Here is a 72,089-nt window from a genome sequence, read left to right as displayed (position 1 = left end):
ACTCAAAAATTCCTAAAAAACTCTTTTTAACTTTTTTTTAAATTTTTTTTAAAGTTTCTTTTTTTTCCATTATTCTTATATGTTGTTATTGGTTCCAAATAAATAAATAAATAAATAAAATAAACACCTTGTCGGTAACATCGTCGGTGTAGTGCGCATGTGTAATAGTGTGCATTGCATATATGCAAAAGTGTTTGTATTGCATAGAATACAACATTATTGCACGTATTTGATACACACTATTGTATATATGCAATATAAGACTAATACACACATCGAATACACATTAGTACGTATGTGTAATACAACATTAACGCACATGTGTACCACATCGACTTTTATTTTATTATTATTATTATTTTTTTTTCATATAATACAACACTACTACACATATACAATACACAAATATTGAATATATGCAATCAAACACTACTAAACTCAAAAACACATAGTAATACACATGTGTAATACAACGGTATCCCACAATAATACGTATGTGCATTACAGCGGGATTTTTTTTTATTTTTATTTATTTATTTATTATATTTTATTTTTTTCGAGTAAATGGTAAGAAAATATAAGAATAATGGCAAAAATAGAAATTTGAAAACATTTTTTTATTTTTAAATAAAAATAATTCTTTAGGAGTTTTTAAGTTTTTTTTTCTAAAGATGAGTTTTTTCTTGATCCTCTCCCGGGGTGGGATCCAGTGAAAACTCCCTTTAAAGAGAAAACTTAAAAACTACTAAAAACTCATAAAAAACTATTTTTAACTTTTTTTAAAAAAAAATTTTGAAGTTTTTTTTTCCATTATTCTTATATGTTGTTATTGGTTCCAAAACAAGAAAAAAACTCTTGCCGGTAACCTCGTCGGTGTAGTGCACATTTGTAATAGTGTGCATTGCATATATGCAAAAGTGTTTGTATTGCATAGAATACGATACTATTGCACATATTTGATACACACTATTGTATATATGCAATATAAGACTAATACACACATCGAATACATATTAGTGCGTATGTGTAGTACAACATTAACGCACATGTGCACTACATCGATTTTATTTTATTATTATTTTTTTTCCATATAATACAACACTACTACACATATACAATACACAAATATTGAATATACGCAATTAAACACTATTAAACTTAAAAATACATAGTAATACACATGTGTAATATAACGGTGTCGCACAATAATACGTATGTGCATTACAATGGGTTTTTTTTTGTTTTTTTTATTTTTTTCGAGCAAAGGGTAAGAAAATATAAGAATAATGGCAAAAACAGAAATTTGAAAATATTTTTTATTTTTAATTAAAAATAATTCTTTATGAGTTTTTAAGTTTTCTCTCTAAAGATGAGTTTTCTCTTTATATATATATATATATATATATATAGAGAGAGAGAGAGAGAGAGAGAGAGGTTGTGATTAAGAGAGAACTAATAAAGAAATATTTTTAACTTATTTTTAAAAAAAATATTTTACAAATTTTTTTCTTTCATATTTCTTATATGTTGATATTGTTCCAATTTTTTTTTTAAAAAATTCATATGTTATATATATGCAATAGCGTGTATTGCATATCATATGTGCAATAGAATTGTAATGAATATGCAATTCAACACTATTGTATATATGTATTACATCGACTTTTTTATTTTTATTTTATTATTATTATCTGTGTGAAAAGTAATAATATATAAGAAGGATGAAATAAAAAATAATAAAAAAGATTTAAAAAAATAAAAATATTTCTTTATTAGTTCTCTCTTTAAGAATTAGTTCTCTTTTAATCATGCCCCTATATATATATATAGGATGGTTCATGCGAGAAGTGATATTATAGCGAGAAGTGCGAGAAGTCGATCTCAACCATTGATTATCTCTTATTTGTTCAATGCATTAATTCCTCTAATTACTCCTAAAATATTCTCCACATTAATTTTGTAGAAAGTTATAAATTTGAATTATCTTTACCTACATATAAAAAAAGGTATATGTAGGTGAATTGTATTAAATTGATCACCTACACAAGTAACATAATAATTTACACATAGCTCATATTCAATTATATAAATTGTTAGTTATTTTTATTTTTATCAAAATGTAATTCGTATTTACCAACACAACTTATTTTCTCTTACACTAATTTTGTTTCTTTTATTTTTCACCAACACATAACTAATATTTACCTACACATATATCGTATTCACCTACACAGCTTGTTAGTTCATTTTAATTTCACCTACATATAAATAATATTCATCTACACATAACTTGTACTTGCCTACACATAATAGATAGATTTTTAAATAATTAAAATTATAAAAAACATGATGTGTTACTACATTGCGAATATTTTACAAGTTTAGGTTAATACTATTTATTGTATGCGATATCATGGACAAGGTTTGTTTATGTAGGCTAATATTCTGATATGTGTAGGTAAATATAAATTGGTAGGCTATAACATGAAGTAAATTTGTATGTGTAGGTTATTATTGTAATTTGTGTAGGTTAACATGAACTAGTTATGTGCTGTTTAGGTGATAACATGAACTAGTTTTTGTATGTCTAGGTTAATATTATGATTTGTGTAGGTATTTGTTTTTATGATGGTTAATATATTTATATTTTTTATAGTATGTGTATGATGGTTTTGTTTTATGAATTATTTAAAGATTAAATCAAATTAAAAAATAAAACTAAATGTATAATCATTTGTAAGTTAACATTAATTAGTATTAATTAACAAAAGAAACTCCTAAACTTATTACTAATATACTTCTATAATTAAATAATCAGTAATTAAAAAGAAAACTTATGATTGACCAGTATTTCTTTTCGCACTTCTCACACTAAAAACACTTTTGAAATAAACTCTTTCTCTCTCTCTCACACACATACACATACACACACTTGTGTTCATAAAGTAAACATTTTTTTTTCAGTTGTAGCCACATGTCCAACAAGAGCAACATTGAATGCATTAAAAGAAAATCGAAACAGGCTTGACGTTGTGATCAGTGATGTTCATATGCCAGACATGGATGGATTCAAGCTCCTTGAACTCGTGGGCCTTGAAATGAACTTACGCGTTATTAGTATTTAGTAAGTTCTAATACATCCTTAATTGAGTATGATTAGGTGTATAATTAATATGGATTAATTTTATTGTTTTTTCTTTAAAGTACGAGTGTTGATGTTACAATTTTTAGTTTTGGTTCGGCCTAAAAATGTAATGTAACTTTTCTGTTTCATAATGTATAACTAATAAAATGTAACTTTTAAAAAAAATGGCAATTCAAGATGATAACTAAAAAAATGTAACTTTATTCTTATAGGTATTACAAAAATTTTTTTTCCATTTTTTTAATTTTTTCTATAATATTAACCATAAAATTTTAACAAAATGTACGAAACACTACAGTTACTTCATTTCGTAAAACAAATGTATTTATTGACTCGAAGCTAGTCATTTTTGTGTGGTTCTTTTATGACTTAAAAAATGTTAACCAGAAAATGCAATATACAATTACATGTTTAAGTTATATAACTTGAGAGCATTTCCATTTATTAGGTTGTTACATTTATTTATTTATTTTGGTTACATGTTTGTGTAACATAACTTGAACAAAGCATTTTATTTTTTTTATTATTCATTTATTTATTTATTTTTGCGGTTACATGTTTATGTTATATAACTCGAAAGCAATTACTTCTTTTTTTCATAGGAGTTTTGATATGAAAATAGGTTTTAAATTAATATTGTAAACGGTGGTGGTGAGTTTTTTAATATTTCTTTAACTGTTTATGTTTATTTGTTTATTGCATTTATTAACAAATAACTCTAAAAATGTCATGCTTAAACAAGTTGTAATTTAAAATGTTTCTTTTTTGTGAATTATTAAATTTTGTTAAAATTAAGATAAATTATTAGTCATTTTTTAATTGAAAAATTATAAATTTGACGTAAACTATTTTTGTGTCTAAGATGAAGATGGTTATCAAGAAACGAAGCATGATATATATTAATTTATGATAGTTTTTGGAGCAGGATATTAATGATGAGATCATGGCTTCTAATGTTGTGCAATGGATTCCTGATTTAAACAATGTGTATGCTCAAGATTCAGTGATGGTAGGAGTATCAGGCACCTTGATCGGCAATGCTGATGTGGAACGAAACTTTGCTCAAACTTTCATCCTGGCCTCACAAGAAGGCGATGGCTTTTACGTGCATAATGATGTTCTTCAGCTTGTAGATACAGAACGACGCTGCCTCTTAATGACGTGGCAGACCTTCTGACTGCGCAACAAGTTAATGATATAGGCACCTTGAATAAGGAGGTGTAGTGTTTCTGTTGGCTAAGCAGGAGCTCATCATACCATGTTGATTGTTCATACTTGGAGAGTGATTTCATCACTAAAACTGATTATAACTCTGATGAATTCACGTTGGCCACGCTTACTAAAATACAAGGGTTGTCATCCTGTAAACGCAATAGCGATATGAAGGAAAAAAGAGGACTCTTATAGCTGTAGCTTATATGAACTTGTAATGGTTAGAAGTGTTGTATTTATTCCCCAAACTCTTATGTAAATCAACTTATTGCGGTTAGAAGGTTTTCTGTATCACTTTCAAATATGATTGCTACCCGATTTATTAGTTAATGTTTATGTAGTACAGTTTAACAATAAACTATAATAACATTATCCGGACTTAAACCGGAACATTATAACTACCCGACTTGTGTCGAAACACTAAAGTAACTAGCAATTATCTCACTAAAATAAAAAAAAACACATACAAAAGACATGTTTTATTCACCAAACATGGTTACTTACATGCTAAATGGTACAGTTTGAGGTTTGAAGAACGGAAGACAAGTTTCTAGTGATTAATTACAGCATATAGTTGAAGCCAAATCAGTTTCGCATACCACGATTTGGACACACATTTGCAAAATGTGACGGATCACCACAAATAAAGCAACTTCTGCCAGAAACAGGATCACCTGTGGCTGATACAAACCTCACATCGCTGCCACCTTGGCCACCACCACGCCCACCCCTTCTGCTAGTGGTTGCAGCTGAACTGCTGCCGCCACCACGACCACCCCTTCTGCCGGCGGTTGTACCTGAGCTGCCACCGCCACCTCGTGTAGTGGGGACACTATCCTCCCAGCAGCTTCATAACATGCAAACACAGTTTGTTATTACATCATGAAAAGTTGCATTTTGATAGAGGTGTAAACTTTGGCCCGTTTAACTTTTTTTCAAACAGGTTTAACGGGTCATAACATGAAACTTAGATTTATGTCAAGACTTAGATTATTATTACCATCTCTACCTTTTGAATAATGAATCCAGAATACTTACACAAAGAACTTGCAACCCTGTGACTGACAAGAGTAGAACTTTCTTCCCCGGTTGCTATCTGTGTTGGCGGTTTTCAAAACGCAGGGTGTGCCACAAGTAGGGCAAGGAATCAGTGAATCCCCTGCATTAATATATAATAGATTAAAGTCCCCCAAATATTATACTCTGTATCCAACAGCACAATTATATCCACATTAGAGAGATAGGAATTAACAAAAACAAGTATAAAAAGGTAAACAATTTTTGGTTTGCAACTTCAAGAACAATCTGTACACAAAAGTAATACACTTTTTCTGAAAATTTTATAATATTAAATAACATAAATTAGAAAATTTTATGCATTGAAAATACACTTTGGGCAGCTTCCAAACCGTTCCCTTTATAGATTTTGATCGTTTTAATATAAAACATAAACCGGATTGACAATTCGCAAGTAATGGGTCAAAATTGCCACGTCTACCTTTAACGTTTGAATGTCACTTTTAAATGTGTTTGAATTGTTGGTCAAACATTGAAGTAAAAACCATTTTAAAAAAAACATAAGCAATACCATTATTTGAGTTTGCTCTCTGTGATCGAGCACTACGGTTTTGAGAAGTCAATGAATAGCAATCACTAGAATAATGTCCTGTTTGATGACAAAAACTGCAAGTGGCCTGCTGCTGCGGCTGATGCTGATTATTATTATTTTGTGAATCGTTTCTAGAAGGTGCAGTGATCCCCCTTCCTCTGGCTGAATAAAATTAGTATGTATACATATAGTCAAACTATGAAAAAAACAAGGTGTAAACTATAAAAAGAAGCCAATGCTTAAAGTCTTGAACAAATGTTAAAAAAATCTAAGACATGCCTGGTGTGTTTGAAGAACTGCGATGTCCAGAACCAGACATTTCCATAAGCTGTCTCATAATATCGTCACAGCCACCAACACAACCTAGATTAAGGGCATAATAGTTCAGTCCAATTATCTTTTGGTATATAAAAAATATTAGAATTCACTAAAAAGTGTTTTAGAAACTCCTAACTCTCTAAGACCAATTTAATATCTTAGTTACGTGTTGTTTTTGTCCCTGGTTTGGCCATTTTAACGAAAACAAAATGTCCAGAACCAGACATTTCCATAAGCTATCTCATAACACTAACTAGTTACAATGACTAAACCACATGAACGAAAACAAAACTTTAACTACATATATAATAAATTAAATAGATATACTATTTAGTAAGTTAAATATAGAGTTAAGTTTGGTCTTCGCCCCTGTGGTTTAGCTTTTAAATTTGCTTAGTCCAAAGCAAGCTAATAAACAAGGGTAATTTGGTCATCTCATAAATACTAACAGAAAATTCTAACAGAGTTAGTGTTAGAGACGAAAAGTGTTAAAACCATAGTGACTAAGGGTTGAATATTTCAATTTTGGACTGAACTAGTTTTAATTGGTCAAATCACTGAGACGAAAACAGAACTTAACTCTATATTTTATTATTAAAATTAGCTAAAAGATAAATACAAAATAGAAATGAATCAGTTAAAATTTAGCAATAAATCAAAAGATCTCCATGCTAAAGATGTATACAGAATAGATCACCTAAATGATGGACATCGAAGTTTGGTGGTATTTCCAGCCTGCGAAATGTGAACTGAATCTTGAAAACAGGTCCTGTGAATTGTGAAACAATCTTAATTTATAATGTGATTGACATATTTACACAGATGAAACACAATATTACAAAATTAAGATTCTAAATAAACACTATGCATCAACCTGAAGTGCACGTGTTGCAAACAGTTGTGGTAACAGCTGCTTCTGATATGGATCCAGGAAGCCAGATGGCATTTCTACACTGCAACAATGTGTCAAGTTGATATTAGACAAAAGGAAACCATTTGTGTCCTTCAAAGAGAAAACGGCACTAAAAGAGCCATATACTTGCCTGTGGAAAAGCTGAGCAGCCAATCATGAACTTTCCATCCTGTAAGAAAAGAAAATCATGTTATAGTTAAAAGTATACATTAGGTAAAATATTAAAATTATGCAAACATAGTAGCTTGCACAACTAAAACTTCAAGTATGAATGTACATGTGACAAAAACTGTAAAGAAAAATTACCGGCTTTTTTCTAAGAATCAAATCTGAGTCGTGGCAAACATCACATTTCCGCACAGTCTGTCCATGATTTTGTTGATCATCTCCACCCGTTCTATTTGTTCTGTCAAAAAATATTTCCAAGGCTTGAAAGAGTTTTACTTTATTTAGCCTCGCCTGCAAAGTAATATATCGGTTCAAGTACATTAAATAATATTTAAGAAGCTTTTAACTCAAACAAGTTAGTTAAAAATGTCAAGACGTCAACATACATCTAAGAAGCAAGCCTTCATCTGCTGCAAGCATGTTGCCAGCACATCATACTTTCTCTTGTTGCCTATGCTAACCGCTTTCATGTCTTCCTCCATCATACTGCGGAGATATGGCTTCCAAAGTTCATATCTGAAATTATCAAACAAAACCAAAAGTTGAGCAATAATACATGTCGCCAACATCAACCTAAAAAAATGATAAAAAAAATCTTCTTACCCCATATCATCATATCCCATAACTAATGCCTCGCCCTGTAATCAAATTCAAATTTATAGTTAAATTAAATAAAAGATAAGATTTATATCATTACTTATATTTAAAAAAAAAAAAGACTGTACAAGATTTGTTGGCTTGAAATGTGACCCCTCTTTTATAGCATAAAACCTATCAGTCAGTTTCTTGATATGATCATGCATTGTAGCATCTGTCCCAATACCAGCCTAAAAAAATAAAATAAAATAAATAGAGTTTCTGTTAGTCTGTGACAATAATGCTTACTATATGATGATAAAAAACGGTGAAGAAATAAACAAAAAATGTTGTTACTCACCTTGTCCATACAATCCAAAAGATCAGATTCACTTAAGAAGGGTGGTGGCCTTGTAATCCCTGATTCAAGAGTTAATGATGTTGGAGTGAACTGCATGATTGTGTAGCACAGTTAGCTATCAATGTCTTTCATCCAAATACTAATTTGTTGATTGATCACTTACTTTCCTACACCAATCCATTTAACAATATTCACACTTTTTTTAATGCATTTTGAAAAGAACTTCAAATTTTTAGTTATAGATAAAACACTTTTATCACACAAATTGATGGAAACAATGAAAATTAAATGTCTAAATAATGGAATTGGATATTAAACAATTATGATAACCATAAACAAGCAAATGAAAATGTTATAATATCATTTGGTCCTACACAAACCTGCTGTCCAAACGTGTAGTTTGGGATTAGAGATCCACCCCATGATTCGAATCGGTAGACTTCCAAATAATTTTTCTGTACAATATGTCAGCATGTCATCATTAAGAATTTTATTATATTACAACAAAAAAAAAAGCTAAACTTAAAAAGAAATTTCACATGAGCATAACAAAACTCACAGCAACTATTGTTCTGCCTAATGCTGAAAACATTTCACCCGCAATGTCAACTTCTACTGTGGTTTCAGCTCCAACAGCGGGTTGAGAAACACATGCTAAATAATGGCGAACGACTAGCTCATACAATTTCTGTAGAAAATAAATGTTAAATTATTAGTATTATTATCAAAACATGCTCGTCTCTGATAAAATATTGCAATACTATTCACTACCAAAAACTTACTTTATGATCCTCACTCCATCCAGATTCTCCAGGTGAAAATTTTGTAGGGTGAATGGGAGGATGCGCTTTGTCATCATGCCCACCACTACTTGGATTCCTCCAGAGTCCCGATGAAGGATCCAAGAGTCGTTGAGCATATGCGCCCCACACAGGATGCCCCTGTTGTTCTTGTACAAGTATCTAAAACCATCCAAAACACAATCACAACCCAAAACAAAGATTAGATACCTTTGTGGATTTGCTAAATTAGAAAGCCATTATAGATTAACAAAAACACAAAAACGCTATCCATAATTATAATCAAATTGATTATGAAATAAAGTATCTGGATCATTAAAAGAGTATTGAATAAATGGCACCCTATCAACTACAATGAGGTAAACAAGAAAACTTATGTGAAATGCTGGAGCAATAATAATATCTTTACACAAAGAAAATAATAACTAAAAGTTTGTAAAAATAATAAGTCTGTCAATGACACCAAGAACATGACTTTGATTCAATAAACAACACTGTTGTTTTGGTTACTATATTTACTATTATAATCATGTGGTATTCATATCCTTCAAGTTGCTTATGGCATAAATTATTCATATTAGATACATAAGACTGCAAATTGTAAAAGAATAACTTAAAAAAGAATACCCACATGTAAGTCGGTCCTTGTTGAAAAGGAATCAGTTTCCGTACGAGGATAACTGATAAAACCAGACTGATATAAGTCTTCTGCAACCTACAAAAAGAAATTAAGCAGTAAACAACATGAAAAGGGGTTCATTTTAACAGAAAAAACTGAAGTACTATTTAAGTCTTATAATTCAAACAAAATAAATAGTAGACTTGAAAACTATCTCCTATAAAGAAGAAACTAACCTTCATAGTTTGCTCAGAACTCATCCTAAAATACCGCGATGCTCGTTTCTCAAGCTCGATAGTATTTAAAGGATTCGGAGGGTATTTTAGCTTCTCCTGTTGTCTAACTTTTGTGACCTGAATTTGAACAAATATATCAAACTTGATTTTAGTTTTAGAAACTTAGAAACTCATATATTCAGAGGGCATGCAGATTTTACCACTTACAGTTGCAATGGGTTCTTGAACACACATTTCATAAAGTAAAACTGCACAAGTATAATCAAACAAATGCCCACGCCTGTAAAAACAAAACGAGTTAAATCACCAACACAAATATCCAAAATAAATAACAATAACAATAATAACATGAAAAGACAAATAGTAAAAACTTTACATCCAATTAAAGTTAGCAGTGCCTTCATCAGTTGTATGAGAACACTGAATCTTCCAGAACTCTTCAGGTTCGTGTGCTTGTATTTCCCAGTATCGTTCAACAACAAATCCAAGTGTAGGAAACTGCACGCACAATAATAACACAGAATTATAGATATTGTTATATAAATTTCACTTTTGCAATACATTTCCTTCCTAAAATACCCATATACCTGACAAGGACCATAGCTTAAAACAAGGTTTCTACCGTCTGTAGAAAAATTAAAAACAAACACGTCTTTCAGTAACATTGTTTGAAATCTCGTGAAGGAAGCCCCGATTCGGAGGTCAATTTCCTGCATATGGCTCCAAATTAGTCCAGTAATGTAACTAACTAGTATATATCTCGATTTCAGCCTATGTACTTATGAACAGGTTGAATCAGGTAATGCATCTCTTACAAGTCAAAAAGGTAAATTAAATAAAATGGCGTAAAAAGAAACAGAACATGTTCAAGAAACTAGATTATTATTAAAAAGCTACAACTTTCGTATTGTTCGACACTAATTACTTTTATAAAGTTAGAGCAAAACTGTTTTGCATAAACCCGTCCCAACTCATGCAGACATAAGTAAAAAAAACAAAAAAAAAAATAAATAAACATTGATTAGCCAAAGTAGAACAATCATGGGTTCCAACAGATATTATGAGGAATACTCACTTGCCTAACATCAACAGCATCAGAAAATAACTGATTAGGCCGTGCAAGCTGTTGAGCAGCTTGGTGGATTTCCCTGCCAATAAAAAACAAAATTTGTAAAACTAATTTATCTTTAACAACAAAATATATAATTATGTAGGGATCAAAATATGACCACAATAGTCCATACCTATCAATTAAAGAAGAAAACCGAGCCCTCCAAATATTGAGGTGAGAATTGGCACTTGAGCAAACTTCTACAACTTCATACGCAATGTTTTCCCCTTCTCTATCACAATCAAGCCACAAGATAAGCCACTGGCATTTTCTGGCTTCTTCTTGTAATGTCCTTCTAATGTCCAACTTGTCCTTGATTATCAAGTTCACAGGAATATAAACTATTTTAAAAACTTTAACACTGAATACAAAAACAAAAAGGAAAATGAAAAACATTCAACAGAACAAGTATAAAACGAACATTGACACCATTGTTAGAATTCTTTTAAGTTAAACTTAGCATGACAGTAAGAATAAGATTACATCCTAACGTCATACTGCATAGAAAAGTGTAAACAAAACTATTGTCTGTTGATAGAAGAACACTAAATTAAAAATGTCATTTTATTCAATACAAGTCAATAAATCATATTGTTAAACAAACAAAACTACATTTTGTTATTTGGCGCCAAGCAAGGTATCCTAGTGCAAAACTGATGTTTTAAAACCGATTTTATCCGAACCTTTCCAGTTAATCTACAAGTTTTCTTCATGAACTTGAAATTCATAAAAAAACACAATAAAAAAAACCCTAATTTATTAAGCAGTTTATAACACAACTTCCATCCGAATAAAACACTGAATAAAAAATCATAAAACAAAAGAACAATAGACAGAACCAGGATAAAAAATGGATAATTATTTCAGTTCAACTTAATTTGGTGGCACACCAATGTTATAATTGTTAACTTAACCTTAATGTGACAGCAGGATTACATCCTAAATTCCTAACCTCATATTGCATTGAAAAGTGGACAAAAATAATGTTTGTTGATAGCATAATTCTTAATTAACAAATGTCATTTTATTCAATACAAGTAATGTTTTTGTAACACAACAGAGCCACGTTTTGATTTTAAATGCCAAGCCAAGTATCCTATTGCATAACTGGTGTTCTAGCACTGATTTCACAGGAAGGTATATCATTTCAAATGCATTAACGCAAGTACAAAAAGAAAACAAAAAAAAGACACCGAACATAGCATGTACAAAAAGAACATTGACTTAAGGTTGCATAATTAGGTCGGTTCCACCTCATTTGGTGCCACACCATCTTAGTATGATACTCATACCGTTGTTAATATTCTTAAGTTAAGCGAACTTAGCATGACAGTAAGATTACATTCTAACCTCATATTGCAGAAAAAAGTGTAGAAAAACAAAACTACAGTAAATTAAAAATGTCATTTAATTCAACGCAAGTCTAAAGTTTTCAAAAAAAAAAAACCGCACTTCGATTAAATGCCAAGACAAGCATCCTAATTCAAAACTGACAAGTAAATAAGTATAATGTTTCTACATAAACTTAAAATCCAAAAGTTACAAAATAACCATTTGACCCGCAAAGTCAAACCACAATGAACACAAAAACAAAACCCCTAATTCATTAAACTGTTATTATGAACAAAATTGCATAATTAAGCAAACCTCAGGAACGTGTTTACGAATCGGAGCTTCGAACAGATCAACCGGATCACAAGAATGCCACTTCCGATACCGATCAACGAACTCGATCTCCATGAGGTGTCCGGTGACGGAAGTGAACATCATTTGGCAAGGCTGGCCCTGTATGGTGTAATTGAACTCGAATATTTTGTTGTAGCGTGACCTGCCCTCTCGCATTCTCAAACCCTGGTTCCTTGATAATATTCCGGACACCGTCTTCGCCACCGATGGCTTCTCCGCCACGTTCAGAACCCTAATCGCCATTTCGTGGCGGGAGAATTGGTGTCCGAGTGACTGCAAACCCTTGTGGGTTTTGATGTTTTAAACCAGTACCGTTTTCCCGCCTTTATTTGTAACTTTAATTTTCAGGCTATAATAGTCATTTTGTTAAAAAAATATATACGTATGTAAAGTTGTAAACAATAAAAAACCGATCCCTGTTTTGTTTTGCTGGTTTTCCTGATCAATGTTTCTGTCAATGTTTACCTGGGTTTTTTTTTTCACTTTTTGCTTATTTTTCTTGCAGCACCATGTCCACCCTCGTTTTACGTGACCACAACAATGTCGGTCCCATCTTAAACAAAGATGCCATTTTTTTAGTATGTCTCTTGAAAAACACTCCGCTCACCTCACCCGTCTCTTGACCGTGTTCTCATTTTGCCTCCTAGTCTTCATCGGTGTGGTTGCGTTATGGATTATGGCGGGCCACGTTTTGTCAATCACTCACACGCGGCCATCGAAACCTCAAACAAAGTTGAGTAGTGGTTTTGGGGTTTATTTAGTTAAAAGTTTTATAAACATATGTTTTTTTGATATTAAGTGGATCTTAATGATAAGTATATTAGGGCCATTTCTAATATTCTGTGTCACCACCTTCATAGACTAATCCATTGAAAAGCAAACAACTTCAGTGGCATTCGATGTGGTTGCATGATATACAACATCGATGATGTTATATGGGATTCGTGGTTTCTGAATTTAGAAAGTGGTCGGACCATATGCAATCGGGGATGAAGTATATAGCGCGTGTGGGTAAATGAGGACCAAAAAGTACCCTTGTTTCCTTTTAGATGTCCGCTTTCCCAAAATAACCCTCTAAATTAGTATATATGTTTTGAGAGGACCTGAACACACCAAATCATTGCCGTGCTTTAAAATCTCCAAATGAACCCCTTAGGTGGAAAAACCAACAACAATGTCTATCTTTCACAGTGTTCGGTTTGGCCTCTCTGAGATTCGTTTGCTTCTTAAACAACCGGCCGATTTGAAGCGGTTCATTGCTCCGACCGAAAAACCGGACCGGTTGAACCAGTTTACTACGGGAAAAATATATATTTTTTTCAATTAAAACCTTTTTCAACCTTCACCGTCATTTTAATCAAAAACTGTTCAGCCGGTTTGATTGGTTTGACCGGCTGAACCGGTGATCCGATTGTCCGTCCGGTTCAGTACCCGATCCGGTTATGAAAACATGAATTTTCCCTCCCCGAGATCTTGACCTTATTGACTATTGAGCATACTCATTAGAGCTCTAGTTATACATCGTGTCAAAAATATTAATTATTGATTTTTTCTTTTAACCACCAACAAAGACATTTTAATAGTATATTTTAGCACTGGTCTAAGAATCAATATTAATATAAATATTTTACAACTATATAATACTAAAAAGAAATAATAAAATTTGTATTCCAACCATTCCCGTGATCAAAAGCCGGGTCCCGTCAAACCCGTACACCCGCCGGATCTTCAATTCCGACAACAACAACAACAACATGCTGACATCCACTCTCATATTAATAATACTCTCTCTTCTCACCCTCACAACACTCTCCGACCAACAGCTCACGACTGATGTCTGCATCATCGGATCCGGCATCGGCGGCTCCTCCGTGGCCCACTTCCTCCGCCAGTACTCCCCCACCGTCTCCCATATCCGCATCTTCGAACGCCATCCCGTCGTCGGCGGCCGTATGGCCACCGTCACCATCGCCGGAGATACTTTCGAAGCTGGTGCTTCTATTCTCCACCCGAAAAACTACCATGCTTTGAACTTCACCCACATGTTGAATCTCAAATTCAACGGGCCTTCAGCTTCTGAAAGCTCGTTTTCGCTTGGGATTTGGGACGGTGAAAAGTTTTTGTTTAAGACGATTGATTCGGGTTCGAAGAGTCAGGTCGTGCAGTACTTCGTGTCGCTTGTGAATTCGGTTCGGATGCTGTTCCGATATGGGGTTTCGCTTCTCAAGATGAATAATTTTGTTGAGGTAGTTTTTGAATTGGGGCAAACGGGTCGGCTTGGTTTGGGTCTCGGGTCAAAAGGGTTTGGGCCGAAACGGGTTGGATTAAAATATATTACCTTAATGATGTTCAGCTTGTATGCAGTTGTGATATTGATGGATTAACATATTTAGTGATATGTTCCAATTGTTATACAGTTGATAATTTGAAATTATATTAGCCTAATGATCTTCAGTAGGGCTGTGAACAAACGAAACCGGACAAGGCCTTGTTCATGATTGTCTTTTAAGCTTTTATTGGACAAGCGGACGGTTCATGAACGCCTAACGAACGAAATTTTTTGTTCGTGTTTGTTCATTATGAGCTTCTTCTTGAACGGTTCACGAACACAAATTAACACAAGCAATCTTTATTTGATTTGGCTACCACGTTTATGTTGGTGTTTTTCTTTAGTATACATATGCATAGTTAATTTTACATATAAACTAAACGCATAATACGCATATAAATTTCAGTTTTCATGGTTATATGGCAGGTTACAGTTGATAATTTCTTGAGGTATTATGAAAGCAAGGAGTCTAGACCAGTTTTCAGCAATGTGGAGGATATGCTGAAATGGGCGGACTTGTACAATTTGACAACACAGACATTGGAAGAGGAATTATTAGGGCTTAAATTCTCTCCTCTACTCATACAAGAACTTATTACTGTAAGTTATTTGTTTTCATAAAACCAAAATTTTGTTATGGATATTAATATGTTGTGTGGTTTGATCTAGTCTGAGTAACTTATGATGCTATGTGATATTGTTTTGGTGATGATTATAATCATCTTGAAGTAGAAATATAAGCATTTTGCAGGTTATAACTAGAATCAACTACGGTCAAAGTGTAAAAATCAGTGGACTTGCGGGTGCTGTTTCTTTGGCTGGATCAGGAGATTTATGGTCAGTTAAAGGAGGAAACTGGCAGATGGCTGCTGGATTAATCAACCAATCGGATGTTACTTTGCATCTTCAAGAAGAAATATCATCAATCACAAACGTTGGTGGCTTTTACGAGCTCAACTCCACCAATGGAAACAGTTACACATGCCAAATCACGGTTGTTGCCACCCCTTTAGACGAACTGACCACTAAGTTCACCCCTCAAGTTTATATCCCAGAAAGAAAATTACAACATACACATGCTACCTTTGTTAGAGGCTGCTTAAATCCAGTGAGTTCTTTATTACTGTTCAAATTATAATTCAATCATAATCAAGTTACAAACTTGCATATGTGATAACGGTTTATTCTTCTGCATAGGCATACTTTGGATTAAATTCAGTATCAGACATTCCAGAATTGGTCGGGACCATAGAGAGTGATGAACTTCCATTTACGTGCATTTCTATGCTAAAAGAACACAACGCGAATGACTTTACTTACAAGTTATTCTCTCGTCAAAGTTTGACCGATGCATTGTTGGATCAAATATTTAGGTAACCCTAGATCACCATTTTAGGTCTTTTTTTTTTTTACATATGAACATGGACTTGAATCATTGATATATGTTAATATTATGATTTACTTGATACATAATTGGCAGTACAAGGAGCGAGACAAAGAGAATCAACTGGGGTGCATACCCTCATTACCATGCTCCTGAGGAGTTCGCTCCGTTTATATTGGATGACATGCATTTATATTATGTAAATGCGTTTGAGAATGCAGCCAGCACCATGGAAACGAGTGCTGTTGCAGCTGAGAACATAGCTCGGTTGATCCTGTCAAGGTTAGCAGGTGAGCAGCCATCAGGTTTGTATGGGTTGAAGAGTTCTACCTCTGATTCAAACCTTCAGCATCCAGAGTTGTGATGATATGAATACATGATTTTTGTAACATAAATGTAATGTTGATGTTGTTCCACATACATAAATGTGCTACAGTTCCAGGTTATGTTGGTATTAATAGTTAGAGAGACACTATTTGGGCTTATTGTTATTAGGATGTGGTTATGTAATATATGTACACTTAGGTGTATTGGCACATCCTTATGAAACCAATTGCTAGAAACATGAGTGACTAAATAGCTAAAAGGACTACTTGATCACGTGTCACACACAAATATATACCCATACAAGTTACAAACAACCACACATACTTGTAAACACCACATTCTAATATAAAATTAATCAATTAAAAAATAGATATTCAAAATAAATATTTTGGATTAAATATAACAATCTCCCCATACCAGCACCCCAAGCCTAACCTCAACAAATAATAAAATAATTCGCATTGACCAAACAAAAACACACAATAATAAAAGAATCCACCATTTAAATAAAATCCCATAATCAGACAGACTAACCACCTCTAACATCAGCTATCTGACTCAATAAAACACCACCTATCCCCATGTCCTTCATTCACATACCACAATTTGTATAAAAGAAAACAAATCATATTCAACATATACATACTTTCACCAGGGTCATAACCCCAAACATCAAAACCGCATAACTTTTGACTTCTTGTTGCATCAATCACTAAAGTCAAAACTGCCACTGCGAGAACTGCTGGCGTTTCGGCTGTGTAAAGAGAGACCCCTCATGTGACCGCCAAGGGCAGAACCGTCATTTTTGTTTTCTTGGAAGAATCTCTCCCTTTCAACATGTTTTGCTGGTGGGGGTGGGAGTGATACAGCTGCAGATGGTAGGGCTGTGATCGGTTCTTCTTTTGGCTCCAGACTGATGGGCCTGATAAGTGGTCGGTTAAGCCTGTCTGGTGGGACTGAGGACCCAAGCAATCCTAAGGGACGGTCTGGTTGGTGATTCTCAGCCTCGGGTCTTACACAAGCTTTTCCTTTTCTCATTCTGCAAGGTTGCAGTTGTTTAGTTAAAAAAAAAAGAAATTTAGATGTATTAACAAGAGGATATTCAAAGAGAGAATATTAAACTAGAGGTGAAAAAGTGGGCAGGTAATGGGTCAAGACTGGTAACTGGTTTGGATCAAAATGGGCAAAATTTTGAGCGTGGTTTGAAAAAGATAAGGTCGGGTTGGGTTGCACGGAAATTAATTTTCCGTATTTCTTTATCGAATTTTGGAAGTAATTAATGTGATAACTTTCATTGTAAAGAGCTACAATATTACAATAAATATCTAATTTATTTTAAAAAAGCTGATTTACATGTTTGAGATAGACTCCCATTAAATCCTTCTTTCCATTCTAGACAAAATTTTCAGGTTTACCCGATACCCATTTTGACTAATATTGTTAAAAACAACCCATTTATCATAAACGTTTAAAATTGCCACCACTACATTATCGGATCAAATATGTTAGTTAGGGTTTATGGCAATAATCTCGTATCGTGATTTACATTACTTTAAAAATGTCAATTTGGGTTATATTTTATTACGAACTTGTAAAATAGGGATAATTTCATATATCCACACACAAGAAAAAAATCATAATATCAAATATACCCATTTTTAGATTTATGATATTTATACCCTTCTATTAAAACATGTATTAGGATACTAGAGTTAGGAGTGTAAGGAATGGTAATATTATAAACTGTATTTAATGAAATTAGTAAACAATGGGTATATTTGATATTGATCTTTTTGGTTGCCTAAAAATGATAATATAAAAGTTTTCATGGGTATATATGCTCGATTGTTCCAACTAAAATTGTAAGTGGCAGGTCAACCCAACCCAACCCGCTATGAAACAAACTTAATTTATATTATAGTATAAATAACAGAGTTATCCGTACCTTCTGAACAGTTGTTCGGGATCTTCTTCTTCTGCCTGTTCATGATCAACATGTGCTAGTGCAGACATTGGTCTACCAGAAACAAGGTCATCATGTCTTGTAAGCGCCTTCTGTAGCTGATCATTCAACTCGATTGCTTGAGATATTGTTTTCTCATCCCTAAAATAACCAAACAAAATAATCAAAACGTATGACTTCGTGTGTTTTTGCACTTTATAAAGCATCAATGTTAGCATTTTAATATTTCTTCTTAGTATATGTATATCGACAGAAAAACAACTTACCGAGATGTAACTGCAAGATGCATCACACGTTGCTTATGAAATGAACACTGTTCAACTAGATCAAGGGTGAACTCATCCTTGGCTTGCTGTAAAAATAATACAAATAAAAATAACATCAGTATCAATATATTAATATTAAAATGTAAAAAACGACCCGACTCGAGTACCTCTGGATATCTGGCATCAATGGCATCAAGAACATCTCTTAAGACTTCAAGTGCAGATCCAGCCTTTTGAACAATACTGTTTAAAGAAAGACGGTAACATATATATAATTAATCAAGCGAACAGAAATATTAGTATATTACAACACTAATAGTAATAATTAATAAGCCTCGTTTATTTAATTATGTTACTGAATTATACATAATTATAGGAGCACATACCTAGATTCAGGAACTGGTGGTGGGGCCTCCTGTGGTGCACTCCGGTCATGCACAGCGGTTGCAGGTTCACCGTTGCTCGAGTTGCTTTTACTGCTGTCTGAAGTTGAACGGTTTTTGGGAAAAACTTCAGGTCTCGGGTTCTGAGAGAATTGTACTCCAGAACTCTGGCAACAGAATAATATCCCAGAAAAAGATTACATTTTACCGTATGATAGTTAAATATGTTGCAGCTCAAATGTATAAACCTACCACCAAATCATAGTATGCATTGTAATACTGAGGGAACCTTCCGGAAGCTCCGCCAACAGATGTCTGTGTTGCATCTAGAAGAAGAAATATTTTCTCTCGTACAGGCAGATCAGACTGATAAAAGAAAAAAAATAACTTAAATGCATAAATCTGATGTTCCAAATATAAAACAACATTACAGTTGGAATGAATAAATGTACCTTTTTCTTTACTATTTTAACAAGTATAGAGAGGATCCCGTTGTCAATCACTTGTGTGTGAATTGGTTCTCCAATATTATTCATCAACATTTCAAGCAACTGGAAAAAAATCCAATAAAAGCCAAAACATTAGTCGGAAAACTCAAGATATAAAAGGTAACATGTTCATGACACTATACACAGATTTATAACTCACCATAACAGCATATAGCTGAGTATCTTTGCTCTTACTTCCCAGTCGCTTTTTGATGGCTTTAATGACGTCTTTAGCTTGCCTGTAAAGTTAAACACATAAACATGGCAAGTAAATTGTACGGGTTAGCAATGCTAGGTATATCTAATTATCTATAATTGGACAGTATGTTGATTTGGGAAATCCAATATGAATTAGCAGGCATAATAAGGATGTATGTCATTTTAAAGTTTTCGTTTAAACCACAAAAATTTGACTACTCGAGCTTAAAAAATAAAACTTTTACTGATATAGTGACTTTATTTGAAGATGAAGGTGGAATATAACTTTGTCTACTGATATTAGGATATATACGAATTTTATATAGTATATTAGTATCATGATAATACCAAAATAGATTAATTAACTTTCAAAGAGCTGGACTGGCTCTCTCATGGTTTACTTTCGAGAGGTATCCAACTCTCCAAAGATATCAGAATCACTAAACAATATTATGCATAATCAAAATGACAAACCAGAAGCCCTATCCTAAATAACTCTATACCCTAATCTTTATCTAAAATAAACTTATCTAATAAATAATAAACAATATTAAACTTATCTAATAAAATATTAATATACTTATCTCCTAAAAACGGAAGTCGTAACATATTATAAGTCTTGCTCACAATATTAATACCAGCAGGCATGAAAATAAAATATTTGTCAAATCACAATGGACATGAAAGTATTTATTATTCAGGTTATGACAAAAAATAGAAGTGAAATCAGATTTGTGTTGATTTTGGCATGCTCCCTTGATTTGTTTTTGTATTTGTTGCAGTCAGTGTTTCACATACAATTATACAAAAGGTTTATGAAAATAGTTTATATTATTAAAAAACAAAGTAGACCAAAATGTATAGTGAAACAAAGCGAGCTGAATGTGAACTAAAAGAGCAATGAATGTATATTCAAGAAAATTACAGTATGCTTAATTCAGAAAAAAAGGAAGCATACGACTCAGGCTCAACTAGGCTTCACTTAATGAAGTAAACGACATATCCCGCAACAGTGTAGGGTTCAAATGTTAAATGTAGAATCAACATATAAATCATTGAATATCATCAAAAAGAAAAAAGAACAAAATTATGTGGGGCATCATAATAAAAGGTATTAATAGAATCGAAATAAATTTCACGCATTATGAGATATGAACGATCTCAAACCCTGAAACCCTAAACTGATGACGCATATAAAAGATATGAACGATCTCAAACCCTGAAACCCTAAACTGATGACGCATATAAATTTACAAAATCGGTCCCTTTCTATTTGGTAAAAAAACCATTCTGCATTAATAGCATACGCATAACAGACACTATACTAATTAACTACTCAAAATGGAAAATTTTCAAGTATCATGGAATCAAACTAAATTTCCATAACATTTCTAACAATGCAAATATGCCTACATTGACATCCCTCTATACTTAATAAGCAATTACTCTGCACATATAATAACAAAAACATCAAAACTATTTGGAATTTTGGATCATATGAAAATAACATCAAAGACAACCGCCTACCAACTACCAACACATGAATCAAGATTATTAAGCAACACAACCACAAGTAGGAAGATAAGTTTTAACCGTTACCTATGATCACGCGCAACTAGTTCACAAATTTCAATGCTTTTTGTCCAATCCATTTCCGTTAGCTTATCGCTTGTTGCTGCATTCACAAGTTCGGCCGCCATGTCTAGTAGTATCTGAGCTTAACAACAAGCAAAAAAAAAAAAAAACACCACAAATATTACAATCACACAATCTGTAACATATAACAACTATATATATGTATACACACACAACCATCATATAACACAATCAAGAATACATGATCAAAAGATTTAAGCAGACCTATTAAAATCATAAAAACTGATCAAACTTAGTACTGTTAAGGCTAAAAATTGGGGGATTTGAATTAGTAAAGAAAACCCATATGAAACCAACACAAATCAACGTGACCCATGATAAATAAACTTGAATCAATCAAAGAAAGGGGGTTAATTTGATGTGTACCTTAAAAACCCTAATTGAATAATTGATTCATCAAAGTCTGAAAGAGGGGACGGAAAGGTGGTGGTATAGATGATGAATGAGGACAGATAGATATACAGATGTGTATGTATCTAATCTATGTAATAATATTATTATATAATAGGGTTTTTATTTATTTAAATAAAAAATAAAATGGCAGTGACACTGAATGATACAAGTAAAGTACTGCTGCTGCTGCTGCTGCTGTCTGTTTCTTTTGCTACCGTCACCTGTGGGTTATTTTATTTGACACGCGTCTTTTTCGCCACTTTTATCTTTTTCTTTTTCTTTCGGTCGTACACCACGCGCCTTTCTTGTTTCGGTATAGCTTTTTAACTGTAAATTAATATTTTATTTATTTTTTAAAGGTCTCTTTCACACTTATCTTTTCTTCATGTTAGAGGCACATCTATTTATAAAAAATGTGTATATCTCACCTTGATTTGCATATATTATTCCCTTATTATCGTATTTTCTTTCTTTAGAAACTTTCCTGTTTTACGGTTTTGATTTAGGCTTTGTAATTTCTTATTATATGTATAAAAACATAAGCTCTCAAGATATTGTAGACATCAATAAAAATAAAAATATAGTTATTCCAAAACTCTTCTTCTTTGTAATGTGCATTCCTTGACCACAATAATCTGTTATGGTATCAAAGCATACACTGTTACCTTGAAACGGTAAAAAAAAGTTTATAAACCCTAAATTGCCAATGGCAAGTGATGAACAACAAAGGCCATCTCTGGTGCCAAAAGACCGACCATATATTCAGCTTGTGTTGAAGGAGAGACTATCCAAATACTCGGATTAATAAGCGAGCAATACCAACAATTTGTGAAAATTTTTGGCAACAAGTTAACCGAACACAAATACGTGAAAGCAATAAACGAACACGAGGATTAATGTAGTTCGGTTTAACTGACCTATAATAGACTGAACTAGGGTTTGTAAATTATTAAACAAGAAACCTAAACCTGGCTAGGCTTGGGCCTGGCCGCCAGCACCCATCTCATCTTTTAACTTCAAATAATAAACCTGGCCAAGGCCTATAAACCCAACAATCTCCCACTCGGAGGCCTTGAGCACTCTCGTCTTCACTCCTGATCGTACTTTTGTAATATGAACATTAAACATCTTTAAGTTTCCACCACCTTCTCATTAATTAACATAAACGCCCGTTGAGACTCCCCGAGCTCCAATGCGTCACGGTTAAATTTGCCCTTGACTCGTTCTATGTCGCTATGGGCTCAGATCCTGAGATATCTTGAGAACAAACACTCTCCATATTCAGCAAGTAATCCACTGGAGCGACTTTTTCAGCTGGAATACGGGTTTTCTTAATCCATTGTCGACCTAGAACTGTAACTGAACATAACCTATGCTCCCACTGTCATGATGTCCTCCGACTTATTTAACCTTCCTAGTTCGTTCATCCTGAATCTTCATTTATCTTCATTTTGGCCATGGGTTTATTACTTGCCAAACGAACCCTCTTCTGCCAACGAGATTCTGTGAACCTGACTTTGTCTTTCAACGTAACTGGATCAACTCGTTCTGGTGATACAACGACCGGTCATCCAACTACCGAACTGAAATCAAACGTTTCTTCAAACTTGGAATAACCCTCACATCTTTCAAAGTCCAAGAAATACTGGATGAAGTTATCAAATCAACATCTCTCATATCCGTAACCTCTAGAATATCATCGTTAGCAAGTCGAACCCAAAATCCACAAACTTTAGATTCTTCATCGTTTCACTATTGTGACTGGCATGAAACAATGCACCATAATCCATTACCTAAGAATCAATGTCACTTTCAAAACTACAAACCAAAGCCTCATCACTAGTGACCCCGTCATCTGTGTCGTCTTCTGTAACGTTCACTTCTTTCTTACCATTCGGACACCGATTCTTGAAGTGTCCCATCTCTTTACAACTCCAGCATTCTATATCTTTACGAGTCTTAGACTAACTCCTTTTTCCTGCTGCCACTGCTTTGTTGTTTTCCCATATCTCTACCTTATGTAACTAACATGTTGCCAGATGATTCGCCTGAACTTCTACGTCTTGAATCTTCTTCCAGAATTAGGTCTCGAATCCCATCAAAAGTAATTTTTGTAGATGAACTACAAATTGCAGTCTTTTTTGAGACCAATTATTGGGCACAAAGGATAATAACAAAAGGCCTTGAACTTCATCATCAAACTTATTGTCGACCGGCACTATGCGGGACATGATCGAATTAAGATTATTAATATGTGTTGTAACTGACACAACCTCTTTCATTTTGTGTCACTAGCTCTTGCATCAGATAGACTTTATTCACTGCCAATGGCTTCTCATACATGTTGGATAGTGCCTGTATCATACCACGCGTTGTGGTTTCCTTCTTGATGTTAAACGCCACATCTTCCGACAATGACAAAGTAATACAAACCTTAGCTTTCTTGTCTAACTTCTTCCATTATGCTTTTGACATCTTTTCTGGTTTTTCATCCTCAAGCACTACATCCAAGTCTTTCTGACAAAGTAGCGCTTCAATCTGCATCTTGCACTAACCAAACTTTTACCCATCAAACTTATGTATCGAAACATTTTCGTCTTCTTCCATGACAACGGCTACGCGAAAACCTAGATAAAAACAGAGGCTGGCACAACAATGGCACGGGCCTAAAATTAACGACTATTCTACTAAACTATGTTAAAAATCAACCTATTTATATGAAGTATATGTAAATTTTAAAATTAGAATATTGGTTTTAAATAATCCCAACTATGCCTTATTGGTAAATAGCAGTCCCAACTTCAAGCTTGCCTGGTGACGGTCGAAACTAAAATGGTTTTTGTTTAATATGGACCCGCAACTAACGGATGTTAACTCTGTTAGTCTGCTTCTTATGTGGCATGCCTACTTGTCAAAAACTTCATTATGTGGCATAAAGTGGGCCCCAATCAATCCTCACCCTTCTTCTTCATCCCATACCGCCATTGTTTGACCTGTATTGACTCCATCTCAAAACGGAGTCCTTTAATGGCATCAATCTCGTCGGCGACACCATGGCAAGCACAATCCCGGAGCGAAGACTAGCATCGCCAATCCCTAAATACCAACCTCTTAACACCATTCCCATCTTTAATTAGCAATTCCACCACCAAAACCCAAAATCCAACCACCACGCAACCGTCACTCGTGGTATTCGGAACCCTAAATCCAACTACCACACCACCGCCACTCGTGATCTGAACGTCGCTATTGACAAGTAGGTTACGCCGGCCAAGAAGAAATTCGGCCAACAGTGGCTGGCGTATTCGCCAAGTAAATCCAACTACCACTCCACACAACCGTCATTAATAACGGACCCGTCACGGTTGATCGGAAGACTTCTAGGTTACGCCGGCCAAGAAGAAATCTGAGAAGGATAAAAGTGTGCCTCAAAAATTGGATTTGGATGAAGAAATTAGGGTGATTTGTGGGAGAATTCGAAGGTAATATCGAAATAGGGTTTTCAACCGTACCTTCCGGAGGAGGTGGACAATGGAGGCTGTGGGTCGGTGGTGGTATGTGAGGTTGGTGGTGGTGTCTGGAAGTCTGGAATGAAGGATATGGGGTGAAGTGAGGGCTTGATTATTGGGGAAGTGATAAGAGAGTTAGCTGAGAGATGAGAAGGAGAGATAGTTAGAGAAATGAGCTGAGGTGTATTTGCCACGTATACGCCACGTAAGCAATTTTTGACAAGTAGGCATGCCATGTAAGCAACAGACTAACGGAGTTAACATCCGTTAGTCGCGAGTCCATTATAAACAAATACCCTTTTAGTTGTGACCAGGCAAGTTTGAAATTAGAACTGTTATTTACCAATAGGGCATAGTTGGGATTATTTAAAACCAATATTCCTTTAAAATATTATTAGCTTCTTACAAACACGCATATTCCAACAGTTCATTTATTTCAAACTAGTGTTTTACCCGGCGCGTTGCGCCGGGTAGGTCGGTAAAACTCGGGCGGTGATAAACTCAAGCGTTGTGGTGTTAATTTAACGCGAATTCGGTGGTTTCGGTTACGTGAGTTATGATACTGGAACTAAAAGCAAAAATAGAACAAAAAAAAATGAAAATTGAGGTGGACCAATGGGTAGAGTCGGTGGGTAAAACTCATGCATTGGTAAAAACGATGGTTGTCGATCCCGGACGTTGAGGCGGTGAGTCTACTCAAATTTAATCGGTTTTCGTCACGTTCGTTACAGTACCAGAACTAAAATAAACACAAAATTGTCATTTGATATGTTTCTGTTATGTTCATTATGATACCATAACTAAAACAAAACGTGGTGAATCTATGCGAATTCGGTCGGTTCTGTCACGTTCGTTACTGTACCGAAACTAAAACATAAAAAAATGGCATGCGGTATGTTTTCATTACATTCGTTACGATACCCAAAGTAATACGAAAAAAAAATTCAAAATGTCTTGACCAACATAGTGCCGCTAGGTGGCCCAATTGGGATTTAGCAGCACCAAAGTTTCCAATTGTATTATATAATAATAATTAAGTTTTTTAGTATCTCATGTTTTTTTTTTAAATTACTTTTCAATAAAAGATTTTGATTACTTTTTTAAGGTTAGGCTAAACATACCCCTCCCCTTATGTACTTGTAATACTCTCTTCACTAGACTTTCAATTCCTTTCATAATTTTATTTGATATATTACTACCCTCTAATATTTTTTTGTCATTTCAAGTCTCCCTTTAAAATATCAAATAAAAAAATCTTACAGTTTATTTTATATTTTTTTATTTTCTCTCATTTTGTGTGTATTGTTCTTTATCATAATAAATGATTATTATTTAATGCTTTATAAAATGTATTTAAAGAATAATAATGATATAACATCTTTATGAAAACAATAAAACGTTTTGTATAGTTTTATCTTATCACATGTCTTTCACGGACAAAAAAATCATTTGAATATTTTTTGTCAGGTTCGGGTGCATAAGATAAGTGTCACATGACATGAGAAAAGAACCAATTTGTTGATCAATTCGTATGTTGTTTAATCTCTTTTATCGATTAAAAAATATGATTTTTTATTAACAAAAGTAAGCTATCTCTAAAAATTATTTTTTTAAAACTGTGAAATACTGAAACACATATAGAAAAAAAATTTAATTAAAGAAATTTTTTTTGCATAAACAATTATTTTGGTAATTTTTAAAAACTAAATTAAAAATCTTTCTTATAATATGAAAAAAAAAGAAAAACTCTTCAAAGTATAAAAAAACTATATATTTTTAAATAATAATGATAATAAAAAATAACAAAATGACAAAGAAAAAATTAAAAGGTTTAAATCGTATTAATGTAAAACTTTTGAGAGGGGTACGTTTAGTAAAACTAAAGGAGTGGAGAGTACATTTAGCAACACCCATTTTTTTATCATTCCAATGGATTAAAAATCCAGCTTAATTGCATCTCAAATGGATTAAATGAGTTCCCCTGTTTCCGTTTAAAGATTGACCATTTTTGGAATAGTAGACATCTCAAGATTTTTTAAACATATGACACTTCAATTTGGAATGCCGGTGATTTATTATGATCTATTGATCTCCAAGTAGTTGTGAGTTTTTCTAAAATTAAGGAAACATATTCTTAACTTAAGGTCTTTAATCATATAACATACAACTTTAAAATTAACAATGGTCTTTAATCATATAATATACAACTTTAAAATTAACAATGGCCGTGGATGGTGATTCATCAAATATCTAGAAAATGAGGTAATTACCATCAATGATCATTCCAAGTTTCCAACTTTTGTTCATTTCAATATCAAAACTTCAAATAATCTCAAATTTTATATTTTACCGTCTTTTTTTTTACTTTGATTAATTGAAAGTGGGAATATATGGAGAGTTTTTACAATGAAATAAAATATCTTTCCATACCAAACATCTAAAATGACTGTTTTTGGAGTTTGTTGGAAAAAGGATTAAATCTGAAACGCGCGTGTTTTAAAGCTCAAACAGGAGATGGAGCTCAGTTTTTTATCGGAGGAGACAACAAGTAGAATAGAAGCAATCCGTGCAAAAGTTGAAGAGAAATTGGAGTCAAATGATGTCAAACAAGAAATAGAAAGTAGAGCAGAAAAACTCTTTGCTGATTAACGTGGAAAACAAGCAGCCCTTCATATAGATGGGCATGTATACAACTAAAATAAGTTAAATGAGAAATTAATTATTAATAGGCAGGAGAAAGCGAAGAGAGGGAGCGAGTGAGGGAGAGAAAGAAAGTATATATGGGTATGACAAAACATGGTGTGTATGTATATATTACTTTTTTTTTATTATTGAATTATGTTCTTTTGGTTGAAGACATATAGCACAGAGCGAGGGAAGATATATATATATATAAGAGATTTCAAATGTGAACCCCTTTAAGTTTTAAGAACTCGAAAGAACTCAGTGTAACGATTTTTTTTTTCAAATTTTTTTTACACATGCGTAATATATATATATATATATATATATATATAGAAAATGGTTCAAATAAGAATAAAGAGTTTCCTAAGAATGGTAAGAACCAATAGATTTTTGACATTTGACATTAAAACCTATAGTAAAAAAATAATTCTAGAAAACTATGTCAGTTATAATGGTGAAAGAGTAATTCTAGGAAACTATGTCGGTTTTTAGTAATTTTAAATCTCAACCATTGATTAACATGATCCAATGACTATGATTTATTCTTAGTCTTCTTAGAAAACTACTTTTTTTTTATTATAACCCTCCCCTATATCTAGCTTCCCGTTTCTTTTCTGTGCCACTACAGTAATAGTAATGTGGTCCCCATCTTTCATCTCATCCGGCCCAAACATCCAGTGGCTTAACAAACTTAAATACGCTCCAAAATCTGAGACTCCGTTAATATAATGATGATAAATCCAGGTGCGGTTTTTTGTAATATTACTAATCTTGATTAATGGTAATTTTAAAGAATAACGGCTCTGTCCAATCGTCTGCACACAAAAATTGAATCCTCGGAGCTTGTTAGGAGATGATGGGATGGTAAATGATAATGTTGGCCCTTTCCTTCTACACCTAATCCAGTCCGGCATTTCTTTCCCCATATAAAAGGTGCTGAATATTCCAAATTCATAATACATCTGCAAAAATAAACACAACAATAATTACTCACAATAAATTGATGAAACACAAGCATATTTATATATTCACATAACCGGAGATAATTATTTAAAGGAAACCTTGGTTTGAGACGTTCCCAAGCACCTTTCTTTAATAAAATCTAAATTTTTCCAGCCCAAACTTTGCAACACCCGGTTCTCAACACCTGCCAATGCTTGGATTTTGATTATGCCGTCAATTTCAGAAGCATCGTCTGATGATACTTTCCTAGCTCCTAATAAGTAGAGGGGGGACATTTCTGGATCAAATTTAATTTTCCGTAGCGAAGTATTCCCATAATCTACCAATACAATTAGTTCAGTTAGCGGACGTGGAGGATGCTCGATTGATATCAACTTTTCACAGTTTCCCATACTAAGCCTTTAATAATGACCCTCACAACTAAGCTTTAAATATAAAACGAAAATCCTAAAACCACACACAACCGGCAAGTGTACCGATCGCAAGTAGTATAGACCTAGGAAGTTCGAATATCGAACACGCGGACACGTAAGACGCTAACGATCACTAACCCTAGACAAGACCTACCTAAGAAAAATATTTAATTAATTTTTGATTTTTGATTACTTAACTGAACTAACTAGACTGACTGACAAAAGTTACCTAAAATAGAAAACTTAACGGGGAACTAACTGTGTTAACTTAGGATGGAGAAAAACGTCTACCTAGGTCTGAATCAAACTGTAGGCCTGACAAGCTAATGGATTGGATGACTTCAAGACACCGGTCCCTAAAGATGACACGACTAATGATCGCTCGGGCTCACTGGATTACCTCTCGGTCTCACTCAATAAACCCTAACTACTCAAAATCGGCTAAAACGACCAAACCGGGAAATAATTGCTAACGTGTTCTAATGAAGGATCACCTCTCGGTCTCACCAACTCTCGACCCTAATGGCAATGAATACTACACAACCAAGGATAGATGAACAATTCAACTTAAACCAAAATAGATCAACTAGTCGCTCAAAACACCTAAACCTGACAAGAAACGAGCTCGCTCTCGCGCAATCCTTATTCTAGCATGCAAAGGCAATGAGACAACCCTAACTTCTTATCACCTCTCGGTCTCAAAGAAGGTGTTTAACCGCTGTACTTAATCCAAATAATCATGCAACAAAACCCTACGGTGGTAACTACCGCAAACAAACCCTAAACACAACGTCTAGAATCAAACAATGCACCGATCAATCAACACAAAACTAATCAACCGACACACGGGGTTTATGCAATGAATTAACCAATATTTCCAGCCCTTAAACACAACCTATTTCATGTCTAAACCAAACTTTACAATATCAATTAAGGTCTATCAATCAAACAATCCATAAAACCTATCAAAACCTAACAATTAACATCATCCCTAGGTAGAACTAACAAGTTTAACCTCTCATACTTTTTGGACAGCCATGAACATTTAATAAACACATCATTAAACTCATACCAATCATCTTAACAAACATTCAATGATCAACAATAGTCAATAACAAATCAATCTTTCAAGTAATTGCAAAACTAGTTAATAATTAAACAAGAAAATCAAAGTTGATGAACAATGAAAAAGATGTAAGGATATAGGCTGTTCCGAGGCTACTCGTGGCTGTAAAAACTGATGGTGAATGATCCCGAGGCTTGATTCTTGTGTCTTCTTCCTTCCCTAGCCGTCACAACTCCACCACCTAAGCCGAAAAAAACTTTTTCTCTCTTCCTCCCTTGCTGTGGATTGCGATCGGCCAGCAGTTGCCCCAAGTTAGCGTTTTTTTTAATTTTTTATGTTATAATATAATAGGGTCTTGGGCTTTTCCAATATGCAACCGGGCCGGGCCTTGAGCTTTGTCTTGAAATTGTATGCGTAAAAGTCCATTAAGCTCTCCGAAAAGCTCGGTTTTTTCTTCCTTTCCACCCATAACCTACAACATGAATAAAATTATGTAAAACTTATCTAAAACGAGTTAAAATACATAAAATATAATATAATAACATGGATAAATGGTGCGGAAAATGCGTGTGTTTTACAACACATTAGGAAAACGGGGGAGCAGCACCTATTGACGGATGTCTACTACATCCTGAGCCTACAGTGCAATATCATAAGTCTTGGTCAAGCAACGGAAGGTGGATGCGAGATTCACATGAAACATGATTTGCTAACCATTAAAGATGATACAGGTAAGCTTTTGATGAAGGTGACAAGGACCAAGAACCGATTGTACAAGATCAGCCTCAAGATAGCAAGTCCCGGTAAACGAGCTATCATTGGAATGAAGAATTTTGCAGGTCGGGATCTTCAAAGTGTTGGACTGAAAGAATACAAGCCGGTTACGAGTCAGATTCCAATCAAAGATCCAAGTTCCAAAATTCAAAGCCCAAAGAAGAGTGTTCAAAAAACTAAACGTGTGGTCAAGGAAGTGATTCAAACCCAAGGGAAGACGAGTAATGATCAAACGAAGCGAGTGTTACTTCAAGTTAAGTGGAGCCCAAAGAACATTGCAAGAGATCAAGAAAAACCTCGGGAGAATCAAGAAAATAATGACAAGTGTGAAGTTGAAGAGTCGCCAATTTTGAGTAGAAAATTAGGGGGCGAGTCGGGTGAGTCAGATACAACAATTGGAAAGGTGATTGTTGGCTCAATTGTTGTTTGGCCCAAGTGTAAAGTCCAACCCAGGAGTTATTAGGGTTTTTATATTTGGTAATGTCTTGATTAGCAAGTTTAGTTAGTCTATATAAGCCGAGTTATGGTTAGACATTAGAATATGAGAAGTTGGTGCAACCGAGTTAGGATTCATCAAGAGTCAAATCGAGTTAGGGTTTGAGGGTTTGTAATCAGTTTTTTGAGTTAGATTTTCTGATTAATATAAACGAGAGTTATTCGTTTGTTCATGTTTGATTATCGATCTGGGACTTGAAGGCGAACGGACAGGATGGTGCTAGGCCACCTACGGCAGTTAGGGTAGAACACGCTTGGTGTGTACGACTTTCCGGTAACCCGCTTGATTATCCGGCGAAGCAAGGCCTTCCAGCAGCTACGATGATGAAGAGGAGGCTGGAGTGTTCGGGTTCAGGTTGGGTCAGCTTGCACTAACGAGTCTCTGATGACTCGGGTATTCGGTTAACTTATCTAACTCGATGAGGTATAGAATATGCGACTAATATTTCATTTACTTAAAACATGTCTACCTTATTTATTCGTTGCACGCCCGGTTGAGCTCTCGTTAAAATGATAAAAACCAACAACCATATAAAAATAAACAAAGATAACTTGTATATTAACTAAACCAAACGTCTAAGTAGTTTAAAACCGAATATTTGACTTGTTGACAAGACCGAATATGTGATTGGTTTGATAGAACCCGTGTTGTAAGTTTTATAAAAAAAATGTATATACATTAAAATAAATAACGTTGCTAATATCGTGTCAAGACAGCGAAACCGGTTACCAAGTTCGTTGCTAAAACCAAATTCATGTTCAGCTATTTGAAAATTAAATTTGAGATGTACAATAAAACCAAACACGATCATTTTATTAGAAATACATATTATATGAATTATGTGTTATGAGTTAATTGTTGATAATTTGGGAAAGCTCAGTTGTCTATATGAATACAAAATGTGCTTACATGCTAAGCGTGCTATTAATAATGTGCACACTTGTTAGATGTGCTAGTATTTGGCGTTATTATCATAATGGCTAGCTAGTTTAACTTTTTAATGTTACTTGTTTTATCATTACGCGTTATTATTGTTAACTTTAAGAATGTAACTATTACATTGTTATGCATAACTTGAATATTTTATAGAATGAAATATAAGTCTCATAAACTCGTTTTATAAAAACAATAACGGTAAAATGTTTTACAATGTTATCTCGGTTAAATCGTTAAACAAATATTTTATCGATCTAAATTGTCACCAAATTAGTCTAAATAATACTAACATATAAAATTATAACTTTTACAGGAAATATTAATTAGAAAATGTTATATTTAAAATAATTTAAATAAAACATAATTACTTAAACGATAACTTTAAACCGAACGGTTAGTCGGTCTTATAACCAAACTTTGTTTTAAACTATGGATTTCATACTAAAATTTTAAGATAACTATTATAACTTTGGATTTATTATTTGAAGCTCTTCCGTCATAATAAAATATAAACAATTTATTTTTAAAACAAAATGATACGCGTTTACGCGTTATTTGTGTTTTTAATCACAAAATAGATGTTTGAAAATGAAAACATATGAAGTGATGTCTCCTTACAGAAAATTTACAAGAAATGTTTTATCATAGTTATATAAAATAATTTACATTGCCTTATTTTGCAAGAAACGACAATTAAACGAGAGAGATCTGGTTAAACCGACACGAACCGAACAAAGGATTTTATAAAATATAAAAGCGGAAACCCTTATAATGTTTTGTTAAGTTATTTGTTATATAATTTATTTCTATTTTAATTATGATTTATTTGAAAACATTTGGTGAAATTTCTATACTTCAGTTAATGCGTTTTGTCGCTTAAACGAAGTACGGGGACCAAAACCTTACAATTGAAACTTGCTAGAATTTCCAGAACTTACACTAATATTTTTATTATGTGCCAATATAAATGAGGAGTCATAAGATAAAAGTTTTTGGTTTACGAAAGCGTAATTATAAGTTGTTACACGTGAAACCGACAATATCGGCATTGTCGTCCTTTATGAAATAAAGACATGTTTCTTTTTTCCTAATAAAAACATTAAGGCTGTTGGTGTTAGTAAATTGTGATAGGCTACGGTAGTTCTGCATCCGAAAATTTACGGATAACCAAACTTACTAAAAATATTGACTTCGTCAAAACTTGCAAGGCGTACATTATAATTCTCACTTGTTGTACATGAGTTATATGACCAATTGACGTAGATACTATAAACATATATATGTATGAACTTTCGTAAAAAGGAAACTTTAATTGCTTAGAACCTAGTACTTTGGTTAACGTATACATGAAGTTGACTCATATATAATACTAGAGAATGTTATTAGAACCGATATTAGTTTAGCTAAGGGTTGACATATGATTAGTTAACATGGGGACACTTAACTTAACAATTAACGATCGACAGCAAGTCATAACACTTAAACATACCGGAAGAGCTCAATCGAACGACAACGCCAATAACAAATATTACATTGTTGTCAAATTACTTATTGTTATACACATACTAGGCTTACTTGGTGGTGTCTAGCATCGTTGCAAGCTCATAAATTATCGTTCATTTAAACATATAACATACGGACTGAGGTGAGTTTCGTGCTGCCCTTTTTACTTAAACTTTTTGGGCTGGATACATGCTGGTTTTACTTATGGTGTGATGTTTATCAAGACTTGTTTTCTACCATGATTTTGTCCCACTTAAAATTACACAATCATTAACTCAGGGAGTGAGCCCATGGCTCATATGGGTAGTTCTATTTGGGAGACCCCCACGCATAGTGACCATATGTCGGGTAAACCACACTGAGGTCTGCGGACCGTTGCGGCATATGACCTAAACGTTTGGATTACTACTTAGCATAGTAATAATCGGGGACGGGTGCCGTTCGGTTATAAGTCGATGAGAGGCTTATGATCGAATGCAAGATTGATTGTGGACTTGATTGATGTGCACCATGCTTTATGCTTACATACACGCAAACTTTAACACTTTTATAATGTTTATGTGAGCTAAACTCACGAACTCATCAACTTGTTAGTTTTTTTTTAGCATGTATTCAGATACTATGTGGATAGCAAGTTGGATTAGCATTATAATGAGAATGCCTAAGGATATAGGCATATGCCGAACATGAACAGTGAAGATTAGATGCCAAGAATATTAGTAGAACCTACCATGGGACTTCAGCAGTGTCAGAAGAGAGATAGTTGTGTAGTTACACATTGTCTTAAATACCTAGTGTAAATGTTGTAAGTTATTTTTTCAATAATATTCCACTATTTACGCGTGGTACTAATTTGTCCATAAAACGACCAGACCCCCATGACAGGGTGTGACAGCCGGTTCTAAAAAAACACTATGGTAAAGTAGAATTATGTAAAACAAAATTTGGGTAAACCTCAATTTGGTAAAACACAATGAAAAAAAAATAACCATAACCTATAACACAATGTATAAAAGTCTCACTAACTTTTTTTTAATTTTTATATAACAATGTAGTACTCATATTAAACATAAAAAACACTCATTATTATAGTGATTTTTTAAATAACATATAAAAAAATTATGGGCGTTTTTAAATGATAGGGGAATTGACATTTGACTTGCATGTGAAGAAAGAGAAAATCAGCAATTATGTGTTATTCTTTTTATATCATTCCCCTTGTTTTATACTTAATATTTTCACAAACTAATCTCAACCATTTAAATATCAAATTAATAGTCTAGATCGTTTTTTATCATTTCTACACAGATTATACTTCTTATTTTAACATAACACTATGGTTAACACTCTATATTAATTAGATAGGGTAAATTTATTTTTGTAAAACATTTTCTTCCTATCTCAAACTTAAAGTTGATTACATAATGAGTCCTTAAAAAAATAAAAACACCAAACTACCCTATGCATAGATTAACCACCAAGAAAACCTTTCAAGGGATAATAATATTATTGTTATATTATTAATAATTATGCCTCGAAGCATATCGAGGTCTCCGTCGTCTTACCGCCGGAGATACTCGCCGTCTCCGGTCAGCCGCCGGCGCCGGAGGGATCGCAGCCGTTCTCCTTACACAACTACTCACAGCAGGTCGGTTTATTTTCTGTGATTCAACTCATTTTGCTTCATATAGCTACCTTCATCAATAATCATTAAAGGCCAAATATCAGTTCATATATTTATCAATTGATTGACGGAGTGTATGTCCAACATAATTAATTGCCTACATTACCCACAAAAATTCAAGTTCAATCTGAGTGTCAAAATGTAATTAGGGTTATCAAGGATATATAATTATATGTATACATATTTAATAACTGTAGAATGAAATTCAGTTTTAGATATTAAAGATGATTTTTTTTAATATATGTTTTAATAAACAAAGAAGCCGAATTTAAGGTTGTAAGTCATGTTGTTTACTGTATCAAGTAGGCGAAGAAGTCATTCGGGTAGCCCTCGTAGGCGTAGAAGTCGGTCGCCAGTTTCTAGGCACAAGAAAAGTCGGTCTCCAACACCCAGGCGTCATAGGAGGCGAAGAAGCAGGACGTCTTCACCAAGTCCTGTTGGGTCTCCAAGCCCGAGTACTGAACGCAAAAATGCCCTTGAAAAGTCGAGAAAGGAAATGGAAGAAAAGAAAAGGTACACAAAGCTATGGTTTTCTTGCCTAGTGTTGTTTAATTCTTACTTTATGTGATTTTTTTTATAAAAATAGTAATGAGGCACCTTTGAGCTGGTCTGGTTAGTTATCCGTTGTTCAATATGTAAGCTATTATTATAGTTATAGGCTATGACCCTGCTGCGGTGAATGTGCAAATATGTGAAATATATAAACTAGCCGAGTTAAACATATGTGACGTCAAGGTCAGACCTATGCAACTCTGTCTCATGCCTGTTAATTTTGAGGGGCAAAACTGTGTACTTTAGAGTTTAGACTGGTTTTCTTCGCAGCTTGCAGTTATCTTAACTCATATTACGTAGAATAGAGCATTTTTATCAATTAATCAGTTGATTACTTGATTTGACTTGGTGCTTTAAGTACTCTTTGAGATGGTTTTGCAATCTGCTACTTGTCAACTTTACTTGGTTTTAATTGCATCGAATGCTTCAATATAGTGCATGCTTGTATATATGCGAAACAGGTTGAACTGTTAACTGTGTAATAATGTAGCGTCTTGGGTTCTGTCACATAGACTTAAGATAAATTAATTTGTCAAATTCTTGAAGTAACTTTGCTCAATGTTATATGTGGAATCACCACTGTTAGTGCAACACCCCTTTTCTCAGGTAGAAGGGGATGGCATGACAACCACCAACAAACATAACAGATTGCAGTTTACATATGGCGGGCACCGATCATTAGATATCCAAACATGTAAATTATATTAATGCACTAGATTTTAATGTCAAAAAATCTAGGGTTCTATGATTTCACCAGTGAACATGCAAATCCAACTGCTGCACCAAAAAGTATTTGCTCAGGAGCTGCATAGAACAAAACCCAAATGTATTGGCATAAATATAAATCATAAACTTTTATCAACATATTTTTAGCACAAAATTTTGTCAAATAAGAAGTTTGGGCTCTTCCCTAAACTGCTGGATACATTAGCCTTTTACAAACGCACATATTCCAGCAGTGCATTTATCTAGAAACTGTAAGGTTTCTTAATAACTCACATGTTTTTAAGTACCTCTTAAGCAAAAGATTTACATGACTATTTATCTTTCCAATGGATTCAAAATTCAACTTAATTGGAACTAAATCTGGAGTAAACCTGCTAGATTGACCATTTTTGGAAAATTTGATTTTTGTTAGAGTCCTATACTTAATATTTGGCTGTCTTATGTTGATTTATAGCGACATCTTAAGACTTTTAAAAACATATAACACACTTCATTTTGGAAAGCCAGTGATTTGTTATGATAATTTAAGAAGTTGTGAATTTTTCTGGATTAAGGAAATATACTCTCAACTTAGGTTTTATAATCATATTATATATAACTTCAAAGTTAAGAGAAATATGTTGATGGTCACTTAACGAATATTTGTCATCAATGATCACTCCAATTGTGTTCTCTTCAGTATCAAAACTCAGTCATCTCAAATTTTATTCAACTCTTCTTTTTTTTACCTTTTTCGTGTATTATTTAGATATATTCTATGAACAAAATGTGGATGTAAATAGAGTGTTTACAAAACCTAGAACCTAGAAGTTTAGGTTTCTATAATATTATATCTTAAGTATTAATTTATTTATATATTATTTGTACTATAGTATGGGTTATTGTAATTATTTATTTAAACAAATTTCATTTTATACCGAACATCTAAAGTGATTCTATTTTGATTATTTGGAAAGAACTTAACTATCTGTATGTGTTTTAAGGCTTGAACAGGAAATGGAGCTCAAAATTTTAGAAGAGGAGACAGCAAGGAGAATAGAAGAAGCAATCCGGGCAAAAGTTGAGGAGAAACTGGAGTCAGAAGAAGTCAAACTTGAAATAGAAAGGAGAGTAGAAGAAGGCCATAAGAAACTTTTTGCTGATGTGGCGGCTCAACTTGAACGAGAAAAACAAGCAGCCCTTACTGAAGCAAGACAGAAAGAGGTGACCACTCTTTTCATATAGCTGCATTGGGTTAACGGGTCAAAATGGGACAATGTGTAATCTGGTTCAAATCATGCTGGGTTAGGCTGGGCTGGTGTAGCACCCCAAAGCCCGTTACCACAACTCACAACGGAAGACTTTTAACAAAACATATTTTTATAAGTTTAAATCACGCTAAAACTTTCTAAGCATCTTTATAACACACATTTAAGGCCAAATAAATCAGATCATAACCTGATTAAAACCCTCAAGGCCTCTACCAAAACAGCCCCAAAAGCCCACATGTATCAATTTCCCGGTTACTCGTTAAATCACAGTTTACTGTTTATTAATCGTTTTTACCTGAAAAAAACAAGCATTGTACGTGAATCTGCTCAAAACATGTAAAAGCATTAAAAGAAGACTCGTAAAACTCACTTAGATCGTGTAAAACGATCTCACGCTTTTCACACTTGCTTGGACTCGTTTAGGCCCAAAACGCCATGAGCCGCTGCAGCTAGCTGCTGCTGGCCACAACAGCCCCAATCGTTCATGAACAATGCCTAACTCGTACACCATATTCCTACTTTCTGTAAGCGATCCTGGCCTTTTTGTAGCCGTTCGATGGCTCCTCGCAGTTTCCTCCCTCTTTTTTCTTTCAAGTTGACGCCACAACCTTGGTTCCGCCTCTTGTTCGGCTACCACACGCACCACAGCCTTTTGGACTTGCATGTTGTCGATCTCACACACATAACACTCTCTTTCTCTACTCTTCCTGATTGCACACCTTGGACCGCCGGTACCCACCACCTATCCAGCCGCTCACCATCTTCCTTGCTACGCCACTGGACCGCTGAGACACCACATCATCACTGTCGCTAGCCACCACCTCCGGTTTCTCTCTGTATTGCTCTCATCGCTATCCCTCTCTTTCTCTCTTTGGTTTCAGCAGAACTACTGGGGAAAGAGGGAGAATGATTGATCGATCGGTTATGGGAGGAGATGATGAAGAGTGGTAAAGTTAATTATCTCCTCTCTCTTCCAAATTCATATTTAAACACTCTCAGTTATCCACAGTTCCACACATACACACTTATTTAGTTTATTAATTGAAACTAATGAACTCGCATTTTAATTGAACTCCTTTTACATTGTCACACATTTAAGTTAATTTTGAGATAGCTAACTCACACACGTAATGCTAAAATCGGTCGTTTACATGGATGCACATTAGTCAAATATTCAAATAAATAAATCTCACTTCACTTTGTAGATGTGAACTCACTAATTTTTAGTTAATTTAACTAAAACTAACACCTGTAAACCGGGTGATACAGCTGGGCTTGGTTGACCCACAAGCACGTTTATGTCCATTTTAAATCTTTTAAGATTAGGAAAACAACATTATTAGTTATTGCCATAATCAGCTAAAAACTATTTAGGAGGGTTGTATAAAAGAAAAATAATAATGAAACATTTATTAATAAGCAGGAGAAAGCGAGGAGAGAGAGAGAAGAGCTTGATAAAATGTTGGAAGAGAATAGAAGGCGGGTAGAAGAAGCTCAAAGAAGAGAAGCACTCGAGCTTCAAAGGAAAGAGGAGGAAAGACACAGAGAGCTTGAACTCATTCAAAGACAAAAAGAAGAGGCTGCTATCAGAAAGAAACTTGAAGATGAGCAAGAACTTATCAAGCTTTCAGCTAAACTTAAATCGCGTTAACAAACCAACTCTAGTAATCAATCAGTCATTCAATCCTGTGTTGCTGTTATATCCAGGTGATGAGCCTATTTTAATATTTTGACAAATCCTCTGTTTCTTGGTTGTTAACCATGGCATATGCTCTGTTTTGAAAAGGATTTATTTTCGTGTTGGTTAGTTAGTAGAGTGACGAACATGACCCTTCGGGTGTAAGTTGAATAGCCTTTCTAAAGACTATAGAGTTAAGTTCAGCAGACTAGTCAAAGGCTTGTGTTTGTTTGACATCATCTTTCATGCATTCAAATTAGTTTCAAGGTGTCAAAATGGGTTGTGTTCGTTGGTTGGTGGGTTGGACTTGACAAGAACTCTAAAATCGTATCAGACACATGAACCCAAACATGACATGAGTTTTCATGGGTCAACACGAACACGACCAGTTTACAACAAAAGTTACAAATGTATGTGAAATAATCACGTTTAAACTATAAAACTTTATGCTAATTTCTCTGTTATCTTTAAACGTTTGGCATGAAATATCCAATTGGTTTAAGGTATCCAATTGGTCACTCACAGACTTATCAAGTCGACCCAAAGTTTATCTTTAGATATTTTAAAGATAAACATAACCAAAGTCTTAACCAAAATCTGACTATGTGGTTAAAATTGATGTTTTAAGTTGGCATTTTGTAATGGGATTACATTTGAAGCTGTGGTTACTTCGAAACTGGTAGCATTCAATAACTGCAATAATAGTATTTTGTTTGTAAATTGTCTATTATGTATGTATGATATTATGCATGCCAATATGTGAGTGTCAAAATCACTTTTAATTTTACCTTTAATTTGTTGGTGGGGTTGAATAAATAATGCTCATAGGCATGGCTATCCCTATTAGTTTTCACAGATTCATCATTCTACTTTGCTTTTATGGTTCCAAAATTCAAAGATTTTGTCTCTTTTCTAACAATTTTTATATTGAAATCCTCTATGGAGATTTCATTGTTTATTATTTATGTTTTAAATAACAGTGTATTTATTTTATTCTAAGCTGTAAAAAAATGTGACATGTTTGTTAATAAATAGAGGGACTGTAATTAAAATTCGCATTCTTCATTTCTATATCAAGAATAATCTACACGAGCTGAACATAATATACAAGGAATAAACAATATATGATATCTAAGTCGAACACAAGTTTAACTCGTCGTGTAGATAGCTCAAAATCATTGCTAGTTATTTATCACCATTCACAAAACACTCAAGTCACAAACTATTGGTGTCAATCAAGAAGTTATCAAGGGTTGCAAGTGCTTGTAACTGCCGATTGAGAGAAGCGATCGTTTTCTGGCACTCTGCAAATTGACTCCCGGCAATCGCCAACTCCTTGTCCTGTAAATGTCACAGCAAAGAGTTCATTTTGTAGGACTCATATTTTTTATGAACTTATATATATATATATATATATATAAAAGATTATAAATACATGTTTTAGTTTCTTTAGGGTATGCAAGCTACCTGCTTTATTTTGAGGAACCGGAATTCTTCGGCTCGATTTCTTGATTTTGCATCTTGAACTTCGTGTTGCAGTTTCGATACCTCATCTTTGAGGTCCTGATACTTGGCTTCGGGCTGCCTCGATAAATTCTGTTCCTTTTGTATATTGCTGTCCAAATAATCAATTTTTGAAACCAAGATTTCTATCTCGGCTTCTAATGCTTTACACCGCGATTCAGCCTCTTCTTTTTTCACATGAGCAGCTTCAAGCCCGGCTTCACACATTTCTAGCCGATTTGTAGTGTTATGCAGCTTGAATTCAGCCTCTTCAAGTAGATATGTAGATGCATTAAGCTCAATTTCAAGCTCAGCCAACTTGGATTCAGCCTTTTCAAGCTGATATCTCAATAACTTAAGCTCGTTTTCACGCTCAGCCAATTTTGATTCAGCCTCTTCGAGACAGGTTGTTGATTCATTTAACTTGTTTTCACATTCAGCTAACCTGAATTCAGACTCTTTAAGCTTGTTTTCTTGGTCATGTAGCTTAGATTCAGCCTTTTCAAGCTGGTTTCTTGATGCTTTAAGTTCGTTTTCACACTTGGTTATCTTAGATTCAGCCTCTTCAAGCGAGTTTCTTGATGTTTTAAGCTCATTTTCAAGCTCGGTTAACTTAGATTCAGCCTCTTTAAGCCGTTTTCTCGTTGTTTTAAGCTCATTTTCACAATCCGCAAGCTTAAATTCAGCCTCTTTAACCTGGTTTCTTGATGCTTTAAGCTCGTTTTCACGATCAGCCAGCTTAGATTCAGCCTCTTCAAGCCGGTTTCTTGACACTTTAAGCTCGTATCCAGGATCTTCAACTTCACAACTACCGGGCAATGCTACAAGTCTTTCCATTTCAAGAAAATCATCCATGAGATCGATCTCGATAACAGAATCCACTCGGTTTCTCACCAATCTACCCGTCTCCTTGAAATCACCTCTCTCAGTAACTGAAGGCTTTTTATGAGCTTTTATTGGATTATTATTATTATTAGCTTTCTTAAGAGCCGAGTTTAGCCTACGACACTCGGCTTCAAGCCGAGCCACTTTCTTCACACTATCAAGCCGTTGCTTACTGGCTTGTTCGGCAGCTTGGTTGCTTAAATCCCTTTCAATAATTCTTATTTCAAGCTCTTCAGCCATTGATGAAATCTCGTGCTTTAAATCTGAGTTTTCTTTCTCAATCATTTCAAGCTTTTGCTGAAGATTGGTTTCAATGGGGGTCAAAGAACTCTCGCTTCCCGAAGCTTTCTTCTCGAGTGCTTCATTTGCAATTTGTTCTTTTTCTTCTCGCGTTTGTCTGAGTTGTCTCACACATTCTTTTAAGGCTTTGTCAAGATGAAGGACACGATCCTCGAGGGTCGAGTTTCTGGTCGTTAGAACCTCGACTTGCTGCCTTAAAGCCACCACTTCCCGTTCGGCTTTCTCCCATCCTAAATTAAAGAAACATATGTGCATTGAATTAGTGTTTGAAGTTGTGACAGTCAGATATTTTGATGTGTGAAAAGGTTAATATTTTAGAAATGGTGTGTACCTGAGACAGCTTCCTCTGCTACCTTAGCATGCTGATTTACCAACTGTTCTTTGGCACTGATGCTCAGAAGTGCTTCCGATAATTTATCCGAAAGGCTCTTCACGACATGGTTATGTTCACTTGTGCGTTGGCTAATGGTTGATGCAACTTCGAGTGATTGAGAATTTTGATTCGAGTACACCTTCCGGAAAGAAATAAAACGTCATTCGACTTCATAGGATGGTTTTAAGCATAAAAGTAGAAAAGACCTATTAATATAGAGCATATTTGGTGGTTTGCACACCAATTTTGGTGATGTATAAATGAGTTTCTATTTCTAAATGAAGGTAATTTGTACCTTACTAACATACTTAGTATGTCGTTCAAGGAAAAACCTATAAACAACTTATTAAACCAAAACATACCAACTTATGTACCAAGTAATTTGTGCCCTATAGTGGTGAACAGCAGAATATGGGCTCAATTTTTGGCTCGTTTGAAAACATCATGTTGAGGTGGCCCGGCTTATATAATTACTGGCTCTAGATGAGTTGTTATTGATTCGGTTTGGTGTTTACCCATTAAAATAAAAAATAAAGTAAACGGTTCAAATCCTTACTAAGTATAAGACTTTTTAAAAAAAAAAGTCAAAAGTATATGTTGACCTTAAAATTCACATAAAGGATTTGAAAAAAGGTCAAAATGACCTAATCATAAACTTTAAAATCAAACCAAACAGCCGTATCAGACTCCATTGCATGATTGCAAAAATCCTGCCAATCAATCGGTTAATTCCGAAAAATTTCTAGTTCATTGATTAATCCTGAGTAATTATAAGTTCCCGTCCTACCACCCGACTAGCAACAAACGATTACTACAATACTGCTCCATTGTGAATGATGGTCCACTATTGCCAACCAACCAAACCAAAGAAATCAACTAAGTGAGGAGGATGTAAGTTGTACCATTAGCTATTATAATTGTACACATTACTCACAGGTGTACAACCGGAAGCCAATACAATACATATTACTGGCATTAAGCCATTAATTAAAGATTCAACAGTTTAATAACTTGACCATACCTGATCATCTGAGAACCGTTCAGAATGAGAAGAAACTGACCCACCGGAGCTTTCAGTTTCTCCGGTACTCTTCTCCGACGACTTCCGCCGCCATAGCCAGCTCCGGCGGTCCATCTTTTCCGGCAAACTCAAACTCTACTCCCACACTCACCCTCACACTTCATCTACAAGTTCACCAAATTTAATCATTCAAAACCAAAACTTTTTTATTCAATGATGAATACCCAATATGTAATATTAAATTACAAACAAAACCCACAATTCAAAACCTCAAAAAATAAATTATATCTTATGTATATGAAATCTTTACTCAAGATTAAAAACCCACAAATATTTTTAATAAAAACAAAAAACCCAGGATTGAAAAGCTGCCAAAATGAAGTTATAATAAGAAAAATGTTTTCTTTCTTAATATAACTACACAAGAAAGAAGGGTTTTTGACAATATGTCAATATCTGTTAACCCTCAAGCTTTGCTTCCAAGTTAATGCAGGAAATCAAAAACTCTGTGTGTGTATGTGTGCGCGCGCGTGTTTATGGAACAGTATGAAGAGGAAGGTGTGACAAATCAATCAATAATCATCAAAGCCACAAAGAAAGGAATGAATGACACGGATGATGTAAAATATGTAGAATAAAAAAGAGTGTCATTTTCCTGGTGATTTTGTGAGTGGAAGATTGCTTAGAACCTACAAGTTTGAAAAATAAGGCTCTTGTGGGATGTGATTGCACACCTTGTAACATGTAGTAGGATATAATTCTAGTTTGTGTATGTGCCAAAAATTGACACAGAAGAAGAAAGACAACACCCTATGGCCTTTTTTGCCTGGTCATTCTTGTTTTCTTTTGGTTTTAGTCTTATTCTCCTTAAAATCATGACTTGCATGATTTTCTTTCAATTAGTGGTGTTTGCATGTTCTTGTGACTATAGGGTATTCTTAGTTGGATGAGAGATAAAAATAAGTGTGAATAGAGAAGAAATAAACATAATTTGACCATAAAAGAAGAGAGAGAAACAAACACACATGTGAAAAAGAGAATGCAATTATAACTTGTGTAAATTTTAGATTATGATGGCTAGGTTACTATTGTTGAGGGGTTTTAAACCTCAAGTTAAAGTGTCGTTAAAACTTCATCCTTTTTAATATCATATTATGGTTTAAAGCTTCGTTACCACATTAAAACCTCACAATTTCCTTGTCGAAGCATTCGGGCCCTATTATTTTCTCCTTGTCGTCCTGTTAATATGTTGAATCCCCTCTTTTTAAGGTTGACGTCAGGCCACATAAGCTTTTGAAGCCTCTTTGAAGTCCCACAAGAGGTAGCCTTAAACTAAGGGTAAATTTAAGTTCATGCTTTATTTTATTACCATTATATATAGATTTTAAATCCCCAAAAGATAGTTATTGGAAATGTTGGTACCTTATCAATTTCAAAAAACAAGGGGTAGAATTGCAAATCTATGTCTTGAGAAAGCTAGTTAGGTAACCAATAACAACAAAAGTGAAAAGATATATTGCATATGAAGAAATGAGTGTCTTATAAGCTACATGTGAATCTAACTGAATATTATATCCATGTATTGAATTTAATCCTGCATATGTTTATTTATGATGATATTCACATGAACATATTTACCTTTAGATTTGATTATCTAAAAGGCTTATTTAATGTTATTGTATAAAGAAAAAAGGCCCCATTGATAATGATTTAAAAATGAAATTATTGATGTTTGATTGAAGATAAAAAGTCATCTTCTTGGGGGCCAAACGGTGACAAGGACTTGAAATCATACAAAACTTTTGAGTGTTAGAAATGGTCCAATTGTAGTTGTAGGTCCTTGCTATCTCATGCTTCAATTTGGGCCAATCCCAATTGGATGACAACAAGAAAAAACCACCTTTCTAATGGCTTCAACTGCAAATTCGAATCGACTTGCTCTAAACTGGTTCTTTGTATATATTTATTTGAGGAGATTAATTGTTTGGATCTTATAAAATATTAGTTTATTAGGGAATTAGTATGCATTCAAATTATAAGCATAGTGGGTGTTTGGGATTCCTTATTTTACCTTCTTATAACTTTCATTAAGTTAATAAGATAAAAGTGTGACTTATGAAACTTTTTTTCTCACAGTATAAAGTTGTTTGTGAGATGAGAGAGGTTTGTGACTTATGGTGGTCATGTTGAAAATCATGTTTATGCATCGCGAGTCTTTAAATATTTACTTATTTAATAATCCTGAAAATGTCTCATTATTGTAATCTACTTCATCGAGGGAGGGAGGGAAGGGGAGAGAGATGAAAGTGTTACGTTCATATTGGGCTTAGCAGCACCCTCTTAAACATTTTCCAACCCATTTTCATCCATTTTTCTCTTGGACTCATTCTAACCATTAACTAGGGGCATTTACATACATCATCTTTATAAGTCTTTTATTACATATTTACCCAACCTTTAACAATTAATTACATATTTTCCCTCCTTAAACCACATATATTACATATCTTCCTATTTCATTAAAATTAACTAATTAAATGACTGTTTTACCTTTAATAAACAAATTAAAAACTATTTACTTATATCCATTCTTAAAAGAATCAACTACATATCTCATTAATTTCAATCCAAATCGAGTCGGTTTTAAGACGAGCATATTAAACACTAATAGATTCAATTGGAGTTGGACTTTTTAATCGTTAGCAAATACAAAAAAAGTATTTAAAAAGTTATTTTAATTGTTATACAGCAACCAAAAAAATTCTAAAAAGGACAGCAAGAAAATTACAGAACTAGAAATATGATATACTTTGTGTAAGCAATATAGAATATTGCATCTCTTGAACATAGCTTACAAATTTTAGCAACTATAATGTGCAGTCGTAATATGGATTAATAATGTGAATAAAAATGTCAAGATGGTGCAGAGGCACCGACGAAATATGGATCAAGTCATCAACATTGACACAATCAACATCGATACAATATTAGACAAAAAAAGATATAAAATATAAAGATAGTGCAGACACAATATGGAGTGATATACCAGGTGCAATGGAATCGACTGCAAAACTGGATCACTCGAACAATAGAGGTCGTCTGAGGCTACGTTCAAACGAATATGGAGGTCGTCTAGGGATGCTGTTTGGACGTGCAATTGATTGCTGTTCTGGAGAATGGAGAAGCCAATGTTTGGTTTTTACTTAAGGCGTTGTAACTTGTAAGTTGAAAAGGGTAAAAAGGTAAAATATGTAATTAAATTTTCAACCTTTGAGAAAATATGTAAAGGCTTAAAAAGGATATATGTAAAATCTCTTTTATTTAAACCCAAAATAACCCATGAGGTATTTATTATGACACAAAATGATTCGAAATAACCCAAATGGGTTAAATTTGCTAGGCCTAATAAGAATAAGGAAACAAAACCTCTCGGTGTTCATTTATTCAACAAATAAATTACGTATATTATCTATCTATATACTAATAAAAGAAAATAATTCTGGATACACGACATTCTGAGGTTAATTCTTACTATCAAATTCCCCCCCAAATCACTTCTTTTCTATTGATGAAAAAGAAAAAAAAAATATATTGGTTCTAAATATAGTATTGATTATAAATTCAACTTACCGTATTAATTGGTCAATCTCCATTGATTAAATTATTAATGCTATAAATTATATTGTAAACATACTTAATATAAAAAAAAGTAACATGTATAATAATTACATGTCATAAATATATTTTCTTTAAAATTAAAATGCATATAAAAGAGTTTATGTTTAAAGAGTACACTAACATTTAATTTTTGAGACATCTTCATATTAAAAAAACTATAATAATTTTGTTTACTTTTTACAAATATTCAATGTTTAATAAGTTTTAAAAATCGTAGGCAAATTTTACATTTTTTATATTTAGTATAAGACTATTGTGACAGTTGAACAGCAGTGTGTTTATAAAGACATCATGAAAGCTGTTAAAAGGAAAATCTGGTGTCTTTTTTGGTTTCTAGTTTAAGGTATAGAGTGAAAAACATTTTTGTGAAAGACTTTAACTACATCATTCAGATCTAAAGGCCTCACATTGTTTTTAATATTGCTTCTAGTGGCATTGCTTCATTATTGTAAACCTATGGTAGAACAACTCATTCTTGATTTAAAATTAAAATACATTTGATGATATAAAGCGACTATATTTGTAATATATTTTTTATATAATATAAAGAGACTTAATTATCTTTTATTTTATTTGTATTAAATTATTTATTGTAATTTATACATTAACTTATACCGTGTAATACACGGGTTTCTAAAGCTAGTACTATATGTAAAGAGAAACCTCTAGCTACAGTAGTTTATTGTTGGTCCAATCAATGGCTGCCATGTGACAGCCACTAAGTTTCTTTTTTTTTAATATTTCTAAATATGTTTGACTATTTATTTATTTGGAAGTAATCTAAGTAACAAAAAAACAAAATGTTGTGGTGGTGGTGTTATATTGTTATAACCTGGTTGTCCCGAGTTCGAACCTCATGTAAGCCGGCCTTTTTTGTGTATTTGTTTTTTATGGTTTTCTTTTGTTTTTTCTTAAATAGATTTTTTTTGTGTTTTTGTTTTTTATGATTTTCTTTTGTTTTTTATAAATAGATTTCATACTAGATCAAGCAACGAAAAAGTAAGATGGTGTGGTGTTTCAGTTTTTACTTTGTTTTAAATACGTTATTTTAAGGAATTATTTTTTGGGTTTAGTTTTCATACTGTAAAGAACGTAACTGATACCAACCGAATTCGCGGAAACTTACGGAAACGATGTTCGACCAACAGAACAGCCCGTCGTAACGCGCCGGGTAACAACCTAGTAATGATAATGAGATACATGGTACGCCATAAAAAATCCCACAACTTTTACATGCACCAAATAACGGATTATTTATGTTCAATAAATAAACATAACAGAAAACTTAAAAGAATTAACCCTAACAATGCATGAATGCAATAAAACGTGAGATCTCATATAAAATAATGAGAATTAATATAGTCATGCAATAAAATGTGAAATCTCTTGTAAAATAATGAGGCACGTACTTTGCATTAATTTGGATTAGATATAATCCTTACAACATAAAATATATTTTGTAAATTATGAGAATTAATCTAGATTATGCTGTATGCATACATCTATGGCTAACATGATCCTTACAAGATGTAAGATCAAGCATAATATATTTCGAAAAATAATGAGAATTAATCTAGATTATGCGCATGCGTGCATTCATAACATGACGTCGACGTAGAGAGGAAGAACGACAGACGTCATGGTTTCCCAACTAGTGGTGAAGCTTGACTCGAGATATTTGGGAGGGGGGAGGGGTCACGGTTATGTTTTGTCGATTTAAATGATATTAAATTATTTTTTTAGAAAAATAAATTCACACTTATAATAAAATGATCCAATTATAATAAATTCACATTTAAATCATTTTAAATGTAAGTATTTTTCATTAGCTCTTACTATTCAATATGTTAAAATGTATGATATTTTATTATTTATTAAATATTAAATTTATAAAAAAGATATTTAGGCCAATTTTACAATTTAAGACATGCTGTAAGCAGGTAAATAACTTAGAATGGTTTTCATCGTTTCTGTGATACGGGTTAGGTTCAATTAAGCTCAAAACTTAAGTGGGCAACAACGCAGAGATTATGATACCTCCTATCTATTCTCAAAGCGTATTTGGCTTTCCCCAAGTCACCCCGAGTTGACCTCGACCCGTAGTGTCTGATTAAATAGAAATTACTCTTCGATCTTCAGACTCATCTTCCCGTTCTCTGTCTTGCATCTTGATTGAGACGTCTTATCATTATGAACTCTATAATGTCTCAATAACTCACACATTTTTTTTTAAGTATTTACACAACTTCAGATAAACTACTGCAAGTCCCGAATCTGGATCACTGCAGTATCTTGACACGCTATCTTTACGGGAATCAGAACACTCACGGGCTCGTGTATGACTGGGTAATCGCTTTTCTGCCTATCATTCGGAAAGATATCTATGGGGACATGCACAACTCATAGATATCTTTCCGAATGATAGGCAGAAAAGCGATTACCCAGTCATACACGAGCCCGTGAGTGTTCTGATTCCCGTAAAGATAGCGTGTCAAGATACTGCAGTGATCCAGATTCGGGACTTGCAGTAGTTTATCTGAAGTTGTGTAAATACTTAAAAAAAATGTGTGAGTTATTGAGACATTATAGAGTTCATAATGATAAGACGTCTCAATCAAGATGCAAGACAGAGAACGGGAAGATGAGTCTGAAGATCGAAGAGTAATTTCTATTTAATCAGACACTACGGGTCGAGGTCAACTCGGGGTGACTTGGGGAAAGCCAAATACGCTTTGAGAATAGATAGGAGGTATCATAATCTCTGCGTTGTTGCCCACTTAAGTTTTGAGCTTAATTGAACCTAACCCGTATCACAGAAACGATGAAAACCATTCTAAGTTATTTACCTGCTTACAACCTGTTTCTTTCCATTCTAAGTTGTTGCCCACTTAAGTTTTGAGCTTAATTGAACCTAACCCGTATCACAGAAACGATGAAAACCATGCTGTGACTATGATTTTACTGAAAGGGGCTTTCAGGAACTCATGGATGATTTTGGAGTCGAATCCCGCCTTCTTGTCATCCTTTACTCTTTTTGGTTTTCATTTGTTCGTTTAGCATTTCATTTGTTCGTTAGAAAATTGTTGCTTCTTTTTTTCACAAAACAAGGCTAACAGCGACTGGTGTGACTTTGTTTTTACTAAAAGGGGATATTAGGAACAAATGGGATGACTTTGGAGTCGAATCTCGCCTTCTTGTCATCTATTACTCTTTGAGGTTTTCATTTGTTCGTTTGGGCTTTCATTTGTTCGTTTGAATACTGTAGTTTCTTTTTTCACTGAACGGAGCTAACAACGACTGGTGTAATTTTGTTTTTATTGAACGGGGCTATCAGGAACTCCTGGGTTGATTTTCGAGTCGAATCCCGCCTTCTTGTCATCTTTTACTCTTTGTGGTTTTCATTTGTTCGTTTGGGCTTTCATTTGTTTGTTTGAAAACTATAGCTTCTTTTTTCATTGAACGTGGCTAACAACGACTGGTGTAATTTTGTTTTTACTGAACGGGGCTATCAGGAACCCATGGGATGATTTTGGAGACGAATCCCGCCTTCTTGTCATCTTTTACTCTTTGTAGTTTTTATTTGTTCGTTTGGGCTTTCATTTATTCGTTTGAAAACTATAGCTTTCTTTTTTCACTGAACGAGGCTAAAAGCGACTTGTGTGACTGTGATTTTACTGAAAGGGGCTATCAGGAACCCATGGGGTGATTTTGGAGACGAATCCCGCCTTCTTGTCATCTTTTACTCTTTGTAGTTTTTATTTGTTCGTTTGAAAAATGTTGCTTCTTTTTTCACAAAACGAGGCTAACAGGAACTCATGGGATTGTCACACCCCAACCTAAGGCGGAAATGCCGGGGCTTGATCCGATTGCTCACAGCTCGAAGATACTATCATTGAATATACATGACAATATATAATTAATTATTTTATTCAAAATATACACACATTATTCAATTAAAACAAACAATTTACAATACATGAATATAAGCTCAATTAACGATTATCTTGATTATAACCTAAGGTCTTGTCTACGTGCCCAAACTTCAATCTTTACTACAAGCAACCTGCATATGCGTAGAAAATGGAGTTTGTCAATATAAAGTTGAGTGAGAATATCACAAGTTTTGACACAACAATATAAATAAACATAACGTGATAAATGCGGTAAATACAATCAAACCACAACAAGTATGTAGACCGTTGCTAAGCGAATAGGGCGTTAGTCAATAGCATGAGCACCCAATACATGGGAATACGTTGGACCTCTCCAATATACGAATGAATGAATAGTAACACCATATATACGAATGAATGAATATTAACACAAGTAATCATATAACACGTATATTTGATTAAGTCACTCACAATTACACGTATGCATTGTTTTGATATATGTATAGTATGTAATACGGATAGGTACGCATATGTCCCCAAAACGTTTATAAAAGTTGGTAAAATATGGGAATGATAAACTCACCTTAAGCGATTACTAAATGCGATTAAACGAGCTAACGAATAAGCGAGTCGTCCACTATATGTCAAATGATATATGTAATTCAGAATATGATATTTAGGATATGATAATATAAATAAAAAAGAACTTACGGCCGCTAGAATCAATCCAAATGGATGTTTAGAACTCAAGTTATGTTTGTTTTAAGATTTAAGCGAGCTAGTACTGACCAGAATCCGAACAGCGAGTCGGAAGTCGGGTTTTGTTCACTAGCCTTAAAATTACGTTACGAGAATAAAAGTCTTCTGGACCGAATGTTGAATCCAACCAGAAGTATGAGAAAACGTTAAGTCAAGCAAGTTGACTATTTTGCGCTTTATCGAGTTTTAAAGCGATTGACCAGTCAACACCCTTCAAACACCAAAATTGATTGAAGGTTATTGACTATGGAATGTTTATGAATGATTTTACAGTTTACAACTTACCCGGAAAGTGAAAGAATCAAGAGATATGATAAGTCAAAGGTTCATACGCATGCAAAGTCAAACGAACAAGCATTGTATCTTCAACGAATAAGCACAAACCAAAGGATTTGATGATGATCAGAGGTAGAAAGGCTGAGAAGGCTCCTCTAGGGTTTGTGTAAAAGTGTTATGGCAGGAGATTGGGGGTTGTTTATATAGGGATAGCAATAACGAACCATATTTGGAAGATTTACTCGTTTAAGTAACAAAATACGATTTTAATGATAATATCTATGAAATTAACCAGAGATTTCATGCTTGATCAATAAGTTAAGAGTATGGACTTGTATTTTGGTTAATATCTCTTTCTTGGACTTTAATTTACTCGATTTATGCCTAAAATAAGCGATTTACATGCTAAAAACGAACTAGGAAATGAAATAACTTAAACGATCTGATCAAAGCCTCCATAGCGCCGCGTGGTGGGGGAGAGGCTTCCCACCACGTGGTTCTCCGGCCTCCTAAGGTGTAGTTTCATATTTTGACAGTTTTGGTCCTTGTGGTTTAAGAATTGGATAATTAATGAATCTTTTATGCATAAATTAAGAATTGAACATCTTTTAGAGTATGAATGGTCTAAAGTGAACATATGAAAACTTAATTACTCATAAAAATTTGATTTTATTAACAACAAAGATCTAAACTGTTTTCGGTCGGGTTAAACGTAAACGAATACGGGTTTGAAAAATCCGAAATGTTACAGGGATGATTTTGGAGTCGAATCCCGCCTTTTTGTCATCTTTTAAACTTTGTGATTTTCATTTGTTCTTTTGGGCTTTCATTTGTTCGTTTGAAAACTGTAGCTTCTTTTTTCACTAAACGGGCCTAACAACGACTGGTGTGACTTTGTTTTAAATGAAAGGGGCTATCAGGAACTCATGGAATGATTTTGGAGTCGAATCCCGCCATCTTCTCATCTTTCACTCTTTGTGGTTTTCATTTGTTCGTTTGGGCTTTCAATTGTTCATTTGAAAACTGTAGCTTCTTTTTTCAATGAATGCGGGGGCTAACAGCGACTGGTGTAATTTTGTTTTTACTGAACGAGGCTATCAGGAACTCATGGGATGATTTTGGAGTCGAATCCCGCCTTCTTTTCATCTTTAATTCTTTGTAGTTTTCATTTGTTCTTTTGATCTTTCATTTGTTCGTTTGAAAAGTGTTGCTTCTTTTTTACCAAAACAAGGCTAACAGCGACTGGTGTGACATTGTTTTTACTGAAAGGGGCTATCAGGAACAAATGGGATGATTTTGGAGTCGAATCCACCCTTCTTGTCATTTTTACTCTTTGTGGTTTTCATTTGTTCGTTTGGGCTTTCATTTGTTCGTTTGAAAATTATAGCTTCTTTTTTCACTGAACAGGGCTATCACGAACACATGGGATGATTTTGGAGTCGAATCCCGCCTTCTTGCCATCTTTTACTCTTTGTGATTTTCATTTGTTCGTTTGGGCTTTCATTTGTTCGTTTGAATAATGTTGCTTCTTTTTTCACAAAACGAGCCTTACAGCGACTGGTGTGACTTTGTTTTAAATGAAAGGGGCTATCAGGAACTCATGGGATGATTTTGGAGTTGAATCCCACCTTCCTGTCATCTTTTACTCTTTGTGGTTTTCGTTTGTTTGTTTGGGCTTTCGTTTGTTCGTTTGGGCTTTCATTTGTTCGTTTGAAAACTGCAGTTTCTTTTTTCAGTGAACATGGATAACAGCGACTGGTTTAACTTTTTTTTTTACAGAACGGGCTATCAGGAACTCATGGGATGATTTTGGAGTCGAATTACGCCTTCTTGTCTTCTTTTATTCTTTGTGGTTTTTATTTGTTCGTTTGGGCTTTCATTTGTTCGTTTGAAAACTGCCGTTTCTTTTTTCACTGAACAGGGCTAACAGCGACTGGTGTAACTTTGTTTTTACTGAATGGGCCTGTCAGGAACTCATAGGATGATTTTGGTGTCGAATCCCGCCTTCTTGTCTTCTTTTACTCTTTGTGGTTTTCATTTATTCGTTTGGGCTTACATTTGTTCATTTGAAAACTGTCATTTTTTTTTCAGTGAACGGGGCTAACAGCGACTGGTGTAATTTTTTTCACTAAGCGGTGCTATCAGGGACTCATGGGATGATTTTGGAGTCGAATCCCGCCTTCTTGTCATATTTTACTCTTTGTGGTTTTCATTAGTTTGTTTGGGCTTTCATTTGTTCGTTTGAAAACTTTAGCTTCTTTTTTCACTAAACATAACTAACATCGACAGGTGTAATTTTATTTTTACTGAACGGGGCTATCAGGAACTCATGGGATTATTTTGGAGTAGAATCCCGCCTTCTTTTCATCTTTTACTCTTTGTAGTTTTCATTTGTTCGTTTGGGCTTTAATTTGTTCGTTTGAAAAGTGTTGCTTCTTTTTTCACAAAACACGGCTAACAGCAACTGGTGTGACAGTGATTTTACTGAAAGGGGCTATCAGTAACTCATGGGATGATTTTGGAGTCGAATCCCGCCTTCTTGTCATCTTTTACTCTTTGTGGTTTTCATTTGTTCGTTTGGGATTTCATTTGTTCGTTTGAAAACTGTAGCTTCCTTTTTCACTGAACATGGCTAACAGCGAATGGTTTAATTTTGTTTTTACAGAACAGGACTAAAAGGAACTCATGGGATAATTTTGGAGTAGAATCCCGTCTTTTTGTCTTCTTTTACTCTTTGTGTTTTTCATTTGTTCGTTTGGTCTTTCATTTGTTCGTTTGAAAACTGTAGCTTCTTTTTTCACTGAACGGGGCTAACAGAGAACTGGTTTAATTTTTTTTTACTGAACGGGGCTATCAGGAACTCATGGGATGCTTTTGGAGTCGAATTGCGCCTTCTTGTTTTCTTTTACTCTTTGTGGTTTTCATTTGTTTGTTTGAAAACTATAGCTTCTTTTTTCACTGAACGGGGCTAACCGCGACTTGTTTTCTTTAGTTTTTACTGTCACACCCCGACTTAGGGCCTAGGTGCGACACCTGTTAGTTGGTATCTGTTTTGAAAATATATATCAGAGTTGCGGGTTTATTTTAGCGGAAGTCTTTTAAAAATATAATATTATTATATTAAAAACTCGGGTGTCGAATATCCGTTTTATATTTCAATTATAATATAATAAAATATATGAGCCATCAGATCACCTCTAATGACTATGTCTCCAATCTTCTATCAGTCTTACCTGTCAGTTCTATTCTTTACAGTTTCCCTGAAATGTGGTGAATGACGCTGACTCAATAATACCATTGCATAAACAATAATAATACCTTGGTGACAATACTCATTAGGCATCCAACTCAATTGGGTTACAATTACCCTAAGTACATGTACAGTTAATCATATACACAATATCATTTCTCTGAACAGTCCTGTAGACTTCCAGAGGCATGTTTGATGATATGGATGGCCTCGAGGAACTCCGAGTCACCATGTATGTATGGATCCAGACACATGTATACTCTTAATCGGAGTATTCCCGTTTCTTATTATTGTAACACAAAATTTTAAGGATTCGTAAATCCTATGTAAACAGTTCAGACTCTAAAAGAGTTGTAAAAGTTTAGGGGTATTCACCTTTTATGATTGTAATCAGTTTCTTATACTGATTCCTGTATATTGATCAGTTTCGGTTACTGACCCCTGTCTGTAAATCAGTTTCTGTTACTGATTCTTGTTTCTGTTTTCAGCTTTTAGATTGATTAATTGATTGTTATCTCGGACCTATAGTACGAGATTAACATTTGTATAAATGCATAGATCAACGATCTAGCTTCAGACCCCGTAGTCTGTTTTGTATAGCTTTAACCTTGACAATTTATTTATTTGTACAAAACATGTGGACCTTTAGTCCCTTTTGTTTATATATCAGGTTTCTTCTTCCGGAAGAAACGTTACTTTAACTTTAACCTGTGTGAATGAATAGCACGTCTCTTAATCATTAAGAAACTATAATTAAATATAACATTTGCTTATGAAAAGTTATATTATACTTAACAGTGATCAAGGTTCGGGCTGTACCTCCGACTATGGTCTAAGCCATTATAATAATAATAATAAAATAATAACTTAATCAGAACCCCCACCTCGTACAAGTATTCGGAGTTAATTATATAAGGCTGATCGAGCGGCACTTCTACTCTATAACGCGTACTACTGCTTAAACCGTCAGGGCTTCGAAGCTTGGCACGTTCCACGAGACCGGCACGCTTCCCGAGGCTAACTATGTGAAAGTAGTGTCATTTTGGTGTGAAATGAAATGTCGTGAACCTCCCATTTTATAGCCGAAATTGGGCACGTTCGCGTAGCGCGATGTCCCCTTAGCTTAGGGCATCGCATAGTGTGATGTCAGGAAATTTACGCGTGGCATGATGACTCAACCCTAGCGTCTGCCACGTGTCATTCCGTTGCGACACGTGTTGCTGCGTCATCATGGACCGTCGCGTAGCGCGATGGTCCTGTTCCTGGGCTCATCACGTAACGCGATGGGTTCCAAAGTTCAGATTTTTATTTTTAATCCCTCGTCTTTGATAACTTGTCATTTCTTGATCAGACTTCCATTTTCCAAAAATACTAAAGCGGCCCTTATGCGGCGATACGAGCATGCGAAGTGCAAAGTGCGCCATCAAACGCCACATTACGCCCATCGCCCGAGTCCGAGTCCGAGTCTGTGCGCATGCGCGTCGGGTGCTTCGCACCCTCCGCTAGGACTATGGAGAGTGGTTAGCCACATTAAAACATTTCTATGGAAACTTTCTTCCTTAGAAAGAGCTTCCATTTATTTTCTTATTTCCATGTGGGATGAAACTTTTCTTCCTTATTTATACCCATGGAAATGCTTCTCTTTTTCTTCCATCTTTCCACGTGGGATGGATTTTCTTACTTCCTTAGCATAAGATGCCTTATTGTTCTTTATCCCACTTGTCTTTGGGATTATTTTAATCCTTCATCTTTCAAAGTTGACATATTTGGCCCATAATAAATATGGGTTTTTCCTAGATGTTACATTTACAAAACGGGGCTATCAGGAACTCATGGGATTATTTTGGAGTCAAATCCCGCCTTAGTGTCTTCTTTTACTCTTTGTGGTTTTCATTTGTTCGTTTGGGCTTTCATCTGTTCGTTTGAAAACTGTAGCTTCTTTTTCACTGAACGGGGCTAACAGAGACTGGTTTTTTTTTTTTACAGAACATGGCTAAAAGGAATTCATGGGATGATTTTGGAGTAGAATCCCGTCTTCTTGTCATCTTTTACTCTTTGTGGTTTTCATTTGTTCGTTTGGGCTTTCATTTGTTTGTTTGAAAACTGTAGTTTCTTTTTTCACTGAACGGGGCTAACAACGACTGGTTTAATTTTCTTTTTACAGAACAGGGCTAAAAGGAACTTATGGGATGATTTTGGAGTAGAATCTCGCCTTCTTGTCTTCTTTTACTCTTTGTGGTTTTCATTTGTTCGTTTGGGCTTTCATTTGTTCGTTTGGGCTTTCATTTGTTCGTTTGAAAACTATAGCTTCTTTTTTCACTGAACGGGGCTAACAGCGGCTGGTTTAATTTTGTTTTTACAGAACGGGGTTATTCGGAACTCATGGGATGATTTTGGAGTCGAATCCTGCCTTCTTGTCTTCTTTTACTCTTTGTGGTTTTCACTTATTCGTTTGGGCTTTCATTTGTTCGTTTGAAAACTGTAGCTTCTTTTTTCACTAAACAGGGCTAACAGCGACTGGTGTAATTTTGTTTTTACTTAATGGGGCTATCAGGAACTCATGGGATGATTTTGGAGTCGAATCTTGCCTTCTTGTCATCTTTTACTCTTTGTCGTTTTCATTTGTTCGTTTGAAAAGTGTTGCTTCTTTTTTCACAAAACGAGGCTAACAACGACTGGTGTGACTTTGTTTTTACTGAAAGGGGCTTTTAGCAACTCATGGGATGATTTTGGAGTCGAATCCCGCCTTCTTATCATCTTTTACTCTTTGTAGTTTTCATTTGTTCGTTTAAGCTTTAATTTGTTCGTTTGAAAAGTGTTGCTTCTTTTTTCACAAAACAAGGCTAACAGCGACTGGTGCGACTTTGTTTTTACTAAAAGGGGCTATTAGGAACTCATGGGATAATTTTGGAGTCGAATCCCGCCTTTTGTCTTCTTTTACTCTTTGTGGTTTCCATTTGTTCGTTTAGGCATTCATTTGTTCGTTTGAAAAGCTTCTTTTTTCACAGTACGAGGCTAGCAGCGACTGGTGTGATTTTGTTTTTACTGAACAAGGCTGTCAGGAACTCATAGGATGATTTTGGGGTCGAATCCCTCATTCTTGTCTTCTTTTACTCTTTACGTTTTCCATTTGTTCGTTTAGGCATTCATTTGTCCGTTTGAAAAGTGTAGCTTCTTTTTTCACAAAATGAGGCTAGCAGTGACTGGTGCGACTTTGTTTTTACTGAACGGGGCTGTTAGGATCTCATGGGTTGATTTTGGGGTCGAATCCCGCCTTCTTGTCTTTTTTACTCTTTGTGGTTTCCATTTGTTCATTGGGGCATTCATTTGTTCGTTTGAAAAGTGTAGCTTCTTTTTTCACAGAACGAGGCTAGCAACTACTGGTGTGACTTTGTTTTTACTGAACGGGGCTGCCAGGAACTCATGAGATGATTTTGGACTCAAATCCCGCTTTACTGTCTTCTTTTACTCTTTTTGGTTTTCCATTTGTTCGTTTGAGCTTTCATTTATTCGTTTGAAAATTAAATTAAATGCTTTATTATAGCATTGTTTACTTACCATAAGACCACCGACGTGACCACAAAAGGCAAGAGTCAGGCAACCAACTTTCTCTTTAATGTTGTCACCAAACCATCCTTTGTGGGTCCCACCCCTTCCACGCTATCTCTGCCCATCTACCTATATAATAAAAGAGTGGATTTACGCAACAATTCACCACAATCCTTCTTTTTGCCACTTGGCATTCATACCCAACAATTTGTCCACATGGCGTATAATCTTTTATCAATTCCCCTTTATTTTTTATTTTGAAACATTGCGGGTCTAACCCAGATTCTTTAAACACTCTTTCTCAACAAACCTTAATCTCCATGGTTATCTCTGACGACGAAATCCTCCCTACTTCAAACATCATCATCGTTCATCATCTATCTATTAGGATTTGGTATGTAAATTCATTCATAAAATTTTTCCATTCAACAAATCCTAATCTACATCTATTAATATTTCTGTCGTTCCATTTCCTTCTATTCAAACATCATCATTGTTCACTGTTTCAATAAACGATGTATGAATCTGTTTATGTTCTTTCATCTAATTTGTGAATATTCGCTGAGAAAGAGTGATTGATTGAAACCCTAAAACGTAAATTTTGTCAATTGTGGAACCGGGTCATAAGTTTCTTCATTAAAAGTGGTACCGAATTGGTTACCGTACTGACATGGTCAAACCTAATCAAATCCCAACCAAACCCAATAAAAAAACAGCCAAATTCGCACCGATTTCAACTTCAACCAGTTTTATATTTTTGTTACTAACATGTACTGGGTTTGACTTCGGAAATGGTTTGTGCACCTCTAGATATGAGGTTATAAACTGGTTAATTGGTAAAAAAACCGGTTTATCAAATCAAGCCGGTTTAGTTGTGAAATGTCCGAACCGCTATACGAATCGACTGTCTAGGCCAGTTTGGCTGAAACCGGCTTTAAATTGAAACCGGTCCAGTTCTATTTCCGATTCACCGGTTCGAAGCAGGTTTTAATATGCATGTCTATCTACCTCACCAACTCCATCAAGTGGTCTTTCATGAGTTCACCATTAGGCCCAGTTAGTATTGAAACCCGTTTGAAGCCCATCTAATAATGAAAATAAACATTTTTACATGGTATGTTTTTTGTTGTTTACTATGTTCAAAAAAGTCTTGATTGGATATAAAAGATCCATCAAATCAAAATTAGGAACCTTTTATTTGAAACAGTTAAAAATATAACTAATCTATTTCCATTGTTAATACATAATTACATGTATTTATGGATTTTTAATAAGTTGATGATTTTAGATACATCGAGTTATTTTGATAATCAAAATTAATTTGTAGATTAAATGAGAAAACATAAAAACTTTGATATAAGTTAGGAGATGTGGAGTATACACTCAATATTATAACTTTGGTATCTTGGGAAGAGGCACCATCCTTGGCGGTCCAGGTTGGTGGAGGTAAAGGGGTAGTTCCTTGTAGGGTCCAAACAAAAAGAGGGCCATGACTAGAGTCGTCATGGATTGTAAAATGTTGCGTGAAAATATATTCAAAAGTTGTTACATTAGTTAAGTAGGTAGCTATTTGAAGGTCAATATCAACTTTGTTTTACAGTAGCAAAATAGTTCAAACGGTAGTCATGACTTTGTCTTTTGATAGCAGATAAGTTAAGTGGAAAACATGATGTTGTAGCATCTTGTACTTTGATAGCAACAAATTTGCTACCAAATAACACCGATGTAACTGCATCCGTCACACACGAACTACCATAGTTTATAAAACATTGTGACATTTCACCCCAACCATTATTATGGTTTGACACCTATGTAAAAAATCATTTGATCTGATTTCAATCATCTAATTCATACTCCGAATTATCACATATAAGAACTTCACCTTAGAAAGAGCACCTTTTTTTTCTTATTGGATCATTAATTTCGTTACATGTTAAGTATTTTAAGTGAATCAGCACTATTCAAAAATATATGCATGCCATACGAAACTTCTATCCATTGTATTGATTTATTGTTTAATACCTTTCAAGGAACTATTTTGCAAATCGATTATGAGTGAATATATAATTGATGTTCAAATTAAATAAAGGTATATTATTGTGATTAAAACAAAGACTCTCTGATAGTCTGATTATCATCCATGAGTTGAAAGGGTACTTTTGAAACACCATTACAAGAAAAGAAAAAAAAAAAGAAAACATGTAAAAAGCGTAAAATAAGATCAAAACAATATTTTGGCTTGTTACATGTTTTCTGGTCTATATAAACCAAACCGTTCGTTATGGCCTAGAACTTTTAAAACTGAACGATCGAAAGTAACAAAAAAAAAAACGACCACAAAACCAAATCAATAATATGTTTGAACGGTTATCTGAATTTAAACCAAATCGTGAGCGCTCCTATGTTTAATTATTAACTAGATAACAACCCGCAGCGCTGTGGCGGTGTAGCGACGCGAATTCGATTGGTATTGGTTAAGTTTGTTACGGGATCAATAAGTAAACAAAAAATAAATAAACTTGTAAATGCCCAAATGGTATCACACACATATAAATTTTGATTAAAGTGACACGAATTTGGTTGGTATCGGTTAGGTTTGTTACGATACCATCACTAAACACAAAAAATAAATTACTAAACGTCTGGAATAATAGTGGTACTCGTATATGTAGGTCCCGTAGCGGGTGGATCTAACAACGTGTCTTGGATCAACCAAACTTAGTGCTAGCGGAAATCACACTAAGTCACCTAAGAGGTCTCGGAAATCACACTAAGTCACCTTTCAGAGGCTTCTCGGTTCATCAATGCTTGCATGTTCTGGATTCGGGTATGGAAGGTGTTAGTCAATAACCTCAGATTTTCAGCAAGTTCATCGCTTGCTGCTTTCTGTTCTTCCAACACCCAGATCCTTTCCCTCAGATCCGCCTTTTCCTTCTCATCCTCAAGAGCCTTTTGCTTCATATCTTTGATTAACTTGAAGAGCACAATCTCTCGTTCCGCCCTCTTAGCGTTTGACTCCTCCAGTGTGACGATCCTATCGAGGATAGGATCGGCGTATACCGGAGTTGTCGATGACTTCCCTCGGCTGATGGGTTTGGGTGAGATTATTGTGGTTGGTGGTGTAATGGTCATTGTGGGAGGTTGGGTTGTTTGCAGAGGTAGGGTAAAGGATTGGGTTGGGATAGGTGAAGTGGTGGTGGTGGGTGGTGTTGTGGATTGGGTTGGGGAAGTTATGACTGTTTTGCTCCAAAGGCTGGTTGTCTGTATGGGTGAGCTGAAGACGGATGGGGTGAGCTGAAGACGAATGGGGTGAAAATCGAGGAGGTTGTGGGTTCGGTGATTGGTTGTGTAGGTGGTGTTGTGACTTGGGAGGATTCTGGTTTAGTTTGGGTTGGTTGTTGTGGAGGTGAGGATGGGATTTGGGGTAGGAATGTGGAGATGGGTTGGTCTGTTGGTGAGGGTTCGGGTGAGGATTCTGGTGAGTCATGGAGTAGGTTCTTGGTTTTCTTGGCTTTAGTTTTCTTTCTGGTTTTTGGTATCTTGTAGACAGGAATTTTTTATCTTGGTTACATCTAGAGTTTTGAGGGCTTGGGCCAGGGCTTCTTTGGCGACTGTAGGAGAGGAGGGGGTTTTACCTTTGGAGGGAAGCTTGACTACAAGTGTTGGAGCCTTCTTGGAGTCTCCAACCTTTCGCAGACGCTTCAAGGGCGGTTGGTCTTCTTCTTCCTCCTCAAGCTCAATCAGTTTGCCCTTTTCGGCCTCTTTCCTTTTCAAGTCATGCTTTGCCTTTGTTCGATCCTCGGCAGGCTCATCAGAAGAATCTTGCTTTGCCTCAACCTCTGGCTCCTCTTATTCTTCTCCTTCATCAGACGCCTCATCCCCAGCAGGCTCCGTTTCCTCAAACAATCCAAACTTAGGACCAGGTCGTGGTCCTGTATACTGATGACCTCTCCCCTTTGTGCTCAACAATACACCAAATATCGATGACTTGATCTCATGTACATGAAATGGCTCAGGATGAGATTTCTTGTCCTTAGCTTTCTTTGCTCCTGGCCTAGGGACGTCTGGAATTAAATCAACAAGTAGCATTTGTACAAATCTTTGGTATAGAAGCCATGTCGTCCCACTCTTAATGTTTCCCATCATGCATAGAAATATTCTTCGAGAGTAATTAAACTTTTCTCGATTTGTCAACGCGAACATAACACGGACCCAATCAGTGATCATACTATCGACCCCTCCACGGGTATCACCAAAACAATGAATGATTATGTGGAATAGATATCTCCAGTACGGAGGAAGGTGCTTCTTCTCGAGGCTCTTCCATTCTGTGTCGTATCCCATTTGAGCAACATATGCCTCCAACTTCTTTCTGCCACCCTTCACATATTTGTAATCGAGCTGGTCATCAATCTTTAACACCCTTCTAATGTCATCTTCGGTAATAGTTAATTCCTGTCTGGCAACGGTTGTTGTAAACGATTGAGAATCATCTTCAACTTTGGCAAACGCCCAGAAGTCCAGGACCCATTTGTAGTAAATAGCTGGGTCAGCCGAGATGGCATGTGAAAGGGGTGATTGTTTGAGCCCCTTGACCATTGATGTGAAGACTCTATCCTTCTTTGCCTTAGGTAAATCGAGAGCATAGAACAAGTTGTGACCCTGAAATCAAAAACCATATGATCATGAGAATCATCATTAAGACAAACAAAACAAATGAGTTACATATATATATATACAAAAGCTTTAAGTATGTATACATTACCTCGTTATCCATTGAACCCGCCCTAAATAATCCCCCTTTTGCCGGATTATTTCCGATGTAATCATAAAAGGCTAATTTTTCAGGAATTTTAGCCCAAGCTTCTGATAAACTTTGATTTTCGGCTAATCCAGCACTGACTCTTCTATATATTTCTTGTTGGAAGTATCCCTGATCCCATTGATAACGAGTAGGCCCAAATAATTCGATGGGAGTCATAATTTAGTAGTTAGTTAATTATACACATTATATACGTTACTTGGTCTAAAATGTTCAATGGTTAAGTCCAAAACAGTTTAAGTGTCCAAAGAGTTCAAATTGCGAAAAAAGAACAGTAGCTAACAAGGTAAAGTTTTTCAAAAATTCTCCAAGTGTCACTTTTTCGCGTAAAAAAATTCGAATGAACTCCTTTTTCGTTTCACATGGTCAAGCGAAGCGAAACAGAATTATTTCGCTTTGCATGGTCAAGCGAAGCGAAACAGATTATTTCGCTTCGCATGGTCAAGCGAAGCGAAAGGCCTTTTATGCGAAAAACTTCAACTTGGTAGATTTTCTTCCCTTTTCATTACTCAAGGTCGCCTAGATGCGAATCAGATTTCTGGAAAGTATGAGCTTGAATCTCCTTTGTTTACTTGGTCAATTTGAACTTATAAAACCTGTGAATGAACCTAGATCTACAAGCTTTACACAAACAACTCTAATTCTAATAATTAATGATGATAATCAAGATCAATAAGTCCAGCAACAGATTATTCACAACATATGAATCGATCTTATAAGAAGATCAGACATGGATCAAGCCGACGGTTCATATGAACCGTCGTCTCGATCCATGAGAACCCAGAAACATAAAGATGAAATGATTTATGGTGTACTCCGGGTTGGTTGGAAAGTCTAAGAGGAGCCGTGATAAAGAATAGCCTCGGAATAAGGAGCCCGAAGGGAAATCAAAGCGGGATATGGATCAAATCCCCCCCCCCCCAAAAAAAATGTACCAAACTCAACATAGATGGATCGAGTCTCGGTTAAGAACGGCGATGACCTATGTTTCACACGGCGCGCGATTCCATGGATAGTTTCATTCGAGATCGTGATGGAGGACATAGCTTACGATCATCGGCTTTGATCATTCCACTAGGCATTTGATTAGGACATTGCACAATGATCCGAACACTTTGTCGCATCTCTTCGATACGAATACAGTAACGATCATAGCGATCTCCTCTGGTACCTACTGGTACGTCAGGATCCGATTGGTCATGAACATCGTAAGGTGCTGCTCTTCGCGAATCCCAGCATACCCCTGGTTGGGATGGGTAGGCCCGCTTACTATGTTTGATCTTTCTAACATAACTAGCTATTATAGGTTCGACATCAATCAATTCCTCTGACATCACCGGGAGGAGTTCCCTATATCTAAGTATTTACCTTATATGCCTTAAATTTACAGATGAGTCGGGATCCTAATCTTACTATTACAATTATAGGATCAGCTCTTATTTGCAATCTTCCTTAAAGAAAGTCTAAGGTTGATGTTATACCGAAGGTGGATACTTAGGATTCAACGGCATGATTAAGATTATGAGGACCGGATTCTTTGAAAAGTGGAAGAAGATCTGGGTTTGAGAGTTTGAAGATTTGAGAGAAAGGAGAGAGAGTAAAGGTAAAAGTGTTTGGTGAATAGTGAATGATATTTTGGATTTCCCATATATATAGAGTCAGCCTATCTCGCGATAGGGTCAAAACATCACGAGTATTCACCGAAAATACACTCTCAGTCCTCGGTCTTTAAAAACATTTGCATTTTAAAACCCGAAAAACATTTACCCATCGAAACCACGCACTTGATTGTTTATAATATTTTCTTTTGTTGGTCCATAAGTGTTAACATTTGCATGAACGATCTCTTTTGTCAAAATAAAACTTAATAAAAGAAGACACCGAACTAAAAACAAAAATAAAATTAAAATTTAAAATCAAAGATAAAATTAAATAAAAATAAAATAAATAAAAATATAGTTTAATAATTAAAATTTAAAATCAAAGATAAAATTAAATAAAAATAAAATAAATAAATAAAAACATAGTTTAATAATTAAAATTTAAAATCAAAGATAAAATTAAATAAAAATAAAATAAATAAAAATAAAGTTTAATATATTAAACTATGCAGATACTTAATATTTTACAAAATAAAGCAGAGAATTTAAGACATTTTAAATTTAAACAATAATATTAAATTAATTTTCATAGTATTTTCTTTGGTTAATTTACAAAGAATGATCACGATATGGAATCATATTGATTTGCAAAGCCCTAGATCGCGTTACCTTTTTGAAATTATTGTGACACAAGTTCATCATTGACTGTAGATATTGTCCTCCTTTTTAACTTGACAAGTGTTTTGATGCCAGAAATGATACGTTTAAAGTACAATTAGGCACGGTGCTTATGTGGTCCCCACTTAGTCAGACATGTTACTGATTCCATCATATCTCAGACCTACTTTGTGTTAACATATCACCTCAACTTGACTTAGACCTTTCTTAGTTGATCACAGTACTCTTATTGATAGACTGACTTACTGTACACCTTACACATGACACTTTGTGCTTTGCACACTTGACTCGATCTAGAAAGATTAAAATAAGGCAGAAGTTCAGGCCATAACAATCAGGTCGGATAATATCATATTATCGGGCAGAGAAAGTCCAAGGCTTGAATAAAAGAAAGAAAATAAAACAAAGCAGAAGACTCAGGGCCTTAACAATCAGATCTTGTATGACTACAAACGTAGAAAGTCCAAGGCTTGAGTCGAAAATAAATGAAGAAATAAAGCAGAAGTTAAAATTCCTAGGACTGACTCTTTTTCTGACTTCTTTTCTTTTGTTTTTCTGACTCTTTTGTTTTCTTTTTCTTGCTTTTCTTGACTTTTTACTTGACTCTTTTTTTGACTCAATGAAAATTAAAATTGACACTGACTTTCATAAGACAACTGTGATCAGGTAAAGAGAGACTTGGGTATGACATGTATAGTTACATTTTTGCCTTCACGAATATGACTTTACGGAATCATGCAACCGCTTTATAATTGTATATCCACTAGTACCGACATTAGTTTAAGTTTATATCACCCGACACTTACTTGTTTGTCAAGCCTATCTACACATCTATGAATGATCTTGTAGCCTTTTGTTCTACTCTTTTAACGCGCTAGAATCATTACATACCAACGTACTATCACTTTCCATAAAAAAACGGATCAAATTCTAGATTGAAAATTTTAAATATCCGACTCCCTCTAAACAGGAGCTCCTTCTAAACGGGATAATTCTTTTTGAATTTTCTTAGAATTTACTTTAATGGGAGTAAAGATGAAATCAATATTATATATTAAAATAAAATCTTTTTGTTAAGTTGAGTGACTTGATTTTTGTTTTACTAAAAGTAAATTTTAAAATCTTTTTGGTGAGTTAAAGTTAACTCATTTTCTCTCTCTAAAATTGTGACATATTTGAAAAATATTTACAGTTTTAAATTAAAAGATAAACGATAAAATTTACTGAAAGGAAATCATGCCTAATGACTCAACGAGAAACAAAAATCGGGCACGACTGAAAGCTTTTGTAAATAGATCTGCAAAGTTAAAATCAGTATGGACCCGTTTTATGTTGACAAGCTTGCGATCATAACAATCACGAATAAAATTTATCTGGATGTCAATGTGCTTAGTCTTTGAGTGCTGGACCGGGTTTTTGACAATAGCAATAGCCGCCTCATTATCACATTTGATCGTTGTTCCATAGAAATTCAAACCGTAATCCAGCAGCTGATGCTGGATCCATATCACTTGAGAGCAGCAGCTGGATGCAGCAATGTACTCGGCTTCTGCTGTGGAGGTGGACACAGTGACTTGTTTCTTGCACTGCCATGAGATCAACATATTTCCCAGGAATTAACATCCACCAGATGTGGACTTTCTGTCCAAGTTGCATCCTCCATAATCACTGTCGGTGTAAGCATGAAGTTCCAAGGGAGAATCCTTTGGATACCAAAGACCCAATCAAGGTCTCCCCTTTAAGTATCTAAATATAACCTCAGGGGACTCCTTGCACAGATCCTCATTCGTGGACCCGAAGATGATGTCATCGACATAAACTTGAACCAGAATCAAATCACTGTTGACCTTCTTGACAAAGAAAGTTTGATCGATGATTCCTCTCTTGTAACCATTTTTCACCAAATGATCAGGCAGTGTGGCGTACCAAGCACGAGGTGCTTGGTGAAGACCATGTAATGCTTTGTCAAGGCGGTAAACGTGATCAGGATGAATTGGATCCTCAAAACCTGGAGGTTGACTTACATAGATCTCTTCTTTTACTTTTCCGTATAAGAAAGCAGTCTTCACGTCCATTTGATATACTTTGAAGTTCATGTACGAGGCGTATGCCTGAAAGATGCGAATTGCTTCTAGTCTGGCCACCGGTGCATACACTTCATCGTAATCAAGACCTTCACGTTGCCAAAAACCTTGTACAACAAGCCGGGCTTTGTTTCTGATGATCACCCCCATGTCATCCTTCTTATTTCGGAACACCCATTTCGTTCCGATTGGCCTTTTATTTTCAGGTTTCTTTACTAGCCTCCAAACATTTAGCTTCTGAAACTATAACAGCTCTTCTTGCATAGTGTGACATTTGTCAATTTCGGGTTATTTTATACTTGTATTCTTAATGTAAACCCGACCCGTTTTGTATCCCGAACCTTTCGATATTATCAAAATGATGAATTGTATGTTAAATATTTGTTTTATAGTTGTTGGATAAAAAAAACACACCCTTTTCGGTTCTTAAAATTCCCCGAAAACGCTCAAAACGAACTCCAGGGACTAAAACTACCAAAATGGAGACTTGAAGTACCCATTTGTAGTTTGTGCTTTCTTGGGTCTATAACCAACCCGTTTTCATGAAACACCCTTTATGAAAGACCCATTCAACTTACCCTATATATACACACCCATCTTCTTCATTTGTGCTTGCTCATTTCTTCATTTCTCTCTAAAATTCTTGAATTCTAAGGTTGTTCTTCATAAGCTAATCTTTCATTTTAACTAACTTCTCAATACTTAAAACTTGATGTTACAACATATATATAACATACACTCATTGTTTACCTTCGGCCTTTCATTTCTCCGGTCTCGGCCGGTTGAAATGTCGGGCTAGTAAGGCAAAGTTACATTGAGGACTTTGTAGTCCTTGTTTATATATTTAACAAATATAACCATATAACTTGTTATACTTGCTTAACTTCTACATATTTTAGTTTATTGTTCATATTTGTCAAGTTCCATGGTATTGGGTATGTGGTGACTAGCCTCGGTTTCATCCCGAGTTGAGAACCGAACCAAAAACCGAACTTTTGTTTAAAAGCATTATTGTTAACTTTTTGAATGTAAAACTTGAGTATTATTATTTATAAGTTATTTTACAAGCTCCATGGTAATTGGGTATGTGGTAACCATCCTCGTTTTTATTCCGAGTCAAGGACCGAACAAAAAACCGAACTTTTGTTTAAAAGCTTTATTGTTAACTTTTTGAATGTAAAACTTGAGTATTATTATTTATAAGTTATTTTACAAGTTCCATGGTAATTGGGTATGTGGTAACCATCCTCGGTCTTATTCCGAGTCAAGGACCGAACCAAAAACCGAACTAAACCGACTTCACTCGCTTAAGACACACAAGTGTGTTTTTAGCCACCAAAACTCATATTTTTCTTCAAGATTATATTTTAAATCAATTTTAGTTAATTTCTAAACATACTTGGCATGTCGGTAACCAACTTGATCTTATAAAAAGTTCGAACCGATAAGGTCGTATACTCACTTAACGAACGTTAAGGTTCTTCACAATATAACTACATACTTGGTTAAGTCTATTTTGATTTTATTGAGTTATCTCATAACATTTATTATTTTGGGAAGTTAACTGTGAGCTTGGTCAATTATCAAGTCTCGAACCGACAAACCCGAACACTCGTTTAAACCTCGTTTTGGTATTCTTATAACCAAGGGTTTTGCAATATCGCATTTTAACCCACATTATTACTTAACATAGGTTGAGTAAAAAAAGAAAAAAAACTAATGAATAGAATACCGAGACCCGGTTTCGAGTAAACTTATTTTACAAAACTCGTTTCTTTAATTTCTCAAATATTTACATTTTAAATCCTAAACTTTATTTATTTACTTTATTTGTCATGTATTTTATTCTAAACCCTTCCAAGACTACCTACTAACACAAGACCCGTTTAATATAGGTCTTGCTCGTTAAACCGATCTCTCCGATTATTCACGACACTATCTTTCAAGTTACTTGTTAATGTGAATACTTTTTCATCCCCCGTTTTCCATCTTTCGTTTTGGGGGTGGCATTGCATACTTATTCAAATTCAAATGATTTATACTTGAATCTTAAACCACAATATGTATTGTATATGTTTACTTAAATAAATGCTCGATTTGGTGTTATATGATTTACATGATTATGTGCAAATTCTTGAATGCTAAGGCGGGTAGCCTCTTGAATGCTAAGGCGGGTAGCCTCATCAAAGTATGATCATACGTTAATTCCGAGTAAATATGGTATCCCCATATAGAAAGCTGTCGTCAATGTATTCTTATTGACGGTTCGTCAATGTATTCTTATTAACGGTTTTATTATCTAAATTGTTGCTATTATTTATTGTTTTCATATACTAGTTGTGGATTTCATACTATATACTTATTGTTCAAAACTATGAAAATTGCTCACCAACCTTCGTGTTGACAAACTCTATTTTATGCAATGTTACAGGTTTGATGTTAGCTTGATTGGATTACTTGAAGAAACTTATTATCTTGGCTTTAGGATATTAGAAAATAAAAGAACAAGTTATTTGTTTATCTATCTATTTGGAATTTTTAATGAACAATTGTTGTGTTATTTATGATGATATGGATTTAAATGAGTTGTTTAAATATTGTAACTTTATAGTGTCATTGTGCAATAAGCAATCATGTCGCGCCTCGACGTTTCCGCCTTCATTGGTCGGGGTGTGACACATAGCCTCTACCCAGCAATTGTCTTTTAGTGCAACTTTGTAGTCCTTGGGTTCTACCTGAGAAATAAAACAAGCAAAAAGACATCTGTTAATGTTACCGGAAGTGCTTCGTGTTTGGATGTCAGCAGATGGATCTCCGATGATGTTCTCAGTCGGATGTCGACGATGAATTGGCAGCTGTGGAATTTGGTCGACATGCTCGACTGGTGTGGCCTCAAGTTGAATGGACAGGCTCTCTATGGGATGCATGACAGTGGTTGCAGGGACAGAAACACTTGGTTGAGGATCAGTTCCATCTTCCTGTGGTTCAGCCAAATGTTCTACAGCAATAGGACCTTCCCATAGGTTGTCATAGAATGGAAC

General features: G+C 34.7%; 5 protein-coding genes across 6 annotated transcripts; 2 read left to right on the top strand and 3 right to left on the bottom strand.

Moving 5' to 3' along the window:
* Positions 1 to 4,887: 4,887 nt before the first annotated feature.
* On the bottom strand, positions 4,888 to 12,997 carry LOC143557774 (DNA topoisomerase 3-alpha-like). Its single transcript, XM_077046769.1, has 23 exons — positions 12,716 to 12,997; positions 11,202 to 11,380; positions 11,033 to 11,105; positions 10,545 to 10,667; positions 10,334 to 10,455; positions 10,165 to 10,237; positions 9,958 to 10,074; positions 9,734 to 9,817; positions 9,085 to 9,264; positions 8,862 to 8,990; positions 8,683 to 8,757; positions 8,303 to 8,392; positions 8,091 to 8,192; positions 7,969 to 8,003; positions 7,752 to 7,881; positions 7,504 to 7,656; positions 7,328 to 7,366; positions 7,159 to 7,237; positions 6,982 to 7,053; positions 6,242 to 6,329; positions 5,946 to 6,124; positions 5,396 to 5,516; positions 4,888 to 5,204 (listed from the first exon to the last, which is right to left on the bottom strand). The coding sequence occupies exons 1-23, from the start codon at positions 12,995 to 12,997 to the stop codon at positions 4,943 to 4,945; spliced, it is 2,787 nt and encodes a 928-aa protein (XP_076902884.1). The 3' UTR covers positions 4,888 to 4,942.
* Positions 12,998 to 14,458: 1,461 nt separating this feature from the next.
* On the top strand, positions 14,459 to 16,835 carry LOC143557773 (farnesylcysteine lyase-like). Its single transcript, XM_077046768.1, has 5 exons — positions 14,459 to 15,000; positions 15,510 to 15,683; positions 15,835 to 16,191; positions 16,281 to 16,456; positions 16,564 to 16,835. Exons 1-5 carry the CDS (start codon positions 14,509 to 14,511, stop codon positions 16,829 to 16,831), a joined length of 1,467 nt encoding a protein of 488 aa, XP_076902883.1. The 5' UTR covers positions 14,459 to 14,508; the 3' UTR covers positions 16,832 to 16,835.
* Positions 16,836 to 17,331: 496 nt separating this feature from the next.
* LOC143557762 (TOM1-like protein 5) lies at positions 17,332 to 22,171 on the bottom strand. Its single transcript, XM_077046758.1, has 10 exons — positions 22,115 to 22,171; positions 21,692 to 21,809; positions 20,055 to 20,133; positions 19,859 to 19,957; positions 19,659 to 19,772; positions 19,410 to 19,573; positions 19,191 to 19,266; positions 19,024 to 19,109; positions 18,740 to 18,898; positions 17,332 to 17,833 (listed from the first exon to the last, which is right to left on the bottom strand). Exons 2-10 carry the CDS (start codon positions 21,790 to 21,792, stop codon positions 17,500 to 17,502), a joined length of 1,212 nt encoding a protein of 403 aa, XP_076902873.1. The 5' UTR covers positions 21,793 to 21,809; positions 22,115 to 22,171; the 3' UTR covers positions 17,332 to 17,499.
* Positions 22,172 to 36,014: 13,843 nt separating this feature from the next.
* LOC143557761 (uncharacterized) lies at positions 36,015 to 40,374 on the top strand. Its single transcript, XM_077046757.1, has 4 exons — positions 36,015 to 36,134; positions 36,477 to 36,683; positions 38,432 to 38,651; positions 40,122 to 40,374. Exons 1-4 carry the CDS (start codon positions 36,016 to 36,018, stop codon positions 40,347 to 40,349), a joined length of 774 nt encoding a protein of 257 aa, XP_076902872.1. The 5' UTR covers position 36,015; the 3' UTR covers positions 40,350 to 40,374.
* A 1,094-nt stretch (positions 40,375 to 41,468) lies between these two features.
* On the bottom strand, positions 41,469 to 45,311 carry LOC143557770 (filament-like plant protein 1). Of its 2 annotated transcripts, XM_077046764.1 has the most exons (5): positions 45,193 to 45,311; positions 44,459 to 44,622; positions 43,396 to 43,576; positions 41,844 to 43,294; positions 41,469 to 41,717 (listed from the first exon to the last, which is right to left on the bottom strand). In XM_077046764.1, exons 2-5 carry the CDS (start codon positions 44,570 to 44,572, stop codon positions 41,592 to 41,594), a joined length of 1,872 nt encoding a protein of 623 aa, XP_076902879.1. In that variant the 5' UTR covers positions 44,573 to 44,622; positions 45,193 to 45,311; the 3' UTR covers positions 41,469 to 41,591. The 2 variants fall into 2 exon arrangements, with proteins under 2 accessions (XP_076902879.1, XP_076902878.1); XM_077046763.1 differs by lacking the exon at positions 45,193 to 45,311 and having other exon boundaries at positions 41,470 to 41,717; positions 44,459 to 45,135.
* Between the last annotated feature and the right edge of the window lie 26,778 nt (positions 45,312 to 72,089).

Source organism: Bidens hawaiensis, unplaced genomic scaffold (assembly GCF_021521415.1).
Source record: "Bidens hawaiensis isolate Kalapana, Puna unplaced genomic scaffold, B.hawaiensis_p1.1 tig00019115_1, whole genome shotgun sequence".
NCBI classification, from domain to species: domain Eukaryota; kingdom Viridiplantae; phylum Streptophyta; class Magnoliopsida; order Asterales; family Asteraceae; genus Bidens; species Bidens hawaiensis.
This window is presented reverse-complemented; position numbering and strand designations above follow the sequence as displayed.

What these genes read in the sequence shown, in the direction of transcription:
- LOC143557761 (XM_077046757.1), top strand. Translation starts at nt 36,016, where the DNA reads ATGCCTCGAAGCATATCGAGGTCTCCGTCGTCTTACCGCCGGAGATAC. An exon ending in TACACAACTACTCACAGCAG is followed by an intron (nt 36,135 to 36,476) that starts GTCGGTTTATTT and finishes TGTATCAAGTAG; the next exon opens with GCGAAGAAGTCATTCGGGTA. An exon ending in CTGAAGCAAGACAGAAAGAG is followed by an intron (nt 38,652 to 40,121) that starts GTGACCACTCTT and finishes ATTAATAAGCAG; the next exon opens with GAGAAAGCGAGGAGAGAGAG.
- LOC143557770 (XM_077046764.1), bottom strand. Translation starts at nt 44,572, where the DNA reads ATGGACCGCCGGAGCTGGCTATGGCGGCGGAAGTCGTCGGAGAAGAGT. An exon ending in AACGGTTCTCAGATGATCAG is followed by an intron (nt 43,577 to 44,458) that starts GTATGGTCAAGT and finishes TCTTTCCGGAAG; the next exon opens with GTGTACTCGAATCAAAATTC. An exon ending in GGTTCCTCAAAATAAAGCAG is followed by an intron (nt 41,718 to 41,843) that starts GTAGCTTGCATA and finishes TGACATTTACAG; the next exon opens with GACAAGGAGTTGGCGATTGC.
- LOC143557762 (XM_077046758.1), bottom strand. Translation starts at nt 21,792, where the DNA reads ATGGCGGCCGAACTTGTGAATGCAGCAACAAGCGATAAGCTAACGGAA. An exon ending in CTAGTTGCGCGTGATCATAG is followed by an intron (nt 20,134 to 21,691) that starts GTAACGGTTAAA and finishes TTAACTTTACAG; the next exon opens with GCAAGCTAAAGACGTCATTA. An exon ending in CCCGAACAACTGTTCAGAAG is followed by an intron (nt 17,834 to 18,739) that starts GTACGGATAACT and finishes GCAACCTTGCAG; the next exon opens with AATGAGAAAAGGAAAAGCTT.
- LOC143557774 (XM_077046769.1), bottom strand. Translation starts at nt 12,997, where the DNA reads ATGGCGATTAGGGTTCTGAACGTGGCGGAGAAGCCATCGGTGGCGAAG. An exon ending in CAACAAGGACCGACTTACAT is followed by an intron (nt 9,265 to 9,733) that starts GTGGGTATTCTT and finishes GGATGGTTTTAG; the next exon opens with ATACTTGTACAAGAACAACA. An exon ending in CAGGGTTGCAAGTTCTTTGT is followed by an intron (nt 5,205 to 5,395) that starts GTAAGTATTCTG and finishes CATGTTATGAAG; the next exon opens with CTGCTGGGAGGATAGTGTCC.
- LOC143557773 (XM_077046768.1), top strand. Translation starts at nt 14,509, where the DNA reads ATGCTGACATCCACTCTCATATTAATAATACTCTCTCTTCTCACCCTC. An exon ending in AGATGAATAATTTTGTTGAG is followed by an intron (nt 15,001 to 15,509) that starts GTAGTTTTTGAA and finishes GTTATATGGCAG; the next exon opens with GTTACAGTTGATAATTTCTT. An exon ending in TCATACAAGAACTTATTACT is followed by an intron (nt 15,684 to 15,834) that starts GTAAGTTATTTG and finishes AGCATTTTGCAG; the next exon opens with GTTATAACTAGAATCAACTA.